The sequence below is a fragment of the Prunus dulcis genome, chromosome 8 (genome assembly GCF_902201215.1).
Source record: "Prunus dulcis chromosome 8, ALMONDv2, whole genome shotgun sequence".
NCBI classification, from domain to species: Eukaryota; Viridiplantae; Streptophyta; class Magnoliopsida; order Rosales; family Rosaceae; genus Prunus; species Prunus dulcis.
Genome location: NC_047657.1, coordinates 14,666,547 through 14,731,372, shown reverse-complemented (window position 1 = coordinate 14,731,372; position 64,826 = coordinate 14,666,547). Strand labels below are relative to the sequence as shown.

The window sequence follows — 64,826 nt, the reverse complement described above, 5'->3', positions numbered from 1 at the left end:
GAAATATTTTATGAGGATGTTGTCTGAATACTTGAAAGTAAGTTATTAAACAAATGACATGAAAGCCTGAGTCTGATTGTTGCTCGTTTTGAAACCGTCCTTTGTTTGCAACTTGGGCATTGAGGCCTCATAATTAAAACTAAAGATAAACAAGATAAGAAAAGTAGGAACTTTCAATTATTTCAAGTGATTTTATGAAAAAGTATATAGGATGTGTTTTTCTCATAAGTAAAGTAATTTAGGCATATTTAAAATCACTCACAAACAAGCCTTAAGTGTACAATAGATAACATTGAATCATCCAACATAAACATGAGGTAGACCCTTTTTTTTTTTTTTTTTTTTGTGCGGAGAAATTCTAAAATTGCATTCATAATTCAATCAAAAAAGTCACTAGCCACAAAGCGTAATTACAATAACAGAGCAGTCTAATATTAAAATTAAGACAATTTGGTGTGCATCCACTAATGATCATGCATGATCTAAGATTGCAAACTTAGAATAATCAAAATGAGATCAAGCTTGAAAAAACCAAATCATAACAATACAAAAAAAAACTCTCACAAATGAGAGATGGAAAACTATGACAAAGGAGAGGTGAAAAGCTCTCATAAAAGGCAAAATGAAAACTACATAGAGAACCCAAAGAAACTCTGCAACTTATTCCAAACATAAAGAAAAAGCAAAAATGATGGTGTGGAGATCCGACCTTGAGACGCAACTGCTTTTGATGGTTGGATGAAAATCATAACAAAACAAAGACAAATAGAAAAAATTATTTGTCTTTGAAAATGGGGGAAAGGATGAAGAGAAGAGGAAGAACAATGACTTTATCCCTCTCAAAGTGAAAATGACTCTAAGAGTGTTTTTTGAGAAAAAGAGGGCTAAGATTTGTTTAGACTAAAGTCATGTTGCTAATCGTACGTTTTGATCTTCCCATGAGGTAGACGTTCTTAACACTCTTTTTCCCAAGTATTTCTTTATCAGTCTTGGTAAACAAATTATGACATCATTTTTTACACTTAACAGTTAAGAAACACAAACTTTTTTTTAAGCCGTTCTTTATGTGTCATAATCACTGCTAATTATCTAATTTGTACGGTGAGGACTGAGGAGGAGCCTACCTAATTGACAAATATATTGGCCATGTCATGTCATCAACTTGCAATTTCTCAAGCAAATTGTGCGGCATCCGTACCGATATGTCGACGGTCGACCGCACAGCAGAGTTTGGACGATTTTTGTGACTTTTACATGCCATTAACTCCCTTTTCATATGAAAAATCAATTGGGGACCCTACAGATTTGGCTTTAGATATAGATTTCATCATCTTCTTTTTTTCTCCGTCTGAAAATGTGCGTTGAATTCAACCACATTCCATTCTCATTCTTTGATTTTTTTTTTTTCTTCTTCTTCTTCTTGTTGTACCTAACCTAGCCGCCCACTCTCTTTAAACATTCGAGATGAGTTGAACGACAGTTGTTATATTTTGCTCTTAATTTAATTTCCTGCTTTCGAAATTTTAGAGAAAAGTTGAGTAAGTATAAAAATAAAAATAAACTAGTCATTGATTTAATGATATTTGTCTTCATTTAATTGAAAGATATCTCATATTCGACTCACTGAATGTCAATGACAATATATATAAATATATATATATTTGTGATAAGTTCGATGCTTAGATTTTCTCAAGCTAGTTTGCAAGCCTGTTTTAATTGTATGGGGGGCATGGCATGTTCTATTTTCCAATGTCGTTTTAATTGTGTATTTAATTTTAACTGTTTACCCATTTGGATTATTCTCATGGTCATTGATAAGTTATGATCATTATTGGAAAAAGTAGAAAAATTCAAATCACTCATTATCATCAAACAAGAGATGTGGTCTAACTTGACGTCCCCTTATCTGAATTAATATTTCTGAAATATGTACAATTTTGTGATTTTATCAATGTTTTTCCATTAAAATTTTGAGCTTTATGCTTGAAAATGATGGTTGCCTACCGAAAGGGGTAGATGATATGCAGGGGTGGCCCTGAGGGTGTGCAAGTGGTGCCACCGCACAGGGCCCCTAATTTTTTTCATGTGTATAATATATGTAGAGTGCTGCTATTTTCACCCACTTTTCATATTTTTCCACCCACCTTATTTTAAAAAATTTAAAGATTTATCCCTATGTAAAATGACTTCTAAAACCCTAAAAATAAAACAAATTTTAAAAAGAAAATAAATTTTTTCTTTTACTCTCCATATTTTTTCCATCTTCCTGACCACAACAAATTCAGCGAGCATTTATCTACCCATCCCAATCCTTTGAAAAGTTTTTTTTTAAAAAAATCAAATAAAATTCTCAACTCCACCTTTAATATTGTGTCAGGGTTGGTAGGTGTTGATGATAGAGACCAAATTGTCCTTTAATTTTATTCCATTTTAAAGATTTTTTAGTTTGATTAACCCACATATGGGTCCTTATTCCATATAACATCACTTCAATTAAAAATCCATTGTAGTCTTGTTGGTTGTATGTTGTTGTGGTGGTGCTGTCGTGGTCGTGAAGCCACCAGTACTGCTAAGGGGTTGATGAGAATATTAATATGGTAGGGTAAGGTCGTGATGTTGAAAATACATGAAGAAGATGAAGAATGTATTTTTTTTCTTTTTTTGGGGTTTAAATTTTTATGTTTTTAACTTGGAGTTGATGGTGTTTGGTCGAATTAATAATTAAAGGGTATTTTAGGGGTGGGTGGAAAAGTAGGATTTTAATTTTTCAAATTTACATAGTGGGTGAGAAAATAGGATAGGTGGGTGGAAATAGTAGCACTCTATATGTATAACAAATGTTATATATACACAGAGTGAGCAAATTGTTGACACAAAGACGTTTCTAGTTGTGTTGGTTTGTAGGGCCTCAACTTCTATTCAAGACTCGACTTCAAAACCTGCTTGTGTTAAAGGCTTGTCCGATGTCAACACCAACATTCAATATCCCATCTACTTTCACAACCACAAACTGAAATAATAAATACCCGATCACAAGGAATTAGTCAGTAATAATGCATCCAACTAAGTCAACCAAAATAATTGTATCGAATTAATGATGTTCTTGGAATATTGATACAAAATAAATTAGGTGTTAAAAAATATTTAATATCTGAGTATGACCTATGATGACAAAGACTCATCGTCACAATCATGGTGATTATTCAAAAGGTGTAACATCTCTGACCTAATGTAATCGATTTAATCCAATTTAATTCTTTTGTGAAATTTCAATTTTGTCTTTGGGAGTAGGGGTACTTTGATCACTTTAAGAAAAAAAAACATTTATTGTATGACATTACATAATGGTGTAAGTTTGTGTTAACTTATGTGAGGCCCCAATTTAAGGTTTGCACAAGGCATTCAAAATCTCAAAACCGGCCCTGATGATATGACTATGGAAAATAGAATTACTCTCAATTTCCATTGTTTGGTAGCTCGACTTGCATGCAACAATAATGATGAATATTGGTAGTGTTTATGATATTGAAAGTTGAAATTGCTATAAGGAGTTTTCCTTATCTTCAAGGCCATCATGTTTGCGTCTACTTGAAAGGAAATAATAATATCATGAATATGATCGATCAGCCAAAAGTACATGACTTAAGCAAAAAAAAAATTTCCTTCCATTGAAACCTTATCTTGTTGGATCTAATAATTAAGACTGATTAGTGCCTGATTCAATGCATGAAGAATTTTACTGGTAAAGATAATCAATCTATAAACATCAAAGATTCTGAAATTCCGAATATATCAAAATTATTTGATAATTGAAATCGACTGATTGATTTTGTTTTGTTTTTTTAACAAACGATATGATATTTATAATTTAGTTTTACAACAAGTCAAAATTTTCACAACAAGGCTACACCACTATCTTCATCAACATCCATGTGAGTCCAACTTACCAACCAAATTAAGGCAATCTCATGACTAGTTGATATTCACGACCAACTTCATTATTCAACATTATAATTTTGGGTCAAAGTTATAGATGTGTGATTATTCTAAAAGTACTGTTTAAGCAACCCTTTGAATTTAGGAATTTATGTATAAAAAAACAACAAAATATAATTTTTGTATTCAGAAATAAAAATATATACACTGAGAGCTTTGCAGGCAAGGGAGACAAGTCATTTGTCATTATGCTTGTTATTTAGCTACAAACATTGTGATACGTGCCCGTGCTTTTATGCTTTTCCGAGAAAAAAATTGGCGACCACTTAGTGAAATTACGAATAGACCTGATAAGCAGCCCACTTGAAAAAGAGTGGTCCATCCCACGTGCAGGCAGTGCCAAAATCGAACAGCCTGTCATGAAAGAGATGTTCTTTATTTAAAAATAATTATAAAATATAAAAAATTTATACTTTTCTACTAAAAAATAAAAAGCATTCTCTGATGGAGATGAAAATAAAAGTAGAGAATATAAAATAATAAAAAAAGAGAAAATTGAGGCCGAAGATAATATTACATACTTATTAGTATGGATAAAATAAATAAATAAATAGAAGATAAGTAAGTTAAGTCAATCGCCCAGAACAGTGCATCTATTTGAGTCTCTCTCTATAAATTAGATTAATTTAAATTAATTTAATATAGCGCTTGTATTAAAAAAAAGGAAGGGGATGCATCTATTTTTGTTGTTGTTGATAAAATGCATCTATTTTAAGTAGCTTCACAATAGCATTTGAAAAGTAGAAAAAAAGTTGTGCAATCGTAATCTCACAAATTGTTTTTAGGAACTTAGACCATCTCCAATTCAAAGGGTGGAAACTCAAATTTTGAGTTTTGAGTTTAAAAAACTTTTCCAACCCATATATTTTGGGGAGTGGAAATTTGAGAAATCTCAAATTTTGGATGGAATTCCAGTCCCAATATTGCCTAGACTCAATTTTTTTATGGGCCCAAAATATTATTTATTTATTTATTGGCTGGAAACCCACGTGCTGACTAACATTGCTGGACCCGCTGACATATCTAATTGGGCATGCAAATAAAGCTGGGGCACATTTCAATCTTGTTGGGCAGCGGCTATATTTTAAAAAAAATCTGATTTGCTGTTTTTTTTTAAAAAAAAGTGAAATTCTATTATATTTTGGAATTTTAATTTTTTTAAGTTAAAATGTTTAGAAAATTAAATCATAAGTGTTGAAAAAAAATAATTAAGGGTTAATCATCCTTAAATAATTTAATTAAATTGCATACTCAAATTATGAATCTACAAGGTTGGAGGAAAAAAAATTTTGAGTCCTGAAAATACATGAATAGTTGTATTATGAAGGGTAGAAATTTGAGTTTGGTCCCAACATGGTTGGAGATGACCTTTTCTCTTTTGTTTTTTTCCAAATGAAATAGTTTTTTCTTATCTGCTTGATCAGCCAATGTCATAACATGCACATGGAAGATCATCCCCAAAAAACAAAGAAAAAATAACATAAGCTTATGTTATGCCTAAATCAACAATTAATTTGGAACTAAATTCAAAAATAATATGTAATGAGAAAACTTTGTTAAACTGACTTTACTTAGGAGAATTTAGTCATGTTTTGTCCTCTGAATTTTACTGAGCAAAGTTTTAATGAGGTCACATTAAGTTGAGCTTATAACTTTTAACAGTTTCATAAAATTTTCTACTTTCGTTATGGAAAAAATAAAATCAAAGTGATAGGAGAAAGGCAAAACAAAAGTTTATGAACGACCCAATTATTATTTTTATTTTATAATTGCTGGACAAATTTGATTAGTGATTAAACTATTAATGTACAAAAAATAACAAAAATAGGTCAGATTTTGGAGTGACTTTGGGGATTTCAGCACATTACAGACCGTAAAAAATACAACCTTGTCAAACATAAAATTAAATTATTTTAATACAATTAGGGCCATCAAAATAGTTATTAGTAATTTTAAACTAGTTTTAAGGAATCTAAAGATATTATATTCCCACAACTTATCAATTATTCACACACACACTCTGCTTCTCAGTGGCTGCGCCTCTGACTCCGCACTATTTTTGTACTAAATTCACTATTTATCACTTTTTTTTTAGGGAGCTGATTTTTCCAATTTTTTTTTATCCACTTAGGGCCAGTTTGGCATTGCTGTGCTGTGAAAATAATCGCTATCAGATTTGCTGTGAGAGAAATCAGCTGTGAGAGAAAGCAGTTTGGCGTTTGGTAAAATTTTTGTTAAAAGTGTTGTTGGTATTGATTTTATGCATAATCAGAAAATGATTGCCGCATAATCATTAAACCCAGCGCCTTTTCGAAACTGATTCCTGCATAATCAGAAAATGAAAGCACCTCATTAGCTGCTTTCCTTTATAGCTTTCTCTCACAGCAATTTTTAACAATAAGTGATTTTCTCATAGTTTACCAAACGGATTGGGCTTTTCAAAATTTTTAAAACATCACTTATTACCCCAAATAAGCAATACCAAACGGGCACTTACACTCTATTTGTTAAAAATTGTATGTTTCCACTCATCTTTTGTCTACTTACACTCTTTTTTTTTTTGTTAAGAGTAAAAACTATTAAAAACAAAAGAAAGTGTAAATAGACAAAAGGAAAGTGGGAAAATCATCACCTATTTTTTAAACAAATTGCGGGCTCGCTATCATCAACTTGCCTAACTCATATATGCATTTGTAACGAATTTAGACCAAAGTTTCTGTTTTGTCCCTTACAAGTAATTTAGTTTTGATTCACTTTATACAGTTTTCGTACTGTCAAATCCGCCAAAATTTACCTGAATTTGTGTTCGTTATATTTTATTTTCAATGTTCAAGAGCTTTGTATGTTGTTGCCCACAAGAATTCTCATACGCAACGCTTGAATTGCGGACTTTCTTTTTATAAACATTGGCTTGGTTTGATTGGCTTACATTTTACTCACTTTTTTTTCAGAGACCCAAATGACTCGTAAAACTCAAAAACCAAAAATTCAATTCAGAATGAACAGCCAAGTGCATGAGATTCTAAAATTGAAAAGAAAATTTGGTGACATGAAACGTGAAAAAATATATCTGAAAACACCCACAAGCCTGCATTGTTTGCTTGATTTTAGTCTGAAAAATATAGACGTCTTATATATTTACAACGATTTTGGTGGTGCGGCGGTCATTTAAGATATGAAAGCCATGGTGGATGATGATTCTGATCCTTTGTTAGAGGATGAAACAATTGAAAACGAAGATGAGGAAGTTAAGGAGGGTCTTGTTCGTCCATCAGCTTTTAACGTAGAATTTTCAAAGAAAACTCCTCAGGAAAATGCAGCTGGATATCATGGAATCATATCTTCAAAAGAGGTAATCTTTCATTTTAATTTTATGTTCCTAATGGTGCTTTTAAAAAAATTTAAAAGTTTTTTATATCGAGAGTCGTGTTCGAATTATTTAAAATTTAAAAAGTGTGAATCTTCTTTATTAATCATTTTAACTCAAAATGTAACAACCATTTTCAACATTCGACACATATTTATATTTATAAAATTATAATTATACTTATAAACACATGTCAAATATTAAAATTAATGATGAGAATACACAGGCTTGACTAAAATGCAATAAAAATAGTTAGCAATGGGAGGGAATGGGGTACACGTCACGTGGCATGGAGGTTGGCAACGAACTCGCTTGTACGGTACATCACGCGACCAAGTCACACTACGTCTTCCATTTTCCCTTTACATCTCAAATTCCTTTCGTGACTACAAATTTTAAATAAATTCATTTCGTATCCTTTTCCGGAAACAGCTTTCTTGGAAATTGCCTGTAGTACCATCCATAATCTATTACATCGGATGCCGTTAAGGTACCATACATTTCGTCCCCCAAAAAAGGTACCATAAATAGGAAAGAAAGTCAAGAATTTTCAATGCTGCTTTTCCCATTTCTTTCCTCATCGGTCCCATTCAATATTCAGACATTGTTTCCTTCACGGTACTTCTATCAAATCAATACGGACTATGGTACAAATATATTTAATTATATATATATATATATTATAAAATACAAACGAATGAGATTTCTTACACACAAACTATTGAGGTGCCATGAGAGTTTGAATATAAGATTACTGATCTATAAGTCAAGACTCTATAAGTCAAAATCCTCTTTCACTGGGCTAAACCTCATTTGACTAAATGTGTTTTTAAATAAAACTTTAGATTACAAGTTCATTAATAAACACGTGTTATAATATGAATAAATTAGAGTATTATTTTGACATCAAAATATGACTTCTTTCTCAAAGCTCTCAAAATTAAATCAATTTAGCCCATTTGAAACTATTATTACCTATATTACTTGTATAAATATATATCAAACTTATCACAAATATGTATTACGAGAATTTATCATAAATGTTATTCTCGCAATACATATGAGTCGAATCTAAAATATCCACCAACTAAGTGAAGAAACATGCTAGTCGGCAGTCAATATTCTCCCTATTACTTTTATACAATTTTGATTATACATTTCCTCCCTCTCATTATTCACCCTGGAAAAAAGAAAGTAGAAAATAAGGCTTTGAGCGTAATAAAAACGTCATAAGAAATCACTCCAAGTAATTAACAAAATAAATATTTATGGGTGGTATAGGAAAATAATGAACAGACATGGGGGACTTGAGCGACTAGGAATACTAGAGAAACTAGGAGGACGACAACAAAACCTCCGCAAGCCACTCGTCGCTTTAAAATAAAGTTCATCATCAGTGGCCGCTTAAAAAAAGAGTTCAAACCCTAATTTTCTTTTTCGAAAAAATGTTTTGAATATTTATTTCGTTATCTTTATTTTATTCTCAAAATATCTCTTTAAATACTGGTACTTCACCGGTAGCACACCATCAGCTCAGCTCAGCTTTACCCTTCTTCTTTCTGTGCTTTTCAGACTGACAACACAATGGGGTTTGCTTCCAAGCGTTCTTCCGTTGCCTCGGGCTCGGGCATCAAATGGCTCGGCTTCGTCACGGCCGTCTGGGTGCAATGCATTTCAGGCAACAACTACACCTTCTCCAACTACTCCGACGCCCTCAAAACCCTCATGAACCTCAACCAACTCGAGCTCAACAGCCTCTCCGTCGCCAAAGACATCGGCAAAGCCTTCGGCCTCCTCGCCGGCCTCGCCTCCGACAAGCTCCCCACCTGGCTCATCCTCCTCATCGGCTCCGTCGAGGGCCTCGTCGGTTACGGCGCCCAGTGGCTCGTCGTCAGTGAAAGAATCAAACCCCTCTCTTACTGGCAGGTAAAGTTACTCGAAAACTTCCTTTGGGACTTTCGTCGAACACTTTGAGTGCAACCCAACTGACAATTGATTCGATTTCTATTTTCAGATGTGTATTTTTCTGTGCATGGGAGGCAACAGCACGACGTGGATGAACACGGCGATTTTGGTGACGTGCATCAGAAACTTCAGGCGAAACCGGGGACCCGTTTCGGGGATTTTGAAAGGTTATGTGGGTCTGAGCACCGCCATTTTCACTGACATCTGCGCGGCTCTGTTTAACAATGACCCTGCTAGCTTTCTCCTCATGCTCTCCATAGCCCCCTTCGCCGTTTGCTTGACCGCCATGGTCTTCCTACGCGAGATTCCTCCTTCGTCTTCCTCCTCCGAAGACCACCAGGAGTCGAAGTACTTCTGGGTATTTAATGGCGTCGCCGTCTTCGTCGCTCTCTACCTCCTCGCCTACGACTTCGTCCCGGACCCTTCGAAGCTCTTCTCTCATGTCTTCACCTTCATCCTCCTGATCCTCCTGGCCGCGCCGCTGATGATTCCAGCGTACGCGTTCTTCAAGACGTGGGCTTCGAAGTCTGATCGGGTTGTGTCGGAGTCGGGTGCGGATCCTGAGACTCGAACAGTGGAGCCGCTTCTGAGTCAGGCGGCGGCCGACGACGGGCAACAGAAGGCAGAGGTGGCGGATGGTGATGTGGTGGCGGTGGTGAGGAGGAGGCCGGTAATTGGAGAGGACCACACAATTTTCGAAGCGATGACGAGTTTGGATTTCTGGGTGTTGTTTGTGTCGTTTTTGTGTGGGGTGGGGACGGGGTTGGCGGTTATGAACAATATGGGGCAGATTGGGTTGGCGCTTGGATACGTCGACGTTTCGATCTTCGTTTCGCTCACCAGTATTTGGGGTTTTTTCGGTCGGATCGTCTCGGGAATGGTTTCCGAGTACTTCATCAGGTTGGTTAACTTAAACCCACTACTAATTATATTCATTAGTGTCATATCAAAATTAAGAATAATTTTTTAGTAGCGTAAAAGTTGTATTGTTATGTTCTTTTTTCTTCACCTAATTTTTTAAAATTATTTTTGCAAATTTCAAGTCAAACCGGACTTTAAAAATAAATTAATTTTGTGGGTGTTTCAGTCAGTACTAACCATGATACTTAGATTCAATTACTTGGCCACTTGCAGTTTGTTTGATAATAATAGAAATTGGAGAAGCATATTGAGAAGAAGATCCATGAATTAATTCCTTTCTAGGAAGTGTTTGTACTATGCTTGGCTTTTTGCTAATGTTATTTTTTTGTTATAGAAAGAAGATTCCACAATTATAATAAAGAATTCATAATAACAATTATTTTTACTAATCTTCCAACAACCCCCCAAAATAAATTACTAATTTACTATTATAATCACCTTCGAAGAAAGTTCGATTTTTCATTTAGAAATTAATTTTCTATACAAATAAAGTTATAAACTGTGGGCGGCACTTTGTGTGATTTTTTCTATGTGGAACTGTTGGCGTCGCTTGGGTGGAATCATATTGAGTGCTTCTTGTTTTTTCTCTTTACTTTTGGGTTGCTTTTTACTTTCGATTGAGAATATATTGTTTGTGTAATTGGGTGACTTCCTAGTTTCTTTCCAAACGCCCCCTTATTAATTCATTCATAAATTCTATAAAAGAAATATTGTCTGCCATGTTCATCCCCCCTCCACTCCTCTTTTGTTGTTGTAAATTCTTTCTGGCCGTTCCTTTACCATTTCCAATTACTTTTGCATTGGTTTTGAGGTGATTTTTCAATATTAAAGGCAACATGGTTTTGGGATGAAGACTTTTCCATTACCGTCAGTTGTAATTCATTTCTAAAGTCAGTGGATGCAAATTTTCTGTGGCAAGTTGCTTAGAAATCAACATAAGTTTGGTCCAACTTTCAAGCTTGCTTGTTTCTTTTTCTACCCACCTTTTATTTATTTATTTATTTGAACATACCACTTGCTTCTCATCAGGCCATATTCTCTCATCCAGACATCCTTACGTTATTTATCGTGCGGACGCTATTGTAAACATGAAGGAAATGAGGAAGTGATAATAGAAAATACATGGCGTCCGCACGATAATAACATCTATATATACTTGTAGTTATTTTTTAGTTTTATGTTTTGCGCTTGCTTTGCATCAGAAGGCCATCCCTAGTTTAATGATGGGGTCCAAAAACCTAAGCTTTTAATTGCTCACCTAACAGTTTACGAATTCTGTAAATTGGACCAATTTATGTAGCTTTAGAATTTGTTTTCATGTCTTGATAATTCTATAATTTATGTGCAAATTATAACTTGATAGAAGCATTCATTGTCTGCAATTCTTTGCCAACTTATTTTTCTGGTGGCCATACATTTTTGGCTTGAAAAATCAACTAACATGCAACTCTCTCTGGTCCCATTTTTTTTGTAATATTGACAGGAAAGCTGGAACACCAAGACCCCTTTGGAATGCTGCTTCTCAGATTCTAATGGCCGTTGGCTACATCCTCATGGCCATTGCCATGCCCGGTTCTCTGTACATTGGTTCAATCGTCGTTGGAATATGTTATGGAATTCGGCTTGCCATTACAGTCCCAACTGCATCCGAGCTATTTGGTCTCAAATACTATGGACTCATCTATAACATTCTGATCCTCAATCTTCCACTCGGCTCCTTCCTCTTCTCCGGCCTACTTGCCGGGATATTATACGATATGCAGGCCACAACCACGTCCGAAGGCGGCAACACCTGTGTTGGTGCCCATTGTTACAGGCTTGTGTTTATAATCATGGCCATTGCCTGTGTTATTGGGTTTGGTTTGGACATTTTATTATCCATTAGAACTAAGAATCTTTACAAGAAGATTCAAACTGGCAAGAAATCAAAGAGAGTGGCTAATGACACACAATAGTTAACCTAAGGTTGGACTTGGGAGGCCAAGAAATCTGAGGATTGATGGGTTTAAAATTTTGCCCAGTGATATCCTCCATTTGGAAGTAAGCTTGTTTTATCAATTTTTTATGCGGGCATTATGTTGCTTATCATCCATATGATCACACTTGGAAGGGAAAAAAAAAAAAAAATCATATAATTACAAAAATGATGTGGGTAAGTTGTTTGATGGGCATCCCTAATCCGGCCCATTATGAAATTTGTATTGATTAATTCTTGGTGGAATTGGTGTGTAATTTTTTTGGTAATCTGGATTAGTGTGTGTAATTATTTTCTTAATTGGTAGGCTATATTTATTCATTAAACAGTTCTTCTTTAGGGGTTTTTTTTTTTTTTTCCTGCGTTCGGGGTCTCTCTTGGCTCTACTGGTCTAGAAACATTGATGGGTCAGTTTCTATTGCTGGGCTATACAACAATTGGGCCACAGAACAATTATAGTAGCAGAAAGTTGGGCTTTATGTTGTGCCCTCTTTTTTATAAAAGCACTTCAATGTTTCCTAAAAATTTGAACACCCTGCTTCTGAAAAAAGCAGGGATGAGCAAAAGTGCTTTATTTAGAGGCCTCTTTTTTTTTGGGAAAGGGCCAGAAGGCCCAACAGTGTAGTCTCATCAAACTAAACTAGTATGTGGGGGATCTTTAAAATGATCTGCATTTTGTACTTGAACAAAAAAATAATAATGTTGCTATCACCAACCTAATGATTTTGTGTAACAAAAAAAAGGGCAAAAAACACTAATGATTTTTTTTTAATATAAGCGATAATCTAAACGAGAGGAAAGTGACATGAGGTTGTTAACTACATACACCAAGACGGCAGGGGCTGCAAGGCGAAAGAGGAGCTTGAGTTCAATCCAAGTGGCCAAGCGGAGTCTCTTGAAGGAGGACAGCTGGGTGTCAGATAGCACCTTCTCAAGTGGAGACTCCAAGCGATCGCCATGGCCGAAGGCTTCGGCTGCTGCTGAGTAGGGTTCGGAGTCTAAGATGGGTTGCCGGAGTTGGTCTTGATCATTGACCATATTGGACTAACAAACCATGGTTATGGTGTTTGTGGGGGGCTTTGCCACAATTTGATCTATACAGCAAATGGGTGCTTCTTTTTTTTTATGGACGAAAACGAAATGGGTGCTTGGAAAGAATAATATTGAGGTGACGGGTCGTCAGTATTGAGGTGTGGGCTGCTGGCTTATGGTAGTTTTGGTTGTTAGAATTGAATGGATTGAAATGAATGCAACCAAAGAGTTTGATTAAATATCTGAGGAATGTAGTTTGTATCATCATGTTGTTGTTGATCTCATTACAACGAGGCAGCAGGAGCTCAGATTGCATGCCAATCTCATTCTAGTGAGTCATCATGCTCCTGAGATGATTTTTTTTTCTATCTCTCTTTTGTGATGAAAGGCTATTCCTTTCATCGTGGTGTTATACATAGCGTTTCATGCTCCGAGTCCGGCCTGTTCATCTTGAGATGTTGGAGGTAACCAAAGTGGTAATTATCTATGAGGAGGAAGGCAACGCACCGAAAAAATTAAAATTAGGTATTCGCCATAAATCTTTTTCTTTGTAGAATAATTTATATATGTTATTATATTTTAGGGAGTTTATATTTTTGTAACTTATCAAAGTTTAAATGTTTCCATTCCACCATCCATCAGAAAAAATATATCAATTCATCTCTCCATGTTTTCTTTGAATCATACCATTGTTTTCAACTTGCTATCCAGGTACCGAGTGTATGCATCTACCATGAAAAACAGAGAACCGTCAGGTGAGCAAATGTAGTAATTATAGCCATATTGTGTAAATTTAAAGCCAAAGGTTAGGGAGATTCCTGTTTGGCTAATAGCAAGGGCGGATAGGTGTCACGACGGTTGCGTTAATCATGGGATGTTAGTTTGTATTAGTTGTTGTAATAGTCACGTGTATCTCTCTGTGAGTTAGGAAGAGCTAGCTTAATTACTAAGCAAAGCTCAAAGTATAAATGGCTCTGGAGTACTGTAATATTCAGTAATCACAAACAAACTTTCAAGATAATTCTCTCTCTAGTTTCTCGATTCTTGTTCTTCTTCTCAATTCTTCCTCATTCGTTAGCAATTCCTCATCTACAACTTGGGAAAATAACTCAGTTCATTGTTCCATCGCCCCCGGAGTGTGTCACCAAAGAGACAAACAAATATCGGACAACCAGGGAACTACGTATGTGTTCTATGAAGCTTCGAGAGCTATACGAATTCCACAAATGCATAACAATTTCACAAAATGTTGATACTTGGAATAAATTGTACAAACATCTGGTGATGGAATTAATTGTACAAACATCTGGTGAACTCCTTAATGGATATAATAGATGAAGGCAACATTGTAGTTTAGCATCCCAATGACATTACAAATGTGAAGATCTTTATCAGCCTTCCTTTAAAACATGCTAAAATATGAATTTGGTTTGAATACTTTAGGTTAATTGTATTCTTCTCCATAATGAGATATAAATAAGAGTTTACATGAGTGCTTTACAAGGAAATAGATACAGTAAATAATTAGTAGAATATTGTAACATCCCACATCGACCAACGGAGATGGAGTGATGTGCCTTATATGTACATGGTCACCTCCATCTAGCACGAGGCCTTTTGGGAGCTCACTGGCTTCGAAGTCATGGGAACTCCAAAGTTTAGCGAGTTGGGGCTAAAGCAATCCCAAGATGGGTGGCCCACTAGGAAGTTGCTTGTGAGTTCCCAGAAACAAAATCGTGGGGAAGAGAGGAGGGCCCAAAACGGACAATATCGTGATACGGCGGAGCCGATCCCAAGATGTACTGGCAAGAAATCAAAGAGAGTGGCTAATGGCACACAATAGTTAACCTAAGGTTGGACTTGGGAGGCCAAGAAATCTGAGACTCGATGGGCTTAAAATTTTGCCCAGTGATGTCCCCCATTTGGAATTAAGCTTGTTTATCAATTTTTTTATGAGGGCGTTATGTTGCTTATCATCCATAAGATCACACTTGAAAGGAGAAAAAAATCACATCATTACAAAAATGATGTGGGTAAGTTGTTTGATGGGCATCCCTGATCCGCCCCATTATGAAATTTGTATTGATTAATTCTTGGTGGAATTGATGTGTAATTTGTTAGTAATATGGATTAGTGTGTGCAATTATTTTCTTGGGTTAATCGTTTTATTAGTCCCCGAACTTAGACCCGATTTGCATTTGAGTACCTCAATTTCTAAAATGGTTCCTGTGGTCCGTCAACTTCAGTTTCATTAGGATAAATGGTACTGCCGTCAATTTTGTTAATTTTTCTGTTAAATGCAGGGGCAAAATGGTTTTTTTATTTATTTATCAAAATTGATTAAAATACGAATAAAAAATTGAAAAACTAAAAAATTAAAATTAAACTCTCACCTTCTATACTCCCCTAAACTTGATTTATCTTTTTTTTTTTTTAATTTTCTTTTATTGTTATTTTAAAGATATAATTTTTTATTCATTTTTTTTAAAACATAAAAATACCATTTTGCCCCTGCATTTCACAGAAAAAGTTATTGATGGCAGGACCATTTGTCCTAACAAAAGTGAAGTTAAAGGACGACGGGAACAATTTTGGAAATTGAGGTACTCAAATACAAATCGGGTCTAAATTCAGGGACTAATAAAACAATTAACCATTATTTTCTTAATTGGTAGGCTCTATTTATTCATTAAACAGTTAAGACTAGTGTATTCTTGGTCTCTCTCTCATTCGGCTTTACTGGTCTAGAAACATTGATGGGTTAGTTTCTCTTTCTGGGATAGAAATATATGCGGATCATCATCTTCTGAAGTGAAGTGAACATGAATCAGAGGCTGAACAAAAGAAATAACAAAGGAAGGAAAAGAAATGACAAAGGAAGGCCTAGCCACCTGGGTTTGGTCCTCACAATCAACTGACAAATATACACAATAAAAAAATGTAGGCAAGCCCGTAACTCAAAAGCCCATAAAAGATCATTCTTTTTCTTTCTATAGACCCTGAGAGATATCATAGGATATGAATCTATCTCTCTCATTACGTGAATATCCATATTGAGCAATCAAAAGAGAAATTCAAAACCTGAAAGACAGATATGTCATTACGTGGATATGTTGTGTTCAACTATCAAAGAGATATTCAACTCTTAAAAGACATAATCCATGTTTTCGGATTATTCTTTTCTCCAAATAGAATGAAGAGTGATGGATCGATTCCCTAATTGCCTTTTAGGTTATTTCCAAATATTTTGGCTATGCTTGAGAAGTAGATGAATCAACATATGATTTCGGGAGAAATTGAAGATTTTTTTGGAAATTCTACAAGATTTAACTTATTTTCTTGTTATTCGTTAGTTAGTCACGTGATGAGAGAGATAGACATATAAATGTACACGACAAGAGACACCCCATAATCTATCCCCAAAAGGACCACCTTAGTGACTTGGTGAAATTATTGACATCATTTACCATCAATACAGCATGTAGATGAATGCCGTGGCTCCTTGTAATGGTGCACGCGTGAAAGTTCAAAACCCATGAGCCATGAAAGCTTTGGAAAGCAAACACAGAAAGAGGCTTTTAGAAGACTTGCAGCCAAAGCGTCGTGCCATAAATGGAACTCTGATCGCTACCACTAAGTCTTCCCATGAACCCCCAATCCCCTCCCCTCCTAATCTGACCAAGGTTCTAGATTGCCTTACACAAGTGTAAAGTAACATTTGCTTTACCCAGCTGTGTTAAATTATCAAACCAAACCCTTCTTTTGTATTTTTCAAATAGGCCGAGCTCCTAAAGAGGACACCATTAATTTCGCGTTGTAACACAATTACCTTTATTATTATTATTATCCCTGGTTGATTGCTAAATTGTAATTTGCTGCTACTAATTCCAATCAAACACTGCAGAGACTAAGAATTAGGTAAAGATCGAAAATGCCGAACCGAGGAATCTAATCATCTTAATAAGCTGTTAAATTAATCATGAAAATCAAACATTTAGTAGAGATTAGTATGGAATTAAGGAGAGAGACACACACAGAGACAGAGACAAGAATGAACTCACGGTTGGAATGTTGCTGCTGCTGACCTTCGTCAATTCATGGTCACGTGACAAGGCTCTCACACAGTCACATTCACATAGAACGTGACCAGGCCACGGGCTTCTCAATAGACCTGCTGCCTGCTGCCACTGTGCCCTTGTGATCTCTCACCTCATAGCCTCTTTCTTATTTAACTGCTCCCTTATTTTGGGGTACGGTTTATTATCATTTTTAGCATAAGGGATAGTCTAACTAAAGAGGAGGGGGATTTCTCACACACACACAATTAAGATGCCATGAGATTCAAACGTGAGACCTCTTATCTGCAAGTCAATGTTTTTTTTCAATAAGCTACACCTCATTGTCGGGTTAGGTTTACTTGAAAAAAGAATTTTAAGGGGCCATACTTTTCTTATATTTAGTTACAACCCATAACCTCAACATTCAAATGCAGAATTATATTGTATTATAAAAACCCTTTTCACCATTTTCAGCACTGCAAACTGTAAGCAAGAATGGAAGACACTTTCAGCTTTTGCCTCCTCATGTTCTTTCTCCTCCTCATGGGCTCCTCTGTTGCTTCCTTTGGTCCTTCTCTCTCTTCCCTCTTTTCTCTGTCTCTTTTGTTCAGTTTATTTTACTGATTTTATGAGTTTATACGCATTGCAGATGGTCCACTGTATGATTCTACTGCTTACACTGAGGTGAACATAAAATGTGGACAAAATTATTATGTCCCAGATGAATTTGTTCGTTTGATTCAGACTGTCAACTCATTGAATTAATTGGTTTTGTTTTTGGCAGTGTAAAATGCAGCCTGAGGCAGCTCTGTATGGTGGAGGAATCATCAATGATCAAGCTTCAGGGGCTGAAGGCAGCTTGGGTAATTCTGCAACTACAAGCAGTGGTGTTTATTCACCATCTTTCATACTCCACAATCTCAGTCAAGGCACCATTTACTGTTTCTCCAGTTGGGTTCTCTCTTTCCTTATCCTTTTTTTTAAAAAGTGGATAGTGGTAATTTAGTGTAAAATTACTTTTTTTTTTGTTGTTGTGGAAAAACAAAAATTACATTTAAAAATCAGCATGAAGCAAAAAAAATTTCCGTTGCCGGGACTTGAACCCGGGTCTCTCGGGTGAGAGCCGAGTATCCTGACCAACTAGACTACAACGGATTGTTGATATGGTTTATTACTCTTAAACATTTATCCTTGTGGGTTCGAACATTGCATGTAAATAAAACTACTAAAAAAAGCCCGAGCGATGATTTCAACGTTTGATTGATGTGAATTTCAAATTATTAACGACTAATAGTGACTCACGCATGTGTACGACTATCACTAGTCGAATTCTTATTAGGGATTTATGGTGACTGTAAAATTTACTTTCATCTTACATTGGGCTGCATTGTGCTTAATCAACAGGTTGGGTGAAGATAGAGGGTGCAGGCTCAGCTCTCATAAGGGCAAGCTTAAAGACAGAAAAAGAAACCTATGACTGCATAGGAACTGTTTTGGCTAAGCATGGATGCTGGTCATTTCTCAAGGGTGGGTTTGTGCTAAACTCACCATCTCAATTATCTATGCTATTCTTTCAGGTATATTTTATTTTATTTTCCAACACATTGGTACATTTTATTTATTTCAACTCTTTTTTTGTTCCTCCCCAAAAAGGTTCAACTTTCATGTGGACTAATCTTTTGTTCTGGTTACATAGAACACAGATGACAGAGATGTCAACATAGAAATTGCAAGCTCTTCTCTGCAGCCATTCAGTGTTCAGCAATGGAGGACATATCAGCAATATATAATCAACACTGTAAACATCTCAGCAAATGCTTAACCAAATTTTGCTCTAACTAGCTAAATACTTGTTTAACAGTAATATGAACTTGATTAAAATGAAAGTCGTTAATTTGTGTCCTTGTTTTATTTTCTTTATCAATAGAAAAGGAAACGTGCTGTGACAGTCCATGTCTCAAATGAGCAAGGAAAGAGGCTGCAAGGAGTGACAATTAACATAGAGCAAGTCTCCAAAGATTTCCCATTTGGATCTGCAATTGCAAAGACCATTCTGGGAAATCTTCCATATCAGGTTAGGAAATTTGATGAGCTTGGTTTAGAACAATATTTGAAGTAAAAACTAATCTTATATGCATCATGTTTAAAACCAGAATTGGTTTGTTAAGCGATTCAATGCTGCGGTTTTTGAGAACGAACTTAAATGGTATGCAACAGAGCCTGAACAAGGCAAGACCAACTACACCATAGCAGATCAGATGCTGCAATTTGTTCGTGCTAACCAGATTACTGCGAGAGGGCACAATATATTTTGGGAAGATCCCAAGTACACACCGGCATGGGTTCGTAACCTTACAGGCAATGAGCTACATTCAGCTGTCAACTCAAGAATAGAAAGCCTAATGAGCAAATACAGAGAAGAGTTCATCCATTGGGATGTCAGCAATGAAATGCTTCACTTTGATTTCTATGAGCAGAAGCTTGGGCCCAATGCCACATTGCATTTCTTTGAAACAGCACACAAATTTGACCCTTTGGCAACCCTTTTCATGAATGACTTTAATGTGGTGGAGACTTGCAGTGATGTAAATTCAACTGTTGATGCCTACATTTCAAGGTTGAGAGAGCTTAGATATGGTGGAGCATTAATGGATGGAATTGGACTAGAGGGTCATTTTATAGTACCAAACCCTCCTCTAATCAGAGCTATCCTAGACAAGTTGGCCACATTAAGCCTTCCTATTTGGCTCACAGAAGTTGATATTAGCAGCACTCTAGGCAAAGAAGCACAGGTAAATAAGTGTTGCATATATAGTTCAAAAGATTAAATCGGATCTCCACGAAATGCAGAATAATTGTGTAGTCCAGTTGGAAGATGACGTGTTCAAATCTAATGACCATTTGTTAACATGTCATTTTTGAACTTAATTACATTGCCCTTTTGCATTATCACGTGACACAAACATCCTCACATAAGTTCTTCTCATCCCCAACTGACCAAATATTTTTTTGTTCCATGTATAGGCCATTTATCTAGAACAAGTTTTAAGGGAAGGCTTCTCACATCCATCTGTGAATGGGATAATGCTTTGGACTGCTCTGCATCCTAATGGGTGCTACCAAATGTGCCTGACAGATAGCAATCTTCAGAACCTACCAGCTGGAGATGTGGTGGACAAGCTCTTGAAAGAATGGCAAACTGGGGAGATAGAAGGGGAGACAGATGACCATGGATCATATAGCTTTTTTGGTTTCTTGGGTGAATACAAGGTAAGTGTCAAGTATGGCAATAAGACTTCAAGCTCAACATTCTCGCTGTGTCAAGGTGAAGAAACTAGACACGTTAGCATTCAGTTGTAATACAATTTTAACATAATTATTAGAATATTGTTGCATTAATGAGGAAAGTTAGTTAGTTTAGACTCGTTTTCATTGAGTTAGACCCGATTGACGGAAAATTAGTTTCTTCATTTAAAAAGTTGATCTATTTTTTCGGCCAAAGATATCAATAATTATATCCCATCGATGCTTCACCTCTTAAATTCTATTGGCAAAAGTTGCTTGATTTTGCAGAAAATGTCCCCTAGCTATGTAGCTTGCATCTCACATTTAAGCCACCACACCAACTTGAGTTCTTTTTTTATGATGCCATGCTATCCAGCAGACTCAACTTTTAACACGTGTTTCACTTACATTTGCAACTCTGTTGTGATGAAATAATCTAATAATTAGTGCATCTTACTTAAACAAATGTTAGGAAATAATTGACTGGTCATTAGAGACTTGGAAGAAGTTGCTTGGATTTTCTTCTTCTAATCAGTTTGAATATAATTTCAAGATATGATTCTTGTGAGAAGGACCCACATGATAATTAATTGGAGCAACTGCATAATGCTGTAGCATTATGAGTCCTGCTCTTTTAAATTTGATGGTTACAATCTGCATCACTCTAGCAGATCAGCATAAGCCATCATAATTCATTATTGTACTGGGAAAGTAAATGAATTCTCCCTCACGTAAGAAACTTGTACACACACCCGTTGCAGTCGAGAGAATTTCTCGCATCGCAATCCATTGTATACACCCTTTTGTGTCTCCTTTTTTTTGTGAGGGTGTATACAATAGAATACTCGTTTATTAGTCTAAGTATTTTGGCTAAATTACATGGTCTAAGTAGAAACACATTCCGGAAGACTAAATAAGCTCTCGGCTTTACATCATTTGACATAATTAGGGCGTAAATTTTGCTGGATTTGTCCAAAAAGTGGTTTTGTTGTGTGCATATTTTCAAGGTGGGCCATTAGAGCATACATTCGCAGCTCAACAATGTCAACATCATGTTACTTTTATGCAAAATTTCTGAAGAAAAGTTGGAAGGCCTGATCATTAGATCAACAAGTAGAAGCAGCTAATTATGTCTTGTGCACAAATGAACCACTTTTCCACTGTATTCCTTCTTCTTTTTTAATTGCGAAGATTTGATTTGCATTTTGTTCTCTGGTCCCCAACTCCCACTGACGATTAACATATTTCCCTCTGAAAATCCAACTAACGACTTCAACACCATCCCATATCTCACCAAACGAATTCATAATACATTAGACGGATTGTAAACTCGAACGTTCTAAATTTAAACTCTTTTATACACAAAACTTCCGAATTTAACTGATGAACGTGGTTTATGAATTTGATAACATCACGGATTATCTAAGAAACAAGTTGTAAGGTCATACATTCTAAATTCAAAAACCCTAATGGACACACCACATGGAACTGAAAAAACATGCAGCAGATAAAGGAAAAGCTAACAAAAACTTGAATTGCCCGCAAAGTGAAGCCACCATTTTGCTCACACATTCACATTATACACTCCCTTTTATGAGAAAACATTCACAAGCCACACACAATTCTCTTTCTTTTGATCAAGAATCAAAGGAAAAACAAAACCCCAAAAAGCCAGCCCGAGATCAAAGGAAGGTTTCTGAATCCTCATTTGCTGCTTTAATAAGTACATATAGCGGCAGAACCTTCAAAAGCTTGAGGGCAAAAGAAAAAGGAACCCTACTTCCTACTACTACTCTCATACAGAAATTAAACAAAAAACAAAAAGGAAAAATGAACATTTTTTACGTGTATCTTACAATGATTTTGATGTGAGGGAATCTTGGAAAGGTTGGGTGGGTTTACAATCTTTGATGAATCTGTCAGCTTTTTTTCTACCAAAGGCAAAACTCAGAGTGACCACTAGAACACTCAAACCTCTGAATAATTCACATTAAAGAGCAAACTGCCAAGGGAAACACAGAGTTGGAGACTACAAGAAAAGATAGGACAAGATGATACACAAAGCTATTGAGGTTATGGAGAGGGGCCCTGCCCTATTTGAGTCTCCCATGGCCAAACCAGCTAACCATGACCCATCATCTGCCAGCATGGCCTCACCAGATCCAGACCCTGACCCGGGAACTGTCCCCGTGCCCGTGCCCGTGCCTGTACCCGTGGCTGACCCGGACCCAGAACCGGCACCTGAATCCGAATAAGCGAACCCGGGAGTTGACCCGGCAGTAGCAGCCCCTTGTGATGGTGTTGCTGTCATTGGTGTGGACTTTAGACTGCATGCACCCACAGGATCAAATGTTAGAAAAAATCATACAAAAACAAGTGATCAGATACTTTGGTGTGACAGTCCAGAGTGACAACTTCAAATACATATTCACATGGAAAGCAACCCAACAAACAACCTGAATTACAAAATTAACCCAAAAAATAAACAGATATTCTGAATAAAATACTAGAGAATTTGATCAACTATTAGAAAAGCTTGTCAAATAATAAAGCAAAGCTTTTTTTTTTTTTTTTTCCTAGAAGAGAATAATTTTTAGCCTTTGAAACAAGAAAGCAAAGCGCTCATATGGCTTTAATTTTGTTTACCTTGGAGACGAGGGGCAAAACGTCACCGTATAATCGGCACCGGTACACGTAAACGTACTCGTAGCATCATCGTACGCGTAGCTATACGACTTCGGGCACGCCGCCTTAAACATCTGCGAGTAAACCGACGGGCTACAGGTGGCGGGTGTGGCATACGCGCCGCTGCAGCAGTACTCGGGGGTCCCAAACGCCTCGCAGGCGCTCTTACACGCGTCGCCGTCGCCGACCCTCAACTCGGTCGGGCACATTCGGTTCAGATCCGTGGAGCACCCGGTGGAGGCGCACTGACCCGACCCGCCAGTACCCTCGACGAAAACGGGCAAGTTGTACCCGTCGACGAGGCTGACGTCATAAAAGTCCTGACCGCCGGTGCCGAGAGTGAACTCGGCTAAGGTCGCCGGCGGGGCGGCTCCGGCGCCGTTGCACTCGACTTGGCCGGAGCCGCAGTCGCCGGTGGTACAGGACCCGGACCCGGACCCGGATCCGTCGAAACTGCAGCCGGTTCGGGCCCAGAAACGGCCCGACCAGCCGGTTGGGGCTTGGAATGTTCGGGCGGTTTGCTTCGGAAGCTCGAATCCGGTGGAGTCGAGCCTAGGACTGTTGGCATTTGCGAGAATGCCTGGCCAAACTGTGTAGTCGCATCTGTTGACGAATGTGAACGTAGTGCCTGAAACGCCTGCAAGAAAATACAGAGAGAGTGAGAGAGAGAACCAAAGTGTAAACTTGTTAGTGAAATTTTAAGTTTTGAGAGCGACCCAAAAGAAATGAAAGCAACCCAATGAAGCTAGAGAGCGAAAGTTGTAGGTTGTTAGTGAAAATGTTTTGAAAGCCACCCAGAAGAAGTTAAGGCAAACCAATGAGGAAGATTGAGCGAGAGAGAATCAAAGATTGAAGCTTTACCTCTGAAAGTGAAGAATAGTAAAAGAACGAGGCTCAGAATGAGGTTATGTGAGCTTGAAGAGAAAGGATCCATGCGTATGAGGTTAATGGGTCTTTTTGTGGAGCAGCTGGCCTATGAGGATGAGGTTGGTGGTGGTGGCGTGGGAGGGTTGGGAGTGATGACAATGCAGGGGTTTAGGGGCAGAGAATCAGTGGAGAGCAGTGAAGAAGGACGAATGGAGAATGGGAGAGAAGGTATGGGGTTTCAATTACAGCTAAAAACGACAATTTTGGTCTGTGTGGGAACACTTGGAGACTGAGCTTGAGAGATACAAATCATAAAATAATAGCTCTGTCAGTCTCTCTCATGATCTCTCTCGTTTTATTATGGTTCCCTCTCTTTTTTTTCTCTCTTTTTTTAATGGGGGACCGAATCTGCAAATTTTATCTATATAACATTCTTTAAAATTTGGAATGCAGAGGGTTTATAAACTCAAGTGATTATGAGTATTTATTTTTATGTGTTTGGATTCTCTCATATTAAATATCACTTATATAAAAAATATATATATTTAAATACCCCAATCTAACCAAGTTTTCTCAATATTACTCTTATGGAGTCTCTTTAAAACAAAATATTACGCACTCAATTAACCAGTAATTCAAAATTATCTTCTCATTGTGATATATAATTTATAACTTATGTTAGTTTTTATACCATCAAGAATTTATTTCAACTATAGTTTTTTTAAAAAATTTATAAATTTTAACTTTAGTGTTTTTTTAAAAAAAACTGTATATGATTAACGGTCAATTAACACTTTTTTTTTTCTTTTGATTTAAAAAAATAAAAAAAAACACATGTTTTTTTTCAGTAAAAGATTTAACGCATGTTTATTTACCACCGGAAAAAAAAAACACAAATTTACGCGGGGGCTACGCTGTTCCTGTACGCGAGTTCCTGTAGCTTCATATGGTAGGACTGTGCATGATTTATTCACACGAATAAAGTCAACAAAGAGTCGAAGCTTTGGGAACAATGGGGCCCGCTAAAGGCCTTTTTTCTTGGCTGAGCTGTCACATCATCACCCATTTACAGTCTACAGAGAAGAAAATAATGATATTCAATCACCACGTCACTGTTTGGAAGGTGGGGTCTATGAGAGAACATTTAATCTGTTGACACGTCAGATTTAGTGACCGTTGATAAGCTCCACATGGGCCAGTGGGGTTGGGTGTGTTCTAGTTCTGCTGCTAGTGCAAATTATTTGAGAAGCATTGGATTCCCTACACCTCTCTTCTTTTCATGTTTTTCCCTATTTTGAGGCTGAAAATTTTGACCCTTCTAAACTTTCAAAATTATATCAAATATATATATATTAATGCAATAACTAAATCCCTCTTAAATGTTACACTGATCTTGAAAAGTTTTCTTTTAGTCACTTTCTGGTCTTTTTTTTTTTTTTTTTTTGGAAAAGCAATAGTATTTTATTGAAGAAAAATAAGTAATTAGTATAAAGATCGGGTGATAGTATTTTAGTCGCTTTCGGGTATTTAGGTGTACAAAAAATTGTATGATGCGTCTTGTGTGGTTATATGTATTTTGTTTGTGCAAATATTTCATGGGAGAATATTTACTTGAAGATCATTCGCCTTTTTAACTTCATTCTCTCTCTTCTTCTGTATCTGTAAAATCAAACATGAGTAAAAGACCACACTCGGGGGTGTTGGCAAAAGGTCCTCTGATGCCTGAGTTAGTTCGATTGAATCCTTGAGAAATAATAGCTAAAAAGGGTATGGAGTTTTCTCTATGGGAAGAATCGAGTGCCGGAGCCGTGTGTGTGATGACACTTAGCCGTGTGGGAGAGATTAATTTGGGATGAGTTGGCGTCTAGATAGGGATTTCGAGTGTTTAGGGTTTTTTAGAGGAATTTTGAATTACTTTGGATGTTGAATGTAGCCATGTATTTTTATTTTTGGATGAAGAAAAGAGGGGAAAACCCTCAAACACCAACACAACAACTAACTAGTACTAATCAGACGAGCCTCAACAGCTCCCAAAGAATCATTAAGCAATAAACAACCAAGTCAGGCAGGACTCTCCTCAGAATAGTAATAGCCCAGGTCCAGATTGTGACTCCAAGTAGCCAACCCATCAGCTACATCATTCCTCTCTCTATATATATATTGAAGCTTGATCCTTCGAAACAGATTCATAAGCCTTTTACAGCTACTGACCAACCCAGCATTAGGATGCCAAGCATTCAAAACCTTACTCTGAATAAGAAGCACAGCAGTATCAGAATCCATCTCAATAACCATTTCATCTATTTTTTTTTTTCTCAATAGCCAAATTCAACCCAAAAAACAGACCCCACAACTCAGCTACGGTTGGGTTCTAGGCATCTACGGTTTTTCAAAGAATAATTCATATTTAGAAGTATGATGACGTCTTCAAATTAGGATAATATATTAATTGATGATATTATCTTTTTAAATAAAGATTATAGTTCAAATTTAAGATAATATTCCTATTTTTAGTAATTAATTAATTTGTCAAATATATGGGCTCAATTAATTGACCTATGAGATATTCTTCTTATCCACGTGGCACCTTGTGATTGAAAGCCGAAATATTTGTTCACACATATTTGTAATTACCCAAATTATAAATTCAACATATCATCTTTATCTAAAAAAGAAATAAAAATTGAATGATACATGTATCGAACAATCCTCGTGACATCATTTGTCCGCTATTATAGATGCTATCAAATTTTACTTTGATTATTTTCCAATGTTAAAAAATGGGAGAAACTTATCGAAATTTTTTTTTTTCTCCTTCATATTTTTAAGACTTAAATGCGTTTTTGTCCCATGAACTAACTCATAATTGTCAATTTGCACCCTTCATTATTTTTTCGTAAATTAAGGATACGAATTGGTTAAAAATAGCCAATTAGGTGCATGCCCTCAGATTTTGAATGATTTCATCCATTTTTTATGGAGAAATTGACAATTATGAGTTAGTTCATAGGACAAAACTGTATTTAAGCCTATTTTTAGTCATCGTGTAGCTTGCGGATTGAGAAAGAATAGGAAGAAGAAATTGGTACAAAACACAAGCAGAGCCACATACACCTGAAGTTGATGTGACTTCAATAAATCCCATGAACTTGTTTGAATTTTGGATGAAACCTAAAATGCTACGTGTAAGTTCATAAACTTATCAACTAATGGCCCTCAATTAATTGACTCTAGCTATTTTCGTTCAAAAGACATTGTAAGTGTTTTGTAGTCGTACCATACAAATCTATCCGATTTTCCTAAAAACACGAAACACCCCACATCCTTCAAAAGACAATGCAAGAGCAATGCTTCGTAAATATTGAAATTTTGAAAATGATTTAAGTGATTTTCTAACACAAGTTGGACAAAATCATAGCCGATGATGATGCCCGATTTTGCTATGAATGCACTACATGTGTCAATGTCATCCCCTTGAAGAGTGTTATTTTAGGTGCTTGATGTAATCCAAGCACATTTCTCATGTAAAATTTATGGCAAAATTCTCTAGTCACATATGGATGCCTCAACTTACACCAAATAAACCCCAAACATAAATAATTCCCGAAGTGTTTGTACCATAACTGACCGAGCAACTAGCTAGGCTAGATCATTCGAGTGCCATGCTTTGAGAGGTCATCACCTTAGCCAAAGAAGCATCACCACAAATCACAACTCTAAGCAAAGCAAGAGGAATCCCACATCGGAAAACTAGAAGAGATGGAGACTCCCCCTCACCTATAAAAGAAGACTGCTCTTTCCTTAGAAGGGGATCCGGGTCTTGGATCTAGACCCTTAGGCCTTGGACTCTCTCTTCTGGACCCATCTCTAGGCTGGGCTTCTCACTTGTTATATTTATATTTGGGTCTAATCCCTTTGTACAAATGTAAACAAACATTATCATAATGAGAACACCCTTCTCCGTGGACGTAGCCCATCATTCGGGTGAACCACGTATATCTTGTCTTTTATATGTTTATCGTTTGCCCAAATCCTCACACACTTGGTGAAGGTCCTCACCTTCATCCATCATCCATTACACCTCATCACTAAGTTGGACTCAACCTTGGCCTAACCATTTTGAGCATCAACACGAAGGAAGCGTAACATCAATTATTTGACTCATTTTCAACACATGGATTCAAGTAATTAACCTTCCGTTTGAATGAAATAATTGAAAATTACATAGAATTCTAAAAATGACTGAATTTAGATTTTCCATCATTTCAATTTCTAGCAATTGAAGATTTCAGTGTTTGGATTTATGTATGTCGAATTTTGTAAATGACGGAATTTTGTAAATGTCACCATGAAAATTATGAAATGACGCCTATTTTGATGGAAATTAAACTCGGGAATTTAATGCCCTAATTTCCATAATTTTTTTCGCGTGTCATTTAATAAATTCCACTCTTAAGTTCCCAAACAAGAGAATTGTCAATTTCTCCTCTTAAATTCCCTACTTTTAGCTAAATTCAGAGTTATTTTCTCTCATCTAAACGGAAGGTAAATGTTTTGCATGTGATTATTTTGTTTTATCATAATATTTTTCTAGGGCAAGCATCATTGGGGGTCCAAACCGCACGATTGCAAAGACCATTGAACCCACTTTCTGTAAGAGAGAATTTGTCTTCGAGTGCCTATACTGCAAGGGGGGAGAATATATAAAGTGAAGTGATCTTGTTTCTCATTTCTACCTTATGTAAAAGTGAACTTCTTATCTTCCCTTTATTCTTTTAACTTTTCCTTCTCTTTTGTGTACAAAGTAGGCCAAGAGAGGGTCCTTTCTTTTCTCTGTCTTCCTCTAGTTTGATTTTAATTTGTTATATGATTAGGGTAAACCCTGTAGTGATTTTTCAACGGATTATATGACAAAGGAGAGCTCAGTGATCACAGTAAAGTTTGCTTTCTAAATGTTAAACCCTACATTGACAAATCAATGTCATGTCTATTCATTTTCATTCTGATGTTTAAATTTGAGAAGTTTTTCCCTTCTTTTTTTTTTCCGATACAAGCGAAATTGAGAAATAAGAAATTTGAACAGAAAAACTCAAGTGTATGAGTAAATGAACTTAATTAACCACTTGAAATACAAGTCGCTTGTAAGGTTTTCCGACCTTTAAATACAATAATTGACATGGTGTTGGACTGAGACATGTCTCTTTTAAGGATATATAGATGTAAACAGAAACAATCTACTTCGAATAAGTCATTTGGTTGAAATTTGAAGCCATCACATGTTCTTAGCCAATTTGAGCTGTGAATAGTGAGCCCAAACACATGTAACTTGGGTCCTTCCCTTGCCCACCAAAGGGGCAACAAAGAACACATTAGTGGGATGAACTTTATATCCACAAACACATAAGATGCCATACTGCATCCATACATATACACTTCCATCCTAACCTAGCATCTGCATAACTACTTTATAAGAACATGCAGTTTCTAAAAAATTATGGGAATTCGGAGGTTCTCCTAATATTACAGATCTTTTGAAGAAAAAAATCATGAGGCAAAATTCGAACAGTCTTACGTATTTATGACTGAATAGGAGTGAACAAATACTTATCTACAAGATTTCTTAAGAATTTTATGTTTCCCCACAACCATTTCCGATGAACTAATGGCAAATGCAGTGAGAAGTGATGGGTGGATAGCCAGGATCGGCCACGGTACCTGCTATTCAGCCGGGATTGTAATACTTTCTTCCTGGAAACGTGAGGACCAATATTAGTCATATAAAGCATGTACTAGAAGTGACCGAAACTGGAAAACCGAACGTACTGCTGCACTAGAGGGGCAACAAAGAACACATAAGTGGGATAAACTTTATATCCACAAGCACATAAGATGCCATATCTGCATCTTTACATATACGCTTCCATCCTAACCTAGCATCTGCATAACTACTTCATAAGAACATGCAGTTTCTCAAAAATGATGGGAATTCGGATTTTCTCCTAATATTACAGATATTTTGAAGAAAAAAGTCACCAGAGGCAAAATTCCAACAGTCCTACGTATTTATGACTGAATAGGAGTGAACAAATACTAAACTACAAGATTTCTTAAGGATTTTATTTTTTCCCACAACCATTTCCGATGAACTAATAGCAAATGCAGTGAGGAGTGATGGGTGGATAGCTAGTACAGCCATGCCACCTGCTATTCAACCGGGATTGTAATACTTTCTTCCTGGAAACGGGAGGACCAATATTAGTCATATAAAGCATGTGCTAGAAGTGACCAAAACTGGAAAACAGAACGTACTGCTGCACTAGAGGCATCCGAACCATAGCTGAAGAAACACTGCTAGCACTATGTCTCCTTAAAAGTACATCATGGTCTTGTTAACCAGCGGTAGCACCGCCCCATCTTTTCGTATTCCCAGCACCTTTAGACTGCAAGTTCCATAAAAGGTACCAATTATGCTCATGAGGTTTTACTCGATTGTGTAACGTGCTGAACTCAACATATTCATTATGCTTTATGCATTATAATAGATGAAACAAACAAACAGAGCCCATTTAACTGCCCGAAGTAAAATGCAGCAAGTTGCAGGTTTAAGAGGAAATAAATATAAGCATACGAACAAAACCTTCCAGATTATTCCCACAAAAAACAGAGCAAACATGCCTTCAAGAGAAGAGAAAAACATTTGGTCTGTTCATGATCCTGAGGTAATAATGCGACAAAGTGAATTTGAATATGAGACAACATTGAATCACAGACAACAAGTGGTGCAGTTGAATTGTTGTACAGGTTCAACAATTCTGGTGTTCAAGGGGGATAGGTCTTGACATCTTCCTCATGAACAACTAATGCAACTTTCCCAAATCACTGGTAAACAAGAGCCGGGACAAATACGTATATATTGTTAATATATAAATGCATACAATATGATTATCTTTAACCACAGATGTCCCAAAGCCAATTTAAATTATCGTCGCCATTAGCTGTAAGCAATCGTGGAAAGCCACAAATTAGGGGCTTGTAAGTTGTACCCCACACCTACAACATGGCCATCACATTCATAGCTCAAATAATTCCTAACAAAAAATTCAACGTGTCCATTTCTTGCACGATTCAAATCGTATAAATTATAATCGTATTTGACAGACAGTTTGACACGTTATGTTATAATGTGATAGCATGATTAATTAACAACCTATTATATTATCCCATGTAAAATTTTGTACCAGAAAAATTAAATAAGACATCACAATATATGTGTAACATGTAATAGTAATTGTACCTTGTATAAGGCAAAGGGCAGAAGATTATAATGTAGTCCGCAGAGGCGCATGTGTAAGTACTAGTCTTGTCATCATACGCGTAGCTATACGCGCGTGGGCAAGCATGCTTAAAAAACAGCGAGAACACAGAGGGCTGACACGTGTCGGGCGTAGCGTACGCCTCACTGCAACAAAACTGCGGATCCCCAAACGCTTCGCACGCGCTCCTACACGCCACTCTCCCCACTTCACCCTCGCGCGCGACCCTCAACGCCCTGGGACACTTGCCGTTCAAGTCCACAAGACACCCCGTGGCGCTGCATCCCCCTCTTGTACCTCCACGTGGCACCACAAGCATCGGCAGGTTGTACCCGTCCACCAGGCTGACGTCATAAAAATCCAAGCCGTCGGCGCCGTTGAGAGTGAACTCGGCTAAAGTAGCTGGCGGCTTCGCGCCGCTGCCTGCACACTCGATTTTTCCGGAGCCACAGTCGCCTGTGACGCAGGAGAAGTTGGTGGGTGAGTACTCGGTGCAGAGGGTCCGCGCCCAGATCCGACCCGACCAGGCTTTGGGCACGGATAGGGTCCGGGACTTGCCGGGCTTGAGCGCGAAGCCGGTTGGGGAGAGCGGAGCCGTGTTCGCGCCGGAAAGCACGCCAGGCCATACTTCGTACCGACACTTGTTCACTAGCTTGAAAGAGGCAGAGTTCACTCCTGCATGGACCAAAATTTAAAAAAAATTTCAAGAAATAGGTTTTGTTCCTGATGAAAAATTAAGAATTGGGTTTTGTTTCTGATGAAAAATTAAGGATTGGGTTTTGATTTTGATGAAAAACTAAGAACTGGGTTTGAGGGAAAATTAGTTTAGGGTTACCTGAGAAGAAAGAGAGGATGAGAAGTGTGAGTACAGAGGCAGAGGGTAGCAGACGATCCATTGAAGAAGAAGAAGTATGTGCAGCTGTCTAGTTGAGGTTGGAGGATGCCAAAGAACTTTACTTTTCTTGCGAAGAGAGAAGGGTGTGTTTCAATTTTTGTTTTTTCTTTTGCTTTTTGGGTTTGTGATTTTTATAAATTTTATACTCTGAATGGGATTATGACTTGAAAATTTGGTGTCTATGTTGAAGTTCTATGATTTATCCTTTTTTTTAATGACCTTTTTCAAGCACTAGAAGGATCTGTCTACCATCTTTTCATCGAAAAATTGAGAGGGGATTTGGACTGTTTTTAAACCGGCAAAAGGCGTTTTCAAATAACTACAAACAACTAAAAGCAATTGTAACACAGTATGGTAGAGAATGCTTCTAGGTTATAAATCAGAAAGCACTTTTAATAGAAGTGCTTCTACAAAAGCAAACCTAATGAGACCTGAAATCTTAGTTGTACATGTTTCAACAAGGCCGTGAACATTTGGCAGCTAGGGGTGAATTTGTTTTGGGACCCAGAAAAAAGGAAAGGCAAAGTGCACATGGTATGATGGTAGGAGAAGATTCTGGCCTCGTGAAGTACAATATATAATAAATAATAGCACAAATATCTGGAGATAAATCATTATCCACCACATTCATCACTGCCCAAGTAATAAATTGAGAGTCACTTTCAGGAAGTGGTTTCAGGTCAATTTGATTCAATGATATTATTGAATGGTTGAGCTTTTGGGGAGCCCATGAAGATGAAGGCTGTTTGGAAACTGGTTTGACTAAACCCATCTTTTGGATTTGTATGGACTAGTGCTAAAATTTGAAAGCTTCAATGAGATTTTGTTCATAACTCTGGATTTGATTATATGATTTTGTTCAGAAGGCATGATGTGGAGAAACACAAATTTCCAATAAAGACTGGAGATTTAAGATCAAACTGAAATAATTCAAAACACAAGTTCTTCAATTTGGTCCAAATTGGTAAATACATCATTGCTAACCTTCAAAGTTGGAAACTTTGACACTCGAAATGCTCATTTTCTTTCAATCACTTTGCCACATTTTCTCAGCAACCAAACGTAGCCCCAACAATGAATTTACAGAGAAGGGACGAACACTACTCACCTCGCAAACTAAGATTTCAGCTAAAGATGATTGCTTTTAAGTCTGACGGCTGATTTGATAGGAGATCGGAGCTCCGGCGACTCGAAAATTGCGAAGCTCCATTCGCAAACGTGCGCGGGGTTGGTGTAACTGCGCACTACAATGAGCGAAATATTCCGCGCGAGTACCGTTATAAATTGGGCTGGAATAATTTGTTGCCACGTCATATTTTGGACTATTAATAAGTAGATGATCTCAGCCGTCCATGGAATTTCATTTTTCTGGGCTGGGCCATTATGGGTGAATTTTATTGGACTTCAAAAGAATGGCCTATGTAAACTTGGGCCTTGGGCCCGACTATATATTTTTTTGTTTATGGGTTTTAAGTTATTTAATTTCATGGCAAGATATTATAGGAAATTAAGAAAAAAATTAACTTACAAAGTGCTAAAACTTGTGTAATTTCAATTATGATGCTAATTTGCCTCCTTAATCCTGTCTTTCCCTTAAAATTTTTTCTTATTGATCTCATAATTATGTTTTGGGAGACTTCAAAATTGAAGGCTGCAAGCTAATTTTATCCAACGTTCATAATGCCCCTTTAATAAACCTTTTGTATCCATGTCAAACCACAAGCAGCATCATACCAAATGTATGATTGTGTAGAAAATTCCTTTTACTTTGGGCTTTAATATATCATTTTGTAGTGTAAGTGTAATTTTGGGTAGTTTTATTTGAATCATTAATTTGTTCAGTAATAAAGCAAAGTAAAAACAATCTCAGTCCACCGACGGGGTCTAACTTAGTCAAAAAGGGTATTGATTTATAGATCAGTATGTAGTCTGATTTTCGAATTCCCATGACACCTTAGTAGCATGAGTAGACGTTCGCTACTTGCTTATGGCCGAAATAATAAAATGAGTTGATTTCATTTCAAATATTTAGATCCAATTCCGAACATACACCATTATACTTTTATTCCCTTTTGTGAGTTGTGCAGTGTCAAAGTGCAGCTTTAATGTGTTACCCAAAGCCCAATGGACACTAAAGTTGTACACATTTTCTTTAAAGATAGGATTCTTTTGGTCTTAAAAGATTGTTCTCAGAAAGGAGGGCCATAAAGGCAATCTAGCATTATTGTGTTTGCTGGTATATTTCTTCAATTCAATTATTTTGCACCAATAATATAAGGCAGGCAGGCAGTTTTTTGTTAATGGGGTTGACCGAAGTTGAATAAATTCTTAGCACAAAACGAAGGACCCACTTGCTGTTAGTTGAATTTCAGGTCAATGTAGGGCTTCCAAAAAGCCAAATTGGTGCTTCTCCGATCAGCATCAAAAGACACCCTTAGAAAATGTTAACAAGAATAAAAGAAGATCAACAGTTTGACCAATTATAGAGCTTTAATCATTGCCAAGGATAAGCCCTTATATATGAGAGTTCAGGATAAGCCCCAAATCTAGGAAGAAGAAAAAGAATGTTTTGAAATTAGGTTAATTTTCATCTTACTTCACACATTCACAGATAATATAAACACGTAGTTGGTAGAATTCTGACAAAAGAGCGTTATACAGTATTTGAATACGTATACTTACATCATATCTAAACTCGTGCTTTGAGTTAACTAAAATTAATCTAATAAATATGATGAAAATGTTGAAAGAGGATTGATGAGCTATATGATGAGTCATTTGATACGTCAACTTCTTGCATACTATTGTATGGATCAAAGAGGGTCAAGAAATTATTGTTCATGATAGGCTGACTTATATCCAATGGACCAGCTCGCGTGCTAAGAACCTTTACCACGCTGAGGATTATTAGTTGGTTGCTAATTTTGGTGTTCCTCAACATTGTGAAAGATTTTGGTTTAATCTCAATCATATGGCCGTTGTGTTTTGGTCCCCCACCTAATAGGCCTTCAAATTTGGTTCGGAAACAAAATATTCATGGCAGTTAACATGCTTTGTCTAGATTTGTCACACATGTGCCATCCCTTTCTAGATTTCAGAATTTGATGAGACAAAATTTCAAGCCATCAAACATGCTTTGTGCCCTTGTCTAGGTTTTAACTTTGGCCATTGTACTAGGTTATGAATATAGAACTCCCCTGTCTTCGTTTGCAATGTTGGTGTGATTAAGAGCCAATTAATTAACAACTTATGGATATAAGAAATTGCCTAATTAATGACATCCACGTGAGCAATTGCCAGCCGTTTATGTTTGCGGGTTCTACGAACCCTCATATAGATTGACCGTTGGATCTTCTAATTGTTAGCTTGAAACTGTTTAAAGCAATCGATTATATACATCTCTCTTATCACATGACTAGCAACGCGATGAAAAATAGACACACATAATTACATACAACTATTACACCTAAAATTTTCTAATAGTTTTTCTCCATGTTAAAACATCATTTTGCTCTTATGTTACTTTCAAACGTTCTATCAACTAGTAGTGGTCCTCCTAGGTGATCTGACAGGAAATTCAAACTCAGTCAATCTGATCTCTCTCATTCATACGATGAATACACCATCAAAGGCTCCAGACGATAAGATGTTACAAGAGCAACCATATATGCAAAATGATAGGGTGGTCAGGGCTGCACCAGATTTTCAGTCAAAGAGACACAAGCCACAGGGAATGTTTCTGGTCCTAGAGACTAAAAAGCATAACCAAACAAGGAATTGGGTGAGGGTGGCCCAACAAAACCCATGAATATGTTACCCTGCACCCAAACACAACTCTTTTTAGACCTGAATAACGTGGTAACATGTTAATAATATCATCACCTGAACTGCTTCAGCATAAATGGTTCGCCCTAATTATTTAAATAAAGACAAATTCATTATGGTTCATCATCATTAGGTGGAAGATAATCAATCTCTCCAGGTGATCACTATGTTCGAATTCTAAAAGAGCTGGGCATAAAAATCTTCGCAGCATCGAAAGAAGAGAAAAGGAGGAGGAAATTATGTGTTCACTCAGTTAAAACGTCGGACTCAACCTTATTCTTGTTCCTTTTTGTATTTTTTTTTTTCCTTTTTTGGGTTGAAGAGTTATTCTGGTTTGGTTTAGGAAGGCTGTCTGTTTCAAATTCAATTCACATGTTTGTGTTAATGGGAAAATCAAAGGAGAGTCAAAGAAGCACACTAAGGTATTAGAATCTTATACGTTTCATTTCATAAAATCTTTTGCTGCAACCCTATTTTGATACCTCACGGGTTGCAATGCCAAGTTTTTGTTGTTTTAAATGAATAGATTAAAGAGAATAACTAATTAAAAAATGATTTAGCTAGTAAAGAAGACCTAGTTGGTAGTTCTTCTTGCAAGTACATTCAAAATTTCGGACTAAGGACAAGAGGATTAGGCGACATATTATAAATCGCGGGTTGGATTCTTTTTAGGTAATTTAGATTGATATATAGGAATGTAAAAAGAGATAGGTTTTTATATTGTTCATATTGTGATTGTGGGGTAAATTTAGGTTTAAAAAAGTAAGAAAGTTTGAGTGAGTTTTATTTCAATTGAGAAATTTGGGAATTGGGGTTTGGGCCTTTGGAGCGGTGGAGAGGTTCTCGAGTCCACAAAGCATTGAGATAGCAAGCAAGCAAGCAAGCCATAGATGGAGGCCATGTGAAAAAAGCAGCTTTCTTCTTCTTGTAAAGCGACCACGCCCGTTTGGCTGCAATCATGTGGTCTACTATGTTATAAATTTTTCCCCATCACTCTTTCCCTTGCTTATGTCTTTTTTTTTTTTATCCCCCCTTGCCCCCATTGCCCCCCTCCCTAAGCACCTTGTTCTTCTACAACATTATGAAATGTTAATAACATTCCTTGGCTTTTGGGTTCTTACCATCTTACCCTTTACCAAACTCTATCCTCTAATTTTAATGTCATCAATGAATTCTAAGATATCATGCATATTAGACGCATAAGAGAATGGTATATGCATAGTTTCATGTTGATATAGGGTATCTAATTCTTGACTTGGCTGCAACTATTACTTTGTAAAGGGAATAGGTTTTGTATGGGGAAAATTCTCGTATTTGTTAAGAGAAACACTATTCACACTCTCAAAAGACTTGTTTGTAAGTGCAAATAAAATCATCATAGAAAGTGTTATTTGCAATATTCATCTAGAGAATAGAAAGAAGTTTACTTAAGAGCGCAATAACAATGCCAACTCGTTGTGGATTGAAAGAGTATCCAATAAACACCTCATGTCTAATTAGGATTGTAATGTGAAGTTCATTTACAAGACACTTGCAATCAACATTTCTTTACAAAAAGGCATTTGAGACTTGTCTTTCTGTCGAATTAGTGTTGTCACTAACAATCAACGAGATTTGGACTTGAGACATTTTCTTTTATAACATTAGAAAGAAAAATACAACTAAACAAATAGCCGGTTAACATACACCTTTCAAATACCTAAGGGTAAGTAAACAAGTGTAATCAGTAAGGTGAGTAAGTAAGTAAACAAGTGTAATAATCATCTGGCCAGCTCGGGAAGCGTGTAGACCCACTCGTGCGGACAAGCCACTCACGCTCCACAAAATAATTAGTTTAATAAATAAAATCTTATTTACACTAATTAAATATTATGAGCTAAACAACAAAAAAATTTAATTACCAAAAAGGGCCCGAGAACCAGCAGATTTCGTCAAAGCCACAAAGCCCAAAAAGGAATTAACTCGCTTCCCAAAACCCCTCTCAAAATTACCTTTCAAGAACAGAGAGAGAGAGAGAGAGAGAGAGAGAGAGAGAGAGAGAGGCTTTCTCAGGCTTCGAGAACCAGAACCCACCTCATGTCTTGTGTATATATACCCCTCTCTTCACTTCATATACCCCCATCCTCAAATCAAACCCACCTCACTCACCCCTGCATTCAGTCAAATACTAGCTATCTATAGTGTTCTGTTCAGGTTTCTTCATAGAACTTCAAAAGCATTGTTTGGAGTAAAAGGAAGAAATTGAAGTCATGGCTGCTTCTGCAGATAAGGTGGTGGACACAGTGATTGTAGGAAGTTATGTGGAGATGGAGACTGAAGGGAAGCCCAAGAGCGTCAAGAGCAAGCTCTCCAAGTTCTTTTGGGATGGTGGCTCTGCTTATGATGCTTGGTTCAGCTGTGCTTCTAATCAGGTTAATTACTTTGCTGCTTCTACCAGTGATGTGATCTTTTGTTCATAAATATGTTTTCTGTTAATTAATTTGTGTTGGGTTTTTGCAAAAACTTTCAGGTGGCTCAAGTTCTGCTTACTTTGCCATACTCATTCTCACAGCTGGGGATGTTATCCGGCATTCTCTTCCAGCTCTTCTATGGCTTGCTGGGCAGCTGGACAGCTTACCTTATAAGCTCCCTCTATGTTGAATACAGAACCAGAAAAGAAAGAGAAAAAGTTGATTTCAGAAACCATGTCATCCAGGTGGTTAATTTTAACCAAATTCTCTCTCTCTCTCTCTCTCTCTCTCTCTCTCTCTCTCTCAATTATCTTTGTTTAGCCAGAAATCTGACATGGGTTTTTCATAAAAAATGGAAATCAGTGGTTTGAAGTTCTTGATGGGCTGCTTGGAAAACACTGGAGGAACGTGGGCTTGGCATTTAACTGCACATTTCTTCTGTTTGGATCTGTCATTCAACTCATAGCTTGTGCAAGGTACCTATGCATCTTCTGACCCCTAGCATCAACTCTATCTTCATTTTTTAACTACAATTTTTCCAATAAACAAAAAGAACGCATTGTTTGTTGGGTATCTTTCTAATTTCTAATGTTTTGTTGCAGCAATATATATTATATAAATGACAATCTGGACAAGAGAACTTGGACTTACATCTTTGGAGCATGTTGTGCAACCACAGTCTTCATCCCCTCATTTCACAACTACAGAGTCTGGTCCTTTTTGGGCCTTGTTATGACCACTTACACTGCTTGGTACCTCACCATTGCCTCTTTCCTCCATGGCCAGGTATATATATTTGGTTTTTTTCCTTTTTCTTTTTCTTAATTAAAAATAATTAGTATCCAACTAAATTATGCTTAAATGACTCCACTTCTGGTGGTGCTCTTTCGTCAATTCCTTTAAATTTCGACCTTGTACGCTCCCCTCGGAATCTAAAAACTTTGATTTCTCATATCGTATGCTGATAATTTATGTGTTGATTTTGATCATAGGTTGAGGGAGTGAAGCACTCTGGTCCAACCAAGTTGGTGCTATACTTCACTGGGGCCACAAACATTCTCTACACTTTTGGGGGACATGCTGTTACTGTGTAAGATATAAACCCTCAGCTCAGATTTATAATATTGGATTCTTTTTCTGCTATTTTATTTTTAATACAGCATTTGATATAATTATTTTAGACATTGAATATCAAATCTAGTGTTCAACATTAACGTTCCATATGGCGACAAACTTGAATCGATGCAGTAAAATAACACAATTTTAAAATGCAGAGAAGAAACCCATGTCCTTGTCTAAATGGGACAAAAATAAGCACAGAACAAGGACTTTAACGTCATTTTGAAAGTGACTAAACATTCTCCTCTTGGGGACATGATCTAAACCAGGCGATCGAAAAATTAAAGAAAATTACAACTCTTTTATTTATTTATTTAATTTTAAGTTTTAACAAAATTCCCATGATACCCTTATTAGGCGTGGGAGGCAAAAAGGCCTTATTTCTTGGGAACATACCCATTTCCTTTTTCATGTAGAAAGCCAGTACTCTTTCTCCAAGTTGCTTTTTTTTTTTTTTTTAAATCATGAAAAAAGATGAGTAATAATAACCCATGTTATTTATTAATTATTGTTGAAGATAATGAGTTTATTTAATTTGGCGTGGGCAATGGAATTTGCAGGGAGATCATGCATGCGATGTGGAAACCTCAGAAGTTCAAGGCCATATATTTATATGCCACCCTGTATGTGCTAACACTGACGCTTCCCTCTGCATCGGCAGTGTATTGGGCATTTGGAGACATGCTTCTTAACCACTCCAACGCCTTCTCTCTCCTCCCCAAATCCCCCTTCAGAGACATGGCTGTCATTTTAATGCTCATCCACCAGGCATGCACACATACACAACTCTCAAGACCATACGAATTAACCTAATCATCGATCGAGACTCAAAGTCTCAGTGTGACAAGAGAACATTTTCCGATCTAAAATGTATGTGTTTTTCTATTTGCAGTTTATAACATTTGGGTTTGCATGCACACCACTGTACTTCGTGTGGGAGAAGGCCATTGGCATGCATGAGTGCAAGAGCTTGTGCAAGAGAGCAGCAGCAAGATTGCCTGTGGTCATCCCCATCTGGTTCTTGGCCATCATCTTCCCATTCTTTGGCCCCATCAACTCCACCGTAGGATCACTCCTTGTCAGCTTTACAGTCTACATCATCCCAGCTCTGGCCCACATCTTCACGTACAAATCCGCTGCTGCAAGAGAGGTACCCACTCTAACCCTAAACATGCTTGAATTCACAAAACTGCCAATTTAGCTGCACAGCAACAGCATATGTCTTTAAATCTGCAATGCCAGATGGGAAATTCTGAATCACCTACCTTTTGGTCAGCCTTAGTGTTTGAGTAATAAATTTGACCAAACAAAACAGAAATTGAATTCTTTAATCAATTTGATCATCATTAAACATATAAAATTAAATAAATATTATGAACATTTGAAAAAAAACACAGAGTGGTAGCGTGTGGTCACAGTCTAGCAGACCAGACCCGGCTATCTCTCTCCTCATTTTTTTAACCTGTATGATCCATTTTGATGACTGGGACTTGAACATTTTTCTGTTTGCTCCCACTTCAATCCACCAGAAATGAAAAAAGAAAAAGCATTAAATATCAAACAGTGCAGAAAAAGCACGAGATTCTTGCTGCACCAATAGGTCAGAATATCAAACATGTTGGTACTGATACAGTGATACATACTGATACTCCTTTATCTGGGGAGCCCTCTTAAAATCTCCAACTGTGGGTTTTGCCTTTTATTGATAGTTGATGCATTATATGTGCCGGGCACACCCAGATGCCCGAAACACTGTATGTGTGGTCCCCCTTGTGTTAAAGCATAGAAATATCCGTTTTTAATCGCCTTTGTATACAATATTTCCCTCACGATAACTAATCACGGACAGAGCACATGAAAGAGTTAAATGTTACTACCTTTTGCTATGAGTTTGTTGTTAATTTGATTACAATTTGACTGATGGGTTGTGATGAACGGTTTGTGATTGCAGAATGCAGTGGAGAGGCCACCAAGATTTCTGGGAGGGTGGATTGGTTCATATACAATCAATGTGTTTGTGGTGGTGTGGGTGTTTGTGGTAGGTTTTGGATTCGGTGGGTGGGCGAGCATCACAAACTTTGTGCACCAGATTGACACATTTGGGCTCTTCACCAAGTGCTACCAGTGCCCTCCACCACCACCACCCATGGTCTTCAACACAACTTCAGCTCCTGCTCCGATCCACCACCCTCACCCTCACCGGCCTTGATTTGTCCACTTTCACTTTCTATTATTCCACGCCTAGTGCCACGGGCACAATATATTAAAAAAAATGTATGTGGTGCCCAAATGAGCATTTTCACCCCCTTCAAAGTACACAACCCTATTTTTCTCTGTTAAATTTTCTGCGTCGGTTTTAGCTTTTAGGGTCACTGCCATGAGTCAAAAAAAAAAAAAAAAAAAAAAAGGGGCAGAAAATGTATATCAGATTTGTTATCTTTGTTATGCCATGCCAAATGCTTGCCCTAGGGTTTTGTATCTCCATTTCTCTTGAAAATTTTGAATCCCATAAGGTTTGGATGAGTTTTTTTTTTTTTTTTTTGGTTTAAGTTTCAAGAATTCAATTTTTAATGTCACAAAATGGTGGATGGCAACTATAAAAGCGAAATACACTGTCCTGCCCAACTGCATATTTAGGCAAGCAATGGATTTGACATTTCAACAGAAGATCAGTCTATAATAAATAAATAAAAACTCCATAATAAATTAAGGCAAATAATTCAAACTACCTCAGGATGTATATGTACTTCAATTGCTTTGAGCAAAATATGCAATTTGATACCAAGTTCAATTTCACAAGCTTATTATCACCCCCTTGTCGTGACAAATTTCCACCTCCGCCACTATGTGCTATAACGTAAGTGAGCACAAAGTAAACAAGGTGCACTTATGTGTTTGTCTCTCTTCAAACATATAGAGAGGTTGTACACTAGAAAAAAATGTTGGGGTCAACATTTTGAGCACTTACATATGTTAGATTGCCCATCTTGAGCTTTACGAAATTAACAAACTGGATTCTTTTGACAGTACCCATATGATATACATCACTTTTAGATTTTAAAATTTTATGGTTTCCAATGATATATAATGTATCGAGTGCTTCCCACTTTACTCAGTCCTTGAAAACGAAAATTCATCAAGTAAAAGGCATTGCATGCAGGCTATCCAGCAGGCACAGAATATTTGCTGAAACTGAAAGCATCTCTCTTTCTCTACACCTTCTCTGAAACCCCAGCTCGAGTTCCATGATTATGAGAGCTCCCCAAGAAAAATAACCTGAAAAAAAATTAAAGAACAAGGGAAAACAAGTGTGCCTGACGTAAGGGGTGTATGATAAAAGTCTGCTTTGGTTGGGTGTGGAGATAAAATTCTGGTGATGTGGGTGGGAATCTAATAATCTACCATCTCGCATCACAGAAGTGTCGGAGTAAAAGCCACAAAGTTGTTCACAGTTCACTTTAGATTTAGCATGCGACCCCAAGAAAATAACAAAAGCCTTGTGCCTTTTCAGTTAAAGCCCCATTTTATTTTTGTCTCTTACATGGCTATATTATATAATAATGTTCTTGCTTTAATCGATAGCTAGAGAACAAGACAATGATTTCAATTTGGAAGACAAGCCTGTGATTTCAGAGGTGGAATTTTGTTGAAATACCCTCTCTTTTTTTCTTTCTAATGTCATGACTGTTCTTGCTTTGCTTTTGGTTCTGCTTTCACCAAGAAATAATATGCATGTGTTCAAATTCCATTCGTTTTTTATATATGGTTAGCATCTCGAGCAACGCTAGTCGATATTTGGTTAAATTTGAGACCTCAAATGACACAAGAGCTACTTGTAGTCATTGACGGATCGAGGAATTTTTCGGCGAAAGTGCAATTTTGAAAGGCTAAAAGTTTTAAACAAAAATTGACCCTTCTTATCCTTTGATAATTTGTTTTTGTATTTGTTGCATTTAACTCAATTGCTTTCTATATTACATGGTTGACCCTTATCATCTTTTGAGTTTACTCACTTTCTCATTTTCTTATTTTCTTTGTTTACTATTTAAATCTATAGACTATAACAATTAACCAAGTACACTACAAAATCCCTCTTGGCTCTAGTAGTATCTTTTTTCTTACACAACATCACATAAACAAACCTCATAATTCGTAAGATTTCTCGTGATTTCTTTAATCAAATGAGCCAATCAATTAGACAAAATTCTCACTCCCGCTATTTAAGGTTGACCTTCCTTGAAAAAATTTCTAGCTCCGCCACTGCAACCAAATAGCCTTATAATTTAAACAATAACAAAGTTATTCATATGCCAAAAATGAAATTGGCGCGAAGGTTGATGAAGAAGAAAAAAATCCGTAGTATGTTTCATCCTTTTTTTTTTTGTCGATTAACTATGACTTACATTCGAACTTATTTGGAAGCTTGATCAATACAATATTTTCTTTCTTGGCACAAGACTTGATCAATAAATCAGTTTTTATAAAAGACTTGGAGTTCTCTCCACCCAAATAATAATAATAATAATAATAATAATAATAATAATAATAATAAATAATAATAAACTAGTAAAAAACTATTTTTAAAAAAAGGAAATAAACATATTGGTACGCTGCGTTGCACAGATAAGGAAATGGAGTTTATTAGGCCTTTTGTTGAACAGATGGAGTACACAGCCAAACTAAGCGAAGGGGCAACTTTAAGGCACTTGAAACTCTTTCTCCAATGAGGGGAGGTGCAGCGCCTATATAGGTTCGCCAGTTCTTCTAGCCAAGCCACTTTAATAATACAACTCCATACATGCTCTCTTGTTTTGAAGAACATCAGATATTTTACTTATTTTCTAACGAGAGATTGAATAATTTAAGATTTAAGGGGAAGAGAACAAAATTTGGCCCAAAAGTTGTTTTCCCTTTTGTGACTTGCCACCACTCATCTAACAAATTTGTTCTAGGCTCTCGGATGCAAGAGTTAACCACTTTAATTACAAGCCCCTTACAGTTTTTATTCGTTTTATACTAGCAACATTGTTTCATTTAGGTAAATTTTCTTTTTCATACATGAATTCATGTTGTTCTTTTAGGACCACTAAAGTCTATTTTTTCCCCATTACAGATGATGAACATGTATCAATTCTTGTTGGACAACTGCGAAGAAGGGGTTATTTCGAAATTGGTCGAAATTGGCATACGCATAATGCACAGGGGAGTATGAACCCAAACCATTGAGCTTCGAAAAGGCCATCCCCATTCAAAACAGTCCACAAAGCCAAGTCCAGCAGGGAAATAATTATCAATGAGATTTACAGTAAAGCCCCAACAAAATGAAAATTCACGTTCAAGAGCTGCCAAACAATTCATTTGATAGAAGAAGCCTCCCGAGCCATCAATTTGACTCTCTCAGTTCTGCCACCTTTGGTTTAACCGGTGCACGAGTTGTGAAGGTTTGTCTGACCGAAATTTGCCTTCTTTTTTCTGTTGTACACCAACTTTGCCTTCGAAGTTGCTCGAGAGTACAGACGGAGTAGGAGAGGACGTTTATCCTCGATACCAAATCGAAAAAAAAAAAAAACCCGACTTATCTTATAATGGGTCTGTATAATCTACAAAAGGGAAACAACAATGGGTCAAAAACACAAAGGAAAACCAGCCATGAATACTAGGGCCTCACTTCCAACCACGCCCATCGATGAATAGAGAGTCCAGATAACTGGATCAGTTCAACCTGGTCCACATGAGAATTGACAAATCCAATCGTGTCTTCTTTTTTCCGGACGAGAAATCCAATCGTATCTATCCAAATCATAAACTCAACCAAAAAGCTTCCTAACTATAAACCAACACCATCACACCGCCTACCCCTCATGGAAATTTTGTACCATAAAAGTTTGAGTTAATTACAAATGCTTGCAAAACCAAAAGCCCACTATTTTCCATCTCCATTATGATGTCTTTAATTAGACAGATTTATTATATCAAAATCAGAAGCTCACTCTTTTGGCTTTTACCCCAAAAGAAATTAACAAACCAAATAGTGGCAGGGTAAATTCCATGAGAAATCACTCACATGACTAACAATGGATTGAACCTGTGTAGGATTTACAAATCACTCATTCAAAACCTCATATTCCAAGATTAACCTTTTTCTTTGCAATTTAGTTGGCTCAAGAAAAACAACTCACAAAGAATCATTCTCCTTCTCCAAGAATTTGGTTACATATTTACATGCAATCCAACGGTGAATATGTAACCAAACATAAAATAAAATACTTATCGGAGAATCTCCCCTCCTCCACCTACCTACTTAGGTTATCCAAAAAAAAAAAAAAAAAAGCAAAAGTAAATGTACCAACTACAAGAAAAAGTGTGAAGAAAAGGGCATGAACGACCAGACAAAGCACATATGAAACAAGAAGAGGGCCACAAACCAAAAACAGTAGGGTTGTAAAATTGAATGAGAATTGCATTATTGTTGTGCTTTTTGCATCAATGGGTCTATTTCAATTTCCCAAATAAAATAGCAGCAATTCAAATTCATAAACCCTAACCCTAATGCTGTGATGAGGGCCGCCTGTACCGCCAGGGAAACCATACCAAAAACAGAACACAATAAACAGAGGAGCAGAGTATATTAATGTGTATGAATCATAGTCCAACCACTAAACATAAAGCCACATATTCTGCCAAAATACCAAATCCTCACTACTAAAATCTTAAAAATAAGAAAGAAAAAAAATTACTACATCAAAAGCCATCAATTCATGTTTCCATCGAATGCAAGAACCAGATGACCCACAAAACCGACAATCCTCATACTGAAAATGAGTCAACATTTCTTAGAAAAAAAACCCGACTTAATTAAACGAAAAACCCCAGAAACGGCAGCAGCAGAGACACTAAGGATGAAATGACAGATCTAAGACCTGTTAGGACACTCCCTTGCGAAATGGCCAGACTCACCGCATCCGTAGCAGCCACCGGAAGAACCACCACCGCCTCCGCGACCACCACCTGAATAGCCGCCTCCACCGCCATAACCGCCTCCGGATCCGCCCTGCTCGCAGTCCCTAGCCATATGCCCAGACTCTCCGCACTTGAAACAGGCGCCACCACCGCCTCCTCCGCCATATCCACCGCCACCGCCATATCCACCACCACCACCGCCGTATCCACCACCGCCATAGCCACCGCCTCCTCTTCCACCTCTACCCCCTCCGCCTCTTCCACCTCCACCGTTAAACCCATACCCCCCACCGCCGCCACCTCGGCCTCTACCACCACCACCACCGCCACCACCACGGCTTCCCTGAACGGGACCCTCCGCGGGTCCTGTCACATCAACCGCCTTGGTGCGGCCATCGCTGTCAGATTCGATCTGGAACTCCACGGACTCGCCATCGCCGAGGGTCCTAAACCCCTCCGTTCGGATCGAGGACTGGTGGACGAACAGATCGTCGCCGCCATCGTTGGGGGTGATGAAGCCGAACCCCTTCTGGTCATTGAACCACTTGACGGTACCACTCAGTCTCTCACCCATCTTGGACTCTCTGAAATTTTTCTCTCAAACCCTTGAAACCCTAACCCTAACAAACCCACACGGCTCTCTCACTCTAGCACAAAATGGCCTTTGGGGCTGAGGGATTGACAGCTACTTATACATCCAAATCGAGAGAGTGGGCTTGATTGCCACGTTAGCTCTTAGTGGGCCCCGCGAGAGCCAAAGCGACGGCTTCCTTTGCATAACCCAAACCGACGGCTGGGGATATTCGTTATTTTTTCGTGTTTATTTGGGCCGTTGGATTGGTCCCTGGAGATTGATAGGATGGAATTCGAGTAGTCCGTTTCATTGGTACCCTCAAAATATCTTCCCTCTCTCTTTTTTTCCAGGTTCTTCCCGTTATTACCTTTTTGCCCAAAAGGGTATTTTGGGAAATGTGGAACAAAAGAGGCCAGCGTGTCCACGCTGAATATCCAATTAAGGTAATATTGGTGGGAAATCCGATGATGAAATTACTATTTAGTCCCCGAGACCGCACATGAAAAAAAATGGCCTTTCCCTTTTTAGGTTTGGAGAGGGTACTGGTCAAATGGTCAATTTGACGGTCAAAGCATCTGCAGGTCGAGTCTTATCGGTGGGTCTTGTGACTCTTGTCTTTCCAACGAATAGAGCTTGTGCTTGTCACAGTAAATTAATTTAATTATTTTTCTCAAAAAAGAATAATTGATAAGTACATTGGATTTACAAACAAATAAAATAAAAGTGTAGCAATCTAAATCAAGTATGATATTGATTTGGATACAATGAATGTGTCCAAAATTTGTTTGTTTGACAAATAATCTGCTTCTGTGTGGGTCTCATTACGAAATACTAAAAACTCGCCGAAAACTTCCAATCATATTTACATCTCTTGTGACAACGCATGAGACAGATTAGAGAGGGATTAGGTGATAAGCATTAAATATTAGAGATATTTAGTTATATACTCATTTTTAGCGTTTTGATGCGCTATTGAGTGTACTGAATTTTTTTATGAGCTTTTCGGGTTGGGCTTATTTTAAGAAATTGATAGTAGCTTTGTAATATATAAGAAGTTAGAAGCCTCTTTGTTATATTGTAAATGGACTTTGGATGTGTTTTTAAAGCCCATTTCATGTAGGTTTTTTATAATTTTGACCCTTACATTAGATATAATGATAAATCTCCCTAAATTTTAATGTCTTACGTCATTTAATTTATACATTTATAAAGCACAACTTGAGTTTTCAAGTCCATATGTAATTTTTTTATTTAAAATTTCAATAAAAATATATGTTACATATCCTAAGTGGAATGATGTAATACTAATGTGGTGTAAGTAGGTACTAGACATGTCAATGGATCCGAATTCGATTCAAATTCAGTGTAATTAATAGGAGATGGATTAGACTTCTCAATTCGATAATCCGATTATGAATAGATCCGAATATGGATTATAATTGATATGATTTGATAATAATACGATCTGACTTAATATGAAGTATAATTTAGTTTTTCTATGCTTTATATTAATATTATATGTATGTAAATGAGTTATTTTAGTTATATAAAAAGTAGATAAATACAATAAAAGAATGAGACTACTAATGAAACTTTGATTTTTGTACATCATAAAATAAATACGATAATAATCTGATCCGATATGGATCCAATGCGTAAAGGATATGGATTAATAGGTGCGATCCGATAATCCAAATACAACCCGAATTCTATAATCCGATTATAAATGGATTCAGATTTGGATTGAGGTATATCCGATCCAAATCCGACCCATTTATAGGTCTAGTGGATACATCAGATAATTGTTATGTGAATGGGAGTATTATCCACTAAAGTTATCATTAATACAAAATCTTATTGTATAAATTATATGATTTTTTATATATATAAAAATGACAAAAGTTTATTAGATCAAACGGATAAAAAAAAATACAAAGGAAAAGAACTGTAAATGGAGTCATCTCAATAGTAGAACAGTGGACATGAGATTTCCAAAAAATAACTTTTATAAAACTCCTATCGACCACCATAGTTGCCTCGAATACAGTCCAACTACATCAATGACAAAATCAACAACTAACCGGCACGACTCTCCTAAAGATACCACGAAACCAAGCAAACTCGACAAAATTTCTGAAATTGTGAAAGAAAAAAAAAAACAACACAAACAACTCATAAAATTTATGAACTTTATTAAATAAATCATATGATTACGTAGATGTAAAATAAGTTAGTTAATCATCAATATTTAAGATAAACCTCATGAGCCACCTGATTCTAAGTTCATACATAATACATTTACTTTAGATGTAATTTTTCAATATTTGGATCAAATTTACAAACACTATTTTCCAATTTGGAGAGATGTACAAATATTTGATATTAAATTTTGGGGTCAATTTTGGAAAATTAACCAGGGGTCAAACATACTCTGCAGGGATGGAGATACGACCGTACTAAAAAAGCTTAAAAGCATCTGCCATGCATGATGCATGTCCCTTTAAGAAATTACAGAAAGATAAAGTTATAAATAATTATAAATAAATAACAAACAATCACCACGAATTTTTTTGCCTTGGTAGTGTTTTCTGTCATCTTTGTCAGATTTTCTTTTCCATCTTTGAAGTTTCATCGTAGAAGGGGAAAAGAAATGATAAATGATTCAAAGAGAAAACTTCGACTTTTCTCTGGAGATTATTGGACCAATTTCCGGTAAAGTTTTTACTTTTGGTTTTCTTTTGTCAGTCAAATATTATTGAATTTTTTTCTACTGCCACTCACTTGATTCTTGCACTCATACAGAATAGTGCAAATGATAATTTTGCAGAGTAATTAATTATTATTATTTTTGTTTCTTCTCACAGTAACTTGCAAGCCATGTGTTTTGTGTAAACTAGAATTTTTGACTGCTGTGAGATTTTAACATAGAGAGTTTGCATTTGGTTACATGCTTTCCTTTTTAACATTGGGTCAACATCGTGCTGAGTTGAACCTGTTAAATTCTCACACGGATTTCAAGTCTTGTAACGAGCTCGAAATTGTCACCCTTAATTTATATAGCCCATTTTTATTTTGTCTTGGTCTGTATTTTGAGGCCCATATATTTGCAATGCTTAAGCAAAGGTTTGACTTTGTCAAACTCTGATATTCTGAGGCCCATAGAGATTGACGAGAGAGCAAGGTTGTCATGCCCCATACAAGAGATGTAAGATTTTATAGTTACAAGAATTATACAGTGAGGGCCTAATACATAACCTTTAAGTGATGCTCTATCTTTTAATTGTTAGAATTAATTTAGTTAATGTGATCCAATAATTAAAAACCTAATGGTCATAATTAGACCCTCATTATAGAATGACTTGTTATAATTATACAATATAGGGCTCGTTTATTGGCTGCGCTTAGACTGGGTTGAACTTAAATTCAAGTATGTCATTGTTGTGTTTCTCATCTCTTTAGATATGATTTGTAAAACATAATATGTTTGACTATTGTAGAATATAATAAATATTGTCTCACCATTTATAAGTTCATTGAACAACGATCATAACAACTGTCTAATTTAATTGAAATAGTCCAGTCTAGTTCGACTTCAACTTACCAAACATGCTTTTAGACCAGAACATTAAACACACTTATTGCCACATCTTTTTAGCCTACGTTGTTTTCCCTTTGGAGACACCTCTTTTATTCTACTTATAAATCTGCAATACATCTACGATACGATACAATTTCCATGACATAACAAAATTTCAAAAAGTTATGACACACAACAATACTAAGATTTAAAAAGAAAAAAAATTCAAGATCACATGCGCCACATGAAATGTATGTGGTGTGTCGTCTTTTCGGCTCTCCGATATGAACATAACAATTTGTGTGAAGTGCACAAATAGCAGAGAGATATGAAAACCATACGAGTGCAGTGCAGTGTGTGAATGCATGTTGCATTGCATGTTATTAGCTTAAGCATGGTAGCCAGCCGGCCAGCCAAGGTGTGTGCGTCAATATTTTGAATTTTACACCCGAAATGAAAAGACTACCACTTTTTGTTTTGTCATGGGACATATGGACTAGTCTTACATCTGGGCAATTCTGGAACAGCAGAAACAGAGGTACTTGTGGGCTCCAAAGAAATGTTAAATCTGTCTTTCAGGAATGATGCCTTTTGGAGGTATAGGCATGAAATGCGTAGGAGAAGAGAACATTAATGGCATTTGGCCAGCATGCATTCATTAAGGATGCCTAAACTTTGAATAATTGCAATCCTACTAAGATGTCTTCGAATTAAAGAAAATTTGCATATGTAAATCTACATCCAGCTAAAAATTTAGAAAAGGAAGTAACGACAAAGAAGATTTTTTTTGTATGATTTTTATGTAATTTACATTTACATATATATTGTGGGGAGAAATGTTAATATTATGTATAACCGACGATACATACAATAATTTTGTGTATTATTGTTGCACAAGCTATATGTAAACATAAGCAAATAGCAATGTGACCGGGAAACAAATTTGTTTTTGCATGAAGGTCGACGAGGCCAATCATATAATGCGGTAACATGAGTTGAACAAGAGAGTTTGAAAGAGAGTGATTCGAACACAAGAACTTGGTGGAGGGTTAAACCTTATAATCACTTGGGTTGCATTCCTCTTGCCCCATTGAGTTCTTATTCGTATTTTAATCATTTTTTGTGGGTACTTACTTAGACAAACAAGATTGTTTTTGCATGAAGGTCGAAGAGACCACTTGAACGATCATCTCTTTTGCAGCACTCGTTATACAAAATGACTACAGCTTTTCAACTGAAGTTTACAGAGATCATCTAACTCAACTTAGCATTTCCATATTTCCAAATCCTATCATATCAATTTCTCTCACATTTCCACTCCATTTTTTGTAATACAATCCCCTGCCACCAGAATGATGAAAAGCTGCTGCAACCCCTGCCAATCCCTGCAGAAAAATTCAGAAAAAAAAGAAAGAAGAAGACTACAAACAGGTTGAAAGTTGAGCTTGAACAGTTAGGACAACGGAAAAAGAAAAAAGAAGTAGAAATTAAATTAAAATGCAGCAATACTAATTCACATATATATATATATTTGCACACCTTAACAAAAACGAGGACAAGAAGACATACATGTAACACTGGAATTTCTGTTTTATATTTCCCTAAAGAAATTAATATTGTACAACTTAAGATTACATCAGTAAAACCCTCTTGTCCCTCTGGACTGATAAAGTTCCAGCCTACTTTTGGCTTCTGGTAATAATGTTTCAACTGAGGGTTCATTAACCAGATGAGCCTGCTTTGATGACCATTCAAGCACAATAAGCACCTCCTCCTGAGCAAGTGTTTCGCTGTCTGGAATATGCAATGAAATGTAACAGAGGAGAATTAGGGAAGGAATCTGAACCATTTGTTCCCCAAAGTAAACCAGCTGAATTAGGTGCTTGGCACCACCTGCATCTATAATGGCTTTGCAGTGGTTGAGATGGAGAAAATTTTCAGTGCAGGCAAATTTGTTAAGTGCAATCACAGCCGCGGCGGAAATGTCTGTCTCTCTTTCGTCGAGCAGCTTCACCAATGGCTCGATTAGCCTTGTTTCCGTTGCTCGAAAAGTCCTTGCCAAGTTGCCAACAGCTTGGATGCAGGGCTCGAGGAGGTGTGAGTTTCCCTCTTCTATAATTTTCAGCAATTGCTCAACCACAGCTTTGCAGGCAGGGGATGTGGGCTTGAAGGCATTGCGCCTCAAGTCTACATTTTGCTCTGCCACCGCCGTGATCTCCATCAACGCTTTGGCAGAATACTCCTGAACTATCTCAGAACCCTTTTCTAGCAAAACTGCAAAACACAAAAGCGCTCTTGACTCCGTGATGCTACGGCACACGGCGACATTCCCCTTGGCAAGCTTCCAAAGCGCTCTAGCTGCCATAGCCTTCATTTTTGCTTTGGTTTCAGGGTCCTCATACTCCCTCCCCTTGATGCTAGCCCCCGATAGCGCATTGGGGTGGTGTGGCTTTGCATTGTTGTGGTTAGGATGAGGATGATGATGATGATGGGGACTGACATTGTAATTCTGATTCTGGTTTTGATTCTGATTATGAAGTCCTGGCTGCTTCATCCCCTGGCCATGGCCAGGGCCAGGGCTCTGATCATGGCCTTGGCCAGGGCTAGGGCTAGGGCTTTTCTTCGAAGCCAGAGTGCTATTAACAACGCTCTGCATTTGATTAATTGGGTTGTGATTCCCCGTAATCGGGTGTGAAACGTGAGCCGTACTACCACCAGGGTGTTTATTATGATCACATTCATTTCTATTCGGATTGTTGTTCGCCATCACAATCGAATGTATCGACAATTGCTGCTTGTTGGGGATTACGTACTTGCTATGCTCCTGGATCGTCTCGAAAGCGAGATGGCTGACGAGCAATCGGATCACATTGTTCTGAGCAAAAGGGTCTTGGCATTTCGGATGCCTATCGGCAAATTCAGACACAGCCAATGCAACCTCAGTCTGCACTTTCATGTGCCCTTCTTTGAGTATTTTCGCAAACACCGGGCACACACCAGCGTTCACAATCTGCTCGACGCTTTCCGGGTCCTGACCCAACAACCCGATTGCCTTCGCGGCGTTCTCTTGACCTTCCTGTCCTCCTTCCTTGGCCATCTTCAGCAGCGGAGGCACGCCACCTTCTTCGATGATGAGCTTAACGTACCTATTGTTGTCTTTGGCCAACGACACCAAAGAAGCTGCCGCATCCGCTCGGTCCTCCCCAGACCCAGTGTAGAGAATCGCGACCTGTTCCCATATCAAACACAAGATGGGCTCGTTGGAGGCAATCGGAGGGAGGCCGAGGTACACGTCGTCGCGGTCGCCGGAGGGCGCGGAGACTCGGAGGAGCCACGACATGTCGCCGATGGAGTTCTCGAGCTGCTGCGCGGTCTTGCGGAACGCGGCGGCGGGGATGATGGTGAAGACGCGCTTCATGAGGCCGTTGGCTCGGCACTTGATGACGAGGGTGAGGGCCTTGTCAAGGTTTTGCTCCGTCTCGTCGATGATGCGGCGGGTGGGGCGCTCGTAGAGCTCGTTGCTCGCACGCGCCGCCTGTCGGAGGAGGCCGGCGAGCTTCTCCGTCTTGGATTTGATCTCGGCGCAGTCTTGCTTGAATGAGTGTGCCTCGTCCGCGGCCTTGGTCACCTGGTCCGCCAATTGGATTGGCCTTGCCAGGATCTCCTTCACAATTGCCGCCATGGCCGCGCCCCCAGAAATACAAAACCTTCAAAACCAGATCAAACACCTTCAAAAAGAAGAAACCCACATCGGAAAATCCCAAATTCGAAATGGGTTTTTCGCCAAACAATGTGAACGATGCAATGTGACCCCTGTTGTTACATGTTCATGCACAATTTAATCAAGTGCAATTCTAACGTAACAATGGTATCATATGAATTTCTATGGCAGATGGAGTTTCTTCGTTTTTTTGGGTTGGCGATGGTTAGGGAAGGGTCTGCATTCCCATCCGGGTTTCGCAGATGGCGGTGGTTGTGTGGTTGAGGCGGAGGGTGGCGCCGCCGGTAGGAGAGGGAGGCGGAAGAGGAGCTATTGGCTATGGTGAAACGGGTTTTTCTCCAACTTTCATGTGAAGAAACTGGCATTTCTTCTTTCACGTTATATATAGCATGCCAATTGATTGGTCTCAAACTCTCCCTCGAAATTTTTTTGTACAAAAAAAAAAACCTGCCTTGGAGTTTCAAATGCATTTGGGAATAACGTTAATGAAGATGGGTCCAAATTTTCTGTCATTATTTACGTTTGAAGACATTATTATACTTTTTGCAATGCTGGGGGGTCGAATCTCACCTTGTAAAAATATATATATTTTAAAAAGAAAAAAAATAATTAAAATGAAAACGCTTCTACCAAAAGCATTTATCATCATAAGTATTTTCAATAGAAATTCTCTGCATCCGAAGTATTAGGTTCGATTTTCCTCAACTCTAATATCGCTTGTTAAAAAACTCAACAATCCAACATATATAAGTCAAGTAAATGTAGTTTCTTATAAGTAATCAAAACCTACTGGACCAACAACAAAGTGGGGTGTTCTACTTCTAACTTTAACCTTTTCGTAAACATGAAATTATGCTTAACATTTGCTATACGTATCCTTACTTATACCTTTCTTATGTCACATGCATATATCCATGTAGCAAAAACTTTTTCATCTTTTGGATTTTTCACTGGGGATCGATTTCAACCAGACAACATAATTTCGCTCGTTTATAGTTCTAACATGATTGTGGTGGTTGGCACTTGTCAGAGAAGAACCCACATTTGCTTGATTGATTTTTTCTCTCAAATATTCTCTAGTTATTAGTTTGATAGTAATATTGCACATATATTATCCGAAATTACCATTGGCAAATTTTTGGTCTTTCTCGAGTGATTTGAAAGCTGAATTACTTATCATTTTGGTTTGTGTGGAGGCCGTATTTACATTAATACTTCTTGAGATTTTCAGTGTTTTCATAAAACTCTTTCAGGTCTCAAAAATTACACGAATATCCTTTGAGATTTCAATTTGTTTTTACAAAACCCCTTTTCATTGATTGTTTGTCCAAAAATTGATGATTTTATTGAAGAAAAAAAAACTTATGCAAATGACAAAATTAACCTCAATGAAGTATATGCAATCTAATCTCAAAGGCCAACTTTGTCATTTAAAGAAATTTTTTTTGTATAAAATCATCCATCTTTGGATGAAAAATCAATGAAATGGAGTTTTGTAAAAACAACTTAAAACCTCAAGGGGTATTCGTGTAATTTATCAAGGAATTTTGTGAAAAATTCAAAAACCTCGGAAGTGTTAGTGTAAATAACTATTAGGGTTTTTAATTAATTTATAACTGCCATGCCCTTAATAAGATCCCTAATTGAACTGATATATAGCTTTAAAACAACATAGGATTAGATATATGTATAGCTTTAAGAATAACGCAAAGGTAGGTCGCACTCACACAAAGACTAAATTTGACAGTAAACGTATTATGAACCTTACATACATCAATAATCAGTAACCGATAAGGCGTCTAACTTAAGAATACTCATAGCTTTAATTTTATAGTCATCGTCTCCAACCGGTTAAAAACTTTGAAAGAACCACATGCAGATGTAGTCTTAGCACAATCTCATATTGAGGCAAAACGTATCATATTGGAATGACAAGCAAAGCCAAACTCTCTTGAAACCTTTTTCAAAACATCCATGTCAGCAAGCAAGTTTATATAGCTGTGTGGGGGCAGGCTACAGAGTAGCACTAGCACCAGTTGAAAATGGGCAGAGGGGGGGAGCCACATGCAGGCCTGCTATGGCCGTGGCCCCCCAAAATTCTATAAAAACTCCATTATTTTTTAATTATCATATGTAATATTAGTTAAAATATAATATAATCTTGAATTTATATTACTGGCCCCCCACACATTAGCTTCTATGGGAGACATTTGACGAGGCAATCAATCAGCGCTTTATCTATGGAAAGCGCAGTGAAGATTCCAGAAAGGCCAAAGCCAAGGCGAGGTTGATGCCTCTGCTGGAATGCTCTCTGGATTTTCCTCTGCTCTCCTCGAACCTGTCCAGGCGGGGTAAGGGCCCCCATGTAGACAATTTACACGTACTCACCAGACTTGTCAATTTTATTATTATGGCTTGTCAAATGTAGGTCATATTAATAACATATCAATCACACCCATTTCTTTCGGTTGTCATTTCCTCAAATATATGGCTCTCTAAAATTGCAAATCAAAAAAAAAAAAAAAAGAAGTAAATTACATATCCAATAATGTACATATGAAAAATATAAATATAAATATATATGTATAAAAGTATAGGTATATTATTTACCAAAATTTTTTTTTAAAAAAACTAGGCCAGTTACTTTGTAATTGAAATTTTCGTACATTTTTCATACATTAAAATTAGGTACACAAGAATTTATAGAAAATAGGTACGTTGTATAATTGAAATTTATGAACATTTTTTTATAAATTAAAAATAGGTACATTATTTAGAAGAAAAAAAAAGTTCAATATACTAGGTAAATTGTTTTACTAGGTATACATTATTAGAGGAAAAAATAGGTACATTATTTAGAGAAAAAAATAGGTTTATTTAAAAAAAGATTCATGAAACAAAAAATAAATAGATCATCAAATTATTTTTCATAAAACAAGTAATAGGTACATTATTTAAAGAAAAAATAGGTACAAAATTTATCGAAAAAGTAGGTTCATTATACTAGGTAAATTGTTTTACTACGTACATTATTAGAGGAAAAAGTAGGTTCATTTAAAAAAATTATTTTCATAAAAAAAACAATAAATAGATTATCAAATTATTTTTCATAAAACAAGTAATAGGTGCTTTAGTTAGAGAAGAAAATGTACATTATTTAGAGAAAAAAAATAGGTACATTATTTAGAGAAAGAATAGGTTCATTTAAAAAAAATGTTTAAAAATAATAATAAATAGATTATCAAATTATTTTCAACATAATTAGAATGTACACTATTATTCATAAAACTGTAATAAAATAGATTATTAGTCATATAATTCATAAATAGGTGTAGTTTTGAAATCCAAAAAATACAATAAATTAGATTTTAAGTTATATTAGGTAACTTGCTTAGTTGGATCCTAGTCATCGGGTATTATTTTAAAAAATTAGGCATTTTAAATAAAAATAATAAAAGAAAAGGTTGTAAGTGATTTAAAATGAATTTTATGGGTCCAAGCTCAATTTACTATTTACTTATTTTATAATGTCGGAAAATATTTTAACAATGAATACATAGTTGGCTTTTCTGTCAAATCCCTAAAGATAAAATAGGTTTGAATTTGGTCAGCATCATCATTATTTTTCTTTGTCTAATTCAATAACAAAAATATATTATATAAATATGGAATACAACAATAATCTATAGTTCAAATATAGGTAGTTCACGATCTTTTAAATTAAAACACACACCTAGAGTTCCATTCGACTTAATTCAACCCAAGTATTGGACCTAGGTTGACAGGACCCGATCCAAATTCCGCTTTGAAATTCGAGTCGAACCCTGTGCGTATCCGATATTTGGCGAATGTCGGGCACAAATGACCTATTTGCCCTTCTAATTACAACTTATTTTCAATTTAGCCTTGACTGCTACCGAAAATTCGGCAGAGTCTCTCCTGTAATTTGTTCAATCCCAAATTTACACCTGTCAAAACAAGCATGTATATTTATACAACCAACTGCCAGTACTTAAATATACATTCCAACAGTTCAGTTCTCAATCTAGGGCAACATATCAGAGCAATTACTAAGAGTTTACAGATGAGTTAATCCTTTTACAAAACAAAGCTTCTATAACGAAGGAAAGGCGCGGAAGACGGAAAAATGGCCCGGTGGTGGATTCCTGTGCACGTCTACAGCCTGGGGGCGCAAAACATTCAAAAATGTGAGTGGACAAAAATAAAGGTTTAGAAAATAGCGTAAGAATATACTAACCTCACTGTGAAAACAGTTATGTAAAAACTGAATATTTAACCTTCATTTGAATCATACTAAAATCAATGCATTCACATATTTATATAAGTATATGCAAATCATGTTCAAGATCAATAAAACTCGCTTAAAAGCACTGTAATCAATTAAAAACTACCACCTAGGTGTACCCCTTTAATTCCGTCAATTCCTGATATCCGTCAATTTCCCTGACAGGTCTCAGTGACACAAAGTCAACCCGAGCCGCAAACTGGTAGGATTCAGGGGACCGTAGTCAGCATGATCCGCATTCCTGGCTCTCACGGTCCGGGCGTCCCCGAAACTCGTGAGGTAAATGTCAAGTGTACTGACAAAACTGAAGGCAAATTGGATGTCCGTGGACATCGTCATATCCGAAGGCAACGTATACTGAAGGCAACCTGTTTCTGTAACTGAGTACCCAAGGTGGCTTAAGAAAATATAAGATTTCTGAAAGGTCTGATGAAAAACTGAACTTATGTTAAATCTAGAACTCTGCTGCCATTTTATCTGATATAAATATCAAACTCTACTTTCCATAACTTTTAGCATTTTAACTAGGTAACATATAAAGAAAGATATTTAACTTCAACAAAACATGCTAGGAAAACCACAATCAATAAAACTTATTTAAGATCAAATAATGGAATTTATTTGCATAAAATCACTTATAAAATAAAAGTCCACTCACTCCTGGTTCGAGCTAGCTAGACCTCCTGAAGGTCCCTCATACGGGTCTGCCTGGCCTCGGATGCCTTACTCGACAAATTTGGAGAAGAATTGAAGGAGAATGAGCGGGTTGAAGTTTGTTGAAAAACTGTCAAAACAGCTTCATTTGTGGCTATTTCCGGCGATGGCAGCAGCAGATCTAGGTGGCGGTGGGTTGGAACGGAAAGAAGGAAGTGTGATGGTTCCAACGGAACCGGTGCCTCTCAGTTTGGAGGTGTGTGGTGGCGATGGTGGAGGCGTGAAGGTGCTGTCGTGAGAGAATTAAAAAAATGGGGGAAAGGGTCTGTTCGCAGGGGAGAGAGAGAGAGAGAGAGAAAGAGAGAATCTGAGTTTTATAAAATCTTATTTCGAAATAATTACGATTGTGCCCCTGAGTTTTTTTTGACCATATATCTCTCGTTACAACTCCAATTCGGGTCCACTACGTGTCTATGAACTCATTTCACTGTGCTCTACGCAACGGTGTCTGTAGAATTTTCAAATTCCTTTCCGGTCAAAAAGTCAACTTTTCATTAATAAATTATTCCAATGACAAAATTGTCTTTCCCCATAATAAATTACTAATTAAATATGAATTTTGGATTTGGGTGATTACATAGGTGGTTGAGCAATTGATATTGTACACCAACAAACTATCCACACATGTTAATTCGTACTGTCAAATAGAAATTAAATGAGTGATGCTGAATATATTTTTTACAAAAATGAGTGCTTGAAAGTTATACAGACTTGGAACTTTCCTCTTCATCCTTGCTTGTCGGGCTGTTTGAAAACCGCTAGACCAATCGGTGATGAAAACATTGGATGCTTTTCTGTGGAATTTACAAGATACCAAAGTTTGTGACTAGCTTGCTTCATGAACTGGGTTAAGATAGTGGGTTAGGGTACGTGGCATGTAATATATTAGGGTAAATGTTCAATCAATCCAATTTACACGTGCTAATTAGTTGCTATCTAGATAGGGACACTAGAAACCTAAGTCACTTGCTAATTTTTAGTTAATTGATGTTGTCCTTCTTCTTCTCCAACCAGTTTAATAATATGTGTGTGTGGATATTTCGCAATGTACTTCATTATGAATGTGACAGAAGATGGTTTTGTTTTATTTTTCTATTGGCCATATGGAGTTTGATTCACTTATGTTCCTAAACTGTGTAACGAAAGAATTGCTCATGACTCGAGAGATTTCTAATTCTGTCTGTACATACTTTTTCCAGTACATGACGCTTAGCTAAATAATTTCTTGCTTAGGCCGATCGTGTACATCAATTTTGGAATTGCTATCCCAACCCTCCATTGGAACGAAGGAATTGAAAATGACAAAATTTAGATTTCCATCATTTCAATTTTTAGCAATTGAAGATTTTTGTATTTCGATTTATGTATATTGAATTTTGTAAATGGCACCAGGGATGGACCTAGGATTTCAAATTATGGTGGGCTAGATTTACCTTACGTACAAGCCTTGAAGGGAGGAACATAATAAGTGGGATGGACGTGTACAGATTTCCAATTTTTTTAAAAACACGAAACCTATATTAATTAACAAAAACAAAAACTCACACTAACCAACAAAAGAAATAAACTCATAATAATTAAACAATTAGAAATGTAGAAGCTATTTTTTTCTTTCCAAAAATGTAGAAATTATTAAGGGTTTTTAAAAATATATTGGAATTGTAGGGGACTGCAAGGGGCTGACCTACTTTCATTTGTTTATTTTTAATAACAAAACCTGTACAATGAAATGTTTTGGCCAAGCCAAAAAAATATAATATAATTACATATAATTTTTTAAAATAAAAAATTGTAAATCCCTAATTGATACTTCATAAACTCTAAAAAGTTCCCAAATTTCAACATCAACAAATTAAGACAATAAAAGAAGATTAATAATTGAAGATTAATTTGGGTTGCTTTAATTAAGCATTGAAGGGCATGGTTAATTGGCGTGTAAGAGGGATGATCGGCTCTTTCTTCATTTTGTGTGTGTGCGTGCATTGGCTAAGGGATGCTTTCTACGAAAGAGGGTGTGTGGGGTTTGCTTGGGTGGGCTGGGAGTATTACTATAGGCTAAAATAAATCAAGACACTTGGGCTATAGGTTAGCCTAGGAACAGGAACGGGTCCGTTCTTGAATGTCAATATGAAAATTGTGAAATGACACGTATTTTAGTGGAAATAAAATTTGGGAATTTGATGCCTTAATTTTCATGATTTTTTTCACACGTCATTTAATAAATTTTGAGCTTAAGTTGCCAAACAATGAAATTGTTAATTTCTCCGCTTAAATTATATACTTTTAACTAAATTTCGAACTATTTCTCTCATCCAAACACAGAGTGAAAAGTATATTGGGTAGGTTCATAATTAGACACAAGCCATAATCTAAAAACTTAGAAGTTAGAATTTCATGATTTTCACAATACCCAAAAACAACTCCCCTTTTGGACTCTCTTGTACGTTAAAAACTCTAAAATTTTCCACCATTAAAGAGACATGATTGCTGCTACTGTATCTGATCCTTCACCATCATCGAAGTGACTCTTTTCATCGATTGACTAAAGGGTTCCTTTTTGTCATTTCCTATTTCGAGTGCCGCCAAGAGAAGTAGTGTCCCTCGTAAATAGACCAATTATGGCAGGGTCACTTACCATATGGCCAGTCTCCATGGAAATTTGTGACTTGTGATGATAAGCAAGGTTCGATGAAGGGAGGCCTTCATTGATTCTCAAGTCTCAACGGGGGCCTGCCTGGAGACAATATAAGCCCATGACTGAAGCTGGTCTTCATTTGAGAACAAGCCCAAAATGAAAATAGGTTTAGACATAATTTAGCAGAATTCTATAAAGTCCTTAAATAAGACATTATCTTTTGATCGTTTGATCAAATCAGTTAGTAATTGAATTAAATTAGTTACTTTAATTCAACGGTAATATGACCTTAGATAAAACCCTCACTATATAGAATGACTCCATAATTCAAGATCAGATAACTCTAAAAATATTCAAAAGACAGATCTCAAGAGCTTCAAATACTAATTTGGAATTATCCATCTAATAGTTTAACTTGTTGGATTGGATATTGAATACAGTAGTAAAAGAAACCCCCAATGTCTCAATCTTCCACACCAATATTTTATTATCTCTTGAAATTACCAATCAAATTATCCATCAAAGAATAGAAAGCACTTAGATTGAAACCAGATAAGGTTGGATTTGGATTGTTCTGGTCCAAGCAAGGAAAGAAAAATGAAACAATGACACCAAAAGGAGGTGCTCCATGTGAATTCATGCCTGATGGTGACTTATATAGTTGATAACAGACTGATTTGTGGCCATAGATGAATAACTTTTTTCTTGATTTTTTTTTTCATTCTTAATTTTGTTTTTCACCATTATTAAATGTTCTTGGTGCTGTTGCTGCATGTGTCTTCCCTTAGTTTAATCTGAAAAAATCCATAAAACAAATAAATAATGCTAGTGGGATCTGTTAATTATTAATTGGTTTTGATGTGTCATGTTTGATGTTCTGTTCATTTCAGACAACATTTGTCCACCAAAAAAATCATAAAGAAAAGAAGCAGCAATATTGTAACATAAAATATATATATATATAAGTACTTAAAAGGGGGTTCCCCTGTTTTCTCTGTTTTGAGCTACCAACACTGATCGGTCTCCCAATTCCGGTAAGTCCGTCTCGAAGACCCCGCCATTGCTGAGGCGGCTGCCGCCATGCTCGCAGACGAATAGGAAGAAGAGCGAAAAGGCTGTGGACACATGTAGAGATCCCTATCATAGTTTGCTCTTTTATCAGGGTCTGATAGGATTGCATAAGCTGCACGGATTTTCATGAACTCATTAGCGGACGTCTGTTTTTGGTTCATGGCCACAACATCTGGGTGGCAGCTTCTGGCTAGGCTCCTGTAGGCTGCCTTGATCTCATGCCCACTTGCACCCATTGTGAGCCCAAGAACCTCGTACAGTGTGGAAGTTGAGCTGACTGCAGCCATGGATGGAGTTTTGAAACCTTGTTGGTTAAGTGCTGGGTTTTGAGGCAGGAAATTGAGGTGAGAGGATTGAGGCAAATGTTAAGGTAGTGTTTAAGGGCTTGAGGAATTGAATATGAGAGAGGTGTGTGTTGGTTTATATAGAGCTGGGAAGCCTAATAGACATAAATTGATTCCTATAATGCAATACTGATATTTATTGTCGATGATTACACATATTAATTCTTATAATGCAATATTGATATTTGTTGTCGATGATTACACATATGCGAGATTTACTTATAATTTTCTGAATCACATAGTTCTATATATGAATGATCCACAAACTAACTCTTATCTGCATTATTAAATATCATTTCCTTTTCTCTCATATGATCTACATTTTTCTTTGATGCAAAGATAATTAATAACACGGATTGTACACAAAATTGTGTTGTTCTTGTAAGTTACAACTTACAACCATGCAAAGGGCTTATCCATATAGGGATGAAGCACTGTGCTGACTCAGGTGATATGGATAAACATCTCCTTTCTTCACGGGTCCCACTTTTCCTTACTGTATATATACTGATAAAGCTGGGCCCACTCCTTTTGGCATTGTAATAATATGACTATCCGCTTGTGAGTTGTTCCTTGGCCTATGTATTTTTCATTGGCCCCACCTCACCTGCCATTTGGTCTCTGGACCTGTACATGAGAGTATTTTTACTCATTATTTTAATTTCAAGTGTAATTTTATCATATTTTTTAATATTTGACACAAATTCACGAACATAATCATAATTTTATAAATATAAAATAAAAAATTAACTATAATTAAGTTTATAAACAAATATAAAATATTAAAAATAATAATAAATATACACCTTAAATTAAAGTAACGAGGAAAATATTTCCTCCTTTTATAAAGTGGAGGAGTCCACTTTATTTAAAAAGAACGGAGAAATTAGGAGTCTTTTTGGGTCCACAACTTGTGTGCCTACCTAGGTGGGAGGACAGAAAATGAAAGGAGAAGTAAAGTGAAGGCATCTCCCCTATATGGGAAGGTATTCGGTGGCTTAATTTAATTGGTGATTGTGTTCTTGTTGAACTTTAGGAACTGCACTATGAGTTTTTCTTGTTCTGGTAGTGGAGTCGAGAATTTCTTGAAGGGTTTCATAGTTACAGTGTAATTTGAATTAATATATTTTTGCATTTGATTTTTTCCCTCCTTTATCTTGAATTTTTGTTG

General features: G+C 36.8%; 8 protein-coding genes and 1 non-coding gene across 13 annotated transcripts; 3 read left to right on the top strand and 6 right to left on the bottom strand.

Annotated features, from left to right (window-relative positions):
* Positions 1 to 6,990: 6,990 nt before the first annotated feature.
* Positions 6,991 to 12,563, top strand: LOC117637527 (protein NUCLEAR FUSION DEFECTIVE 4-like). Of its 2 annotated transcripts, none has more exons than XM_034372432.1 (4): positions 6,991 to 7,348; positions 8,936 to 9,289; positions 9,378 to 10,228; positions 11,733 to 12,563. In XM_034372432.1, the coding sequence occupies exons 1-4, from the start codon at positions 7,172 to 7,174 to the stop codon at positions 12,202 to 12,204; spliced, it is 1,854 nt and encodes a 617-aa protein (XP_034228323.1). In that variant the 5' UTR covers positions 6,991 to 7,171; the 3' UTR covers positions 12,205 to 12,563. The 2 variants fall into 2 exon arrangements, with proteins under 2 accessions (XP_034228323.1, XP_034228324.1); XM_034372433.1 differs by lacking the exon at positions 6,991 to 7,348 and adding an exon at positions 8,615 to 8,778 and having other exon boundaries at positions 11,733 to 12,360.
* Positions 12,564 to 17,787: 5,224 nt separating this feature from the next.
* On the top strand, positions 17,788 to 20,755 carry LOC117637823 (endo-1,4-beta-xylanase 5). Its single transcript, XM_034372848.1, has 8 exons — positions 17,788 to 17,882; positions 17,964 to 17,998; positions 18,099 to 18,264; positions 18,719 to 18,891; positions 19,011 to 19,112; positions 19,242 to 19,388; positions 19,468 to 20,106; positions 20,339 to 20,755. The coding sequence occupies exons 1-8, from the start codon at positions 17,810 to 17,812 to the stop codon at positions 20,672 to 20,674; spliced, it is 1,671 nt and encodes a 556-aa protein (XP_034228739.1). The 5' UTR covers positions 17,788 to 17,809; the 3' UTR covers positions 20,675 to 20,755.
* On the bottom strand, positions 18,397 to 18,469 carry TRNAE-CUC. The gene has a single exon. It is a non-coding gene; the product is annotated as a tRNA-Glu (tRNA).
* Positions 20,756 to 22,134: 1,379 nt separating the features above from the next.
* Positions 22,135 to 24,517, bottom strand: LOC117638079 (thaumatin-like protein 1). The gene is made up of 3 exons (XM_034373169.1): positions 24,146 to 24,517; positions 23,246 to 23,921; positions 22,135 to 22,926 (listed from the first exon to the last, which is right to left on the bottom strand). Exons 1-3 carry the CDS (start codon positions 24,216 to 24,218, stop codon positions 22,629 to 22,631), a joined length of 1,047 nt encoding a protein of 348 aa, XP_034229060.1. The 5' UTR covers positions 24,219 to 24,517; the 3' UTR covers positions 22,135 to 22,628.
* A 5,023-nt stretch (positions 24,518 to 29,540) lies between these two features.
* On the bottom strand, positions 29,541 to 33,591 carry LOC117638729 (thaumatin-like protein 1). Of its 4 annotated transcripts, none has more exons than XR_004587298.1 (4): positions 32,300 to 33,591; positions 31,446 to 32,139; positions 30,461 to 30,591; positions 29,541 to 29,899 (listed from the first exon to the last, which is right to left on the bottom strand). XR_004587298.1 is itself a non-coding variant. In XM_034373829.1 (3 exons), the coding sequence occupies exons 1-3, from the start codon at positions 32,358 to 32,360 to the stop codon at positions 30,519 to 30,521; spliced, it is 828 nt and encodes a 275-aa protein (XP_034229720.1). In that variant the 5' UTR covers positions 32,361 to 33,591; the 3' UTR covers positions 29,921 to 30,518. The 4 variants fall into 4 exon arrangements, 2 of the variants coding, with proteins under 2 accessions (XP_034229720.1, XP_034229719.1); XR_004587297.1 differs by lacking the exon at positions 29,541 to 29,899 and adding an exon at positions 29,988 to 30,385; XM_034373829.1 differs by lacking the exon at positions 29,541 to 29,899 and having other exon boundaries at positions 29,921 to 30,591.
* A 4,603-nt stretch (positions 33,592 to 38,194) lies between these two features.
* LOC117612148 (auxin transporter-like protein 2) lies at positions 38,195 to 42,276 on the top strand. The gene is made up of 8 exons (XM_034340898.1): positions 38,195 to 38,595; positions 38,694 to 38,879; positions 38,998 to 39,110; positions 39,237 to 39,420; positions 39,627 to 39,724; positions 40,314 to 40,521; positions 40,646 to 40,903; positions 41,705 to 42,276. The coding sequence occupies exons 1-8, from the start codon at positions 38,434 to 38,436 to the stop codon at positions 41,960 to 41,962; spliced, it is 1,467 nt and encodes a 488-aa protein (XP_034196789.1). The 5' UTR covers positions 38,195 to 38,433; the 3' UTR covers positions 41,963 to 42,276.
* A 4,076-nt stretch (positions 42,277 to 46,352) lies between these two features.
* Positions 46,353 to 47,386, bottom strand: LOC117637996 (glycine-rich protein 2). The gene has a single exon (XM_034373080.1). The coding sequence runs from the start codon at positions 47,285 to 47,287 to the stop codon at positions 46,667 to 46,669; it is 621 nt and encodes a 206-aa protein (XP_034228971.1). The 5' UTR covers positions 47,288 to 47,386; the 3' UTR covers positions 46,353 to 46,666.
* A 5,017-nt stretch (positions 47,387 to 52,403) lies between these two features.
* Positions 52,404 to 54,916, bottom strand: LOC117636400. Its single transcript, XM_034370878.1, has one exon. The coding sequence runs from the start codon at positions 54,544 to 54,546 to the stop codon at positions 52,501 to 52,503; it is 2,046 nt and encodes a 681-aa protein (XP_034226769.1). The 5' UTR covers positions 54,547 to 54,916; the 3' UTR covers positions 52,404 to 52,500.
* An 8,328-nt stretch (positions 54,917 to 63,244) lies between these two features.
* LOC117638562 (chaperone protein dnaJ 11, chloroplastic-like) lies at positions 63,245 to 63,598 on the bottom strand. Its single transcript, XM_034373670.1, has one exon. The coding sequence runs from the start codon at positions 63,596 to 63,598 to the stop codon at positions 63,245 to 63,247; it is 354 nt and encodes a 117-aa protein (XP_034229561.1).
* Positions 63,599 to 64,826: the final 1,228 nt, after the last annotated feature.

What these genes read in the sequence shown, in the direction of transcription:
- LOC117637823 (XM_034372848.1), top strand. Translation starts at nt 17,810, where the DNA reads ATGGAAGACACTTTCAGCTTTTGCCTCCTCATGTTCTTTCTCCTCCTC. An exon ending in CTCCTCTGTTGCTTCCTTTG is followed by an intron (nt 17,883 to 17,963) that starts GTCCTTCTCTCT and finishes TACGCATTGCAG; the next exon opens with ATGGTCCACTGTATGATTCT. An exon ending in TGGGAAATCTTCCATATCAG is followed by an intron (nt 19,389 to 19,467) that starts GTTAGGAAATTT and finishes GTTTAAAACCAG; the next exon opens with AATTGGTTTGTTAAGCGATT.
- LOC117638729 (XM_034373828.1), bottom strand. Translation starts at nt 32,360, where the DNA reads ATGGATCGTCTGCTACCCTCTGCCTCTGTACTCACACTTCTCATCCTC. An exon ending in CATCCTCTCTTTCTTCTCAG is followed by an intron (nt 32,140 to 32,299) that starts GTAACCCTAAAC and finishes TGGTCCATGCAG; the next exon opens with GAGTGAACTCTGCCTCTTTC.
- LOC117636400 (XM_034370878.1), bottom strand. Translation starts at nt 54,546, where the DNA reads ATGGCGGCAATTGTGAAGGAGATCCTGGCAAGGCCAATCCAATTGGCG.
- LOC117637527 (XM_034372432.1), top strand. Translation starts at nt 7,172, where the DNA reads ATGAAAGCCATGGTGGATGATGATTCTGATCCTTTGTTAGAGGATGAA. An exon ending in GAATCATATCTTCAAAAGAG is followed by an intron (nt 7,349 to 8,935) that starts GTAATCTTTCAT and finishes TGTGCTTTTCAG; the next exon opens with ACTGACAACACAATGGGGTT. An exon ending in AACCCCTCTCTTACTGGCAG is followed by an intron (nt 9,290 to 9,377) that starts GTAAAGTTACTC and finishes TTCTATTTTCAG; the next exon opens with ATGTGTATTTTTCTGTGCAT.
- LOC117638079 (XM_034373169.1), bottom strand. Translation starts at nt 24,218, where the DNA reads ATGGATCCTTTCTCTTCAAGCTCACATAACCTCATTCTGAGCCTCGTT. An exon ending in ACTATTCTTCACTTTCAGAG is followed by an intron (nt 23,922 to 24,145) that starts GTAAAGCTTCAA and finishes ATTTTCTTGCAG; the next exon opens with GCGTTTCAGGCACTACGTTC. An exon ending in TTTTGCCCCTCGTCTCCAAG is followed by an intron (nt 22,927 to 23,245) that starts GTAAACAAAATT and finishes GGGTGCATGCAG; the next exon opens with TCTAAAGTCCACACCAATGA.
- LOC117612148 (XM_034340898.1), top strand. Translation starts at nt 38,434, where the DNA reads ATGGCTGCTTCTGCAGATAAGGTGGTGGACACAGTGATTGTAGGAAGT. An exon ending in TCAGAAACCATGTCATCCAG is followed by an intron (nt 38,880 to 38,997) that starts GTGGTTAATTTT and finishes AATGGAAATCAG; the next exon opens with TGGTTTGAAGTTCTTGATGG. An exon ending in TTTTAATGCTCATCCACCAG is followed by an intron (nt 40,522 to 40,645) that starts GCATGCACACAT and finishes TTCTATTTGCAG; the next exon opens with TTTATAACATTTGGGTTTGC.
- LOC117638562 (XM_034373670.1), bottom strand. Translation starts at nt 63,598, where the DNA reads ATGGCTGCAGTCAGCTCAACTTCCACACTGTACGAGGTTCTTGGGCTC.
- LOC117637996 (XM_034373080.1), bottom strand. Translation starts at nt 47,287, where the DNA reads ATGGGTGAGAGACTGAGTGGTACCGTCAAGTGGTTCAATGACCAGAAG.